The 60948-nt window shown below is 45.0% G+C and overlaps 3 protein-coding genes across 3 annotated transcripts in view; 2 read left to right on the top strand and 1 right to left on the bottom strand.

Annotated features, from left to right (window-relative positions):
* Positions 1-461: 461 nt before the first annotated feature.
* LOC121624999 (inactive ubiquitin carboxyl-terminal hydrolase 54-like) lies at positions 462-37542 on the top strand. Its single transcript, XM_041963001.1, has 15 exons — positions 462-738; positions 8969-9061; positions 14906-15040; positions 17000-17113; positions 17659-17741; positions 19629-19734; positions 22531-22677; positions 27039-27188; positions 27821-28013; positions 28228-28457; positions 28729-28934; positions 29462-29844; positions 30096-30248; positions 30339-30497; positions 37406-37542. Exons 1-15 carry the CDS (start codon positions 583-585, stop codon positions 37435-37437), a joined length of 2340 nt encoding a protein of 779 aa, XP_041818935.1. The 5' UTR covers positions 462-582; the 3' UTR covers positions 37438-37542.
* Positions 37543-37638: 96 nt separating this feature from the next.
* Positions 37639-41969, top strand: LOC121625256 (inactive ubiquitin carboxyl-terminal hydrolase 54-like). The gene is made up of 5 exons (XM_041963336.1): positions 37639-37658; positions 37874-38229; positions 39121-39248; positions 39343-39474; positions 41875-41969. The coding sequence occupies exons 1-5, from the start codon at positions 37639-37641 to the stop codon at positions 41959-41961; spliced, it is 723 nt and encodes a 240-aa protein (XP_041819270.1). The 3' UTR covers positions 41962-41969.
* Positions 41970-50461: 8492 nt separating this feature from the next.
* dpysl4 (dihydropyrimidinase like 4) overlaps positions 50462-60948 on the bottom strand; it is an 11246-nt gene continuing 759 nt past the window's right edge. The window contains exons 2-17 of the mRNA XM_041963335.1: positions 60478-60505; positions 59450-59508; positions 55656-55744; positions 55335-55519; positions 55082-55246; positions 54747-54808; positions 54570-54650; positions 54214-54282; positions 52665-52785; positions 52333-52489; positions 52096-52237; positions 51764-51848; positions 51492-51577; positions 51215-51394; positions 50825-50990; positions 50462-50577 (exon numbers count right to left, since the gene is read on the bottom strand). Of these exons, the coding sequence (XP_041819269.1) occupies positions 50486-50577; positions 50825-50990; positions 51215-51394; positions 51492-51577; positions 51764-51848; positions 52096-52237; positions 52333-52489; positions 52665-52785; positions 54214-54282; positions 54570-54650; positions 54747-54808; positions 55082-55246; positions 55335-55519; positions 55656-55744; positions 59450-59508; positions 60478-60505 (1767 nt within the window). The 3' untranslated portion in view covers positions 50462-50485. The remainder of the gene's footprint in view (positions 50578-50824; positions 50991-51214; positions 51395-51491; positions 51578-51763; positions 51849-52095; positions 52238-52332; positions 52490-52664; positions 52786-54213; positions 54283-54569; positions 54651-54746; positions 54809-55081; positions 55247-55334; positions 55520-55655; positions 55745-59449; positions 59509-60477; positions 60506-60948) is intronic.

Raw genomic sequence — 60948 nt, 5'->3', positions numbered from 1 at the left:
TAATTTCGAGTTTTTTGCTAACAGTGTTGATGCTTCTGATGGAGTTTTTGCTAACACTGTTGTGTCTGTTGGAGTGAAGCTGCTAAAGCTAGCTCCTGCTAGCTGTTTGGCGTGGGACGGCCTAACGTGTTGGCCTTTTGTGTCTTACAGGCAAAGTGAAAGAGGAGCAGCAGTGAAGGAGTCCCCACATGGGACATCAACATTTATCCGACAGGATCTGCCAAAGGACGCTTTGGACGCGCTCTCATGTCCCCTCACAGCAACTGCTAAATCCAAGGAGCTAAATAAAGACGAACAAAAAGCCAACCGCTGGCTCCAGCAAGTGGACAGATTTTAAAGAAAAAGCACGGCTGGAGAGGGGGAGGGTTGTATGGGTGCCAAATCCCCATCCAAGACACATTGCATCTCCCCGATCTGCCACTGCCGCCGCCCTCCTCTTCCTCCCTCCATTCCCTCCTCCTCCGTCGCCTTTCTCTCATTCTCCCTCGTTCTCTCTCATGGGAGTGACATAGAGGCCGTCGCTTGGTCTGCTGCCCCGCCCCTTCCCCGCCTCGCCGTGGAAACGGGACCGTCCAGGTAGTGATGTCGTGGAAGAGGAACTACTTTGCGTCGGGTGGCGGAGCGGTAGGCGGGGTGCAGGGGCTGGTGACCCCGAGAACCATGACCTCTATCGCACCCAGCAAAGGCCTGAGCAACGAGCCGGGACAGAACAGCTGCTTCCTGAACAGCGCTCTGCAGGTCAGTCGGATAACCACATGCACACACACACACACACACACACACACACACACACATACAGTCAGGGCAGTCAGAAAGCGATCTTGATTGGTCAAGTCAGTCACCTGACCTCAGTCCACCACTATTTGTAGTTGGGTGTGTTTAACTAAAGCAATTTTCATGAAAGTAAAAGAAAAGCGTCGCATAGTTTTGGCATCTTTTATTGCCAATTTTATTACCATTTTTATCTGCCAATAAAAATGTCAAAGCTCCAGTATTCTGAGCCTTTAGGACAGTTTCGTGAGTGCAAACGTTTTCTGAACTTGAACACTTGAACAGACGTAGGCCAACAAGCCTCTGACAGAAGCAAGAAGTGAGGGTGGCTGCAGTGCAGGCCTGCAGAGCGTCGCAAGGGGAGAGCAAGCGCCCGCTGAAATCTGTGGGCCGGAGACTTCACACAGTCACTGAAATATTAAAGACGAGGACTTAATTTGATTTTATGTCACTTTAACTTGTCCAATTACTTTCTATCCCCTAAAAGTGGACAAATGTGGTACAAAAAAAAAAAAAAGGGAAGCAGCTCTTAGACTGATTATCTGATGAGGGTGTGAATACGCTTATATTAAAGCTGCAACATTTTAGTCTTAAAGTCATTGTTTCATTTAAAGTGCAGTGTGCCGGAGTGCAGAGACACTTTCTGACTGCACACCCTTCCATGCTGAAACTACACCAAAGCACAGGCTTTTACGGATAAAAACGCACAGTTTCAGTGCTCTGCCAGCATTATTGTGCTTTAAAGTGACACTTCTAGTGTTTGACAGCAGCTCTTCATACAAAGTGGACTTTTTATCTTTGTAATGTAGAAGGTTCTGATTTGTGTGTGTGTGCATTATTATAAACTGCTGCTACTTTCTAATGAGGCATCCTTTAAAAAGGGTTAATGTGTCCATCCCATGCCTATAGTCTAGTGATTTGCACACATGCCCCCTCACACAAACACACACACCCACACACACACACACACACACACACACACTGCAGTAAATTGATATTTAAGCACGGCAGGGATGGGATTAGGACCATATTAAGGGGTGTTTGCGTGTTTCGGTGGGTTTTGGCACCGCTGCCGGTCTGGCTTCAGTGTGGACGTCCAGTCTGTGTGTGGAGATGCTTACACTGCGCTGCTACTGCTGCATCTCCTCTCTCTCTTATACGCACACACAAACACTCGCGTCCCTCCTCCCAAGACTTCCAGCTGGCACAGACATAACTTCTGTACACACACACACACAGATACCTCTTGACTACTGGGCTTGAGAGAGAGAGGGAGAGAGAGAGAGAGAGAGAAAGGGAAGAGGAGAGAGCAGTTGGGGTAAGCTGAGGAGGGAGGGGGTGATGAAGCAGAAGCTTAGGGAGAGTTGAAGCGAGCAGATGAGAAGAAGAAAAGTTGCTGAAGGAGGAGAAGAGAAGAAAGAGGGATGAGGAGTATACAGTATGAAAAACCTGAGGAGAAGACCAAAGGGGATACCGCCGGGAGAAAGAGTGGAATTAAAGAGTCAAATAAGGTAGGGGCAAAAAAAAAAAAAAAAGAGCGTTTGTTTTACGGAGGAGGAGAGAGGGAGGGAAGGATGCAGAGGGGGGAGGGAGGGCTGCATGAAAAGACAAAGAGAAGGACACAAAGTTTATTTGTGAGATGGAGAAAATGCCTCAACAAAGGCATGCAAGGTGGCTTCAACGGGGAGGGAAGTGGGCCACTTCAAGGACGGACACACATGTACACACACATGCACACGCACAAACACACACACACACACACACAGAGGAGAGAGGATGTCGAACAGGACACAGACGAGTGACGGTAAACTGGGGGAATGGTCTGAGTGTGTATTTCAGTGTGTGTATTCATGTTTGCTTATATTATCTTAATAGATTTAAATGAGCGTGTGTGTGTGTGTGGGCACTTAGCATGAGGTGAAGTGTATGGGGTCAAAGTTCAGGTTCAGGGCAGACTCGCTCTATCATGATTTTTATTGTTGGCTAATTTGTTGACTTGTCTATAAAATGTGCGAAATTCAAAATGTTAAATAGTGAAATATGTCACAGTTTCCTGCAGCCCAGGGCGACGTCTTGGAATTGCTTGATTTGTCAAACAGTCCAAAACCCAAAGATGTTCAATTTACAACAATACAAAACCAGAAAACAGCATATTCTCACGTTTGAGAAGCTGGAAGCATCAAATATTTTCTCTTTTTACTTGAAAAATGACTTTTTGACTTTTTTCCATTATCAAAATTGCTGTCAACAATCCACAGTTTCTATGAAGGCTCTGCGGTGTTTCCACCTCAGTGCACTTATTGATAGTAAGTGAAATACTCTCTGCTGCTTCCTGGCCCCTAAGGGCCCCTTGGGCAAGGCAGTTGGCCCCCCTGCTGCTGCAGTGGAGCTGCAGGAAGGCGGCAGCAGCAGCAGCAGCAGCAGCAGCGACGGTGGTTGTTCTCTGTGAATGTGTGAAATGAAAGGTGCTGTGAGGTAACGTGTGTGTGACGCTCAGCAACTTTTTTAAACACAGGTGAAAATAAAACAGCTAAAGGAGTTATAGAGCCTTTGGTGAGGCAGAAACACATGGGCTCACTCATCCAGCAGCATCTGTGTGTGTGTGTGTGTGTGTTTGTGTGTGAAGACAGATGGAAAATGAGCATGAAAATCAGCAAGATCAACTGTTAGCATGCAAAGTTGTCTGGAGAATCGCGTTATCAAAAGCGAATCGATTGCCGTTTGCATTTAAGTGTTGCTTTTAAACATAAATACAGATTAAAGGACACTATAAAAGAGGTGTTAATGAATCTGGATTGACTCGGGCAGAGGGTCACAGTATGCTACAAAACAACACTACAGAGGAGGCTACAGCCCCCCGCAGTGAGCAAACCCTTTGAGGAATAAATAGAAGTCTCAATTATCTGACAAAGCAAAAGAGACCCAAAGATACATTCAGTGTGACTGAGCCATAAGGCCAAAGCATTTTCATTAACAGCATGTCTGCGGCTGTCGGGCTCCACTGCAGCAACCCTGTCTCCAGGAAATGACATGACAGGTGTTTAAATGGTGTCAATGAACGCACCTGGCCAGCCTCAAGAATGTAGATGTAAAGTCAACATCCACCATGCCCCCCCCGGCTTCCCTCCTTGCGACTCGCAGCATGATCCATAAATGCAGCTCCGCATTAATTAAAAAAAGCGACGCCTCTGAACATAATCCAGGCAGAGATTACGCTCGCCATCGCAGCGTAATTGGAAAAACAGTTTGTGGAAATGTGGAAGCATAATTTCCAGGAGGTCGGGTTGCTCTGCAGCTGAGCGAACGCCAAGAAAACTCTGATTGACATTTTCTAGCCTTATTGCTGATGGTCTGCATTGACGTTTCTGCAGGAGACACATGAGAGGATACAGCACCATGTGCTGCATAGACTGATGCACTCTGTGGGTAGACAGAAGAGGGTCCACAGTGAGCCTGAGCCGTTCAGAAAACCATTTGTACAGAACATTTACTCAAGTACTGTTCTTAAGTAGAATTTTGAGGTAACAGTATGCTCCTTTATACTTTACACTTTTTCCACTTTCCGTTTCATTTATTTGACAACTTTAGTCAAACGTTACTTTGCAGGTTCAGATTATTAACCCTTTAACGCAGATTGTTGCAAATTTGCATCATACCGCTTTAATCCACATTGCAGCCGAAGCGCGCATGCATTCCTCTAATGCCGGTTTGTGCATATTCAACACACACCTAGGAACCTTTTGCAAGCACTGGTTTCTTGTGGGACCGGTCAAAGTGAAAGAACGCCTGTTCTAATTGTTGTTACAATGTAATGGTTGTAAGCCAATTTTGTGGCTGTTTTGATGAAATGAATTAATTTTGAATGCCTTTTATGATGCACATTTATGAATTTTGAAAAAAAAGTATTTTTATTGCATGTAAGCATTAATGCCTGTTGTCGCTAATTTGCATCATACCTAAATTTATATCTATTGTATGTGCTACAGAAAAAAACAAACAAACTAACCTAAACTCTTAATTTAGGATCAATTTGAAAGCAAAAACAGAGAATTTATTTTTTTATATAATTATGAATGGGTTAATATAAGATATGAATAAACTAGTTAATTATGATGTACAGGTGCAACAGTGACAAACACATGAATGCATCAATCATTATAATCCAGTAGAACATTATTAAGAAATGTGCACTTTTACTTTCGGGTGCTTTAGGAATGTTTTGTTGCTTTGTACTTTTATTTAAGTGAGATTTTGAATGCAGGACTTTTACTCCAGTAAAGGAGTTGAGTACTTCTTCTACCTCTGTTGGCAGTTGATGAAGATATTGGGAGTCATTGTGGAGGTCAGGTGATGAAAAAGCACCGGTGTAAATCAATGATGGCTGGATTTAATTTAGCTGCCTCAGTTTGAGGGTCCTGGTTTGCTGCATGCTGCCTCATTGTCACAGTTACTATGACAACTCAATAGAAGGGAGTCGCTGTTACTGGTTTGGACAAGTCAAATTGTCTGCTGTTACTGAGGTCAGAAAAATTAAGAACTGATGCCATGACAGCCGCATCATGTGACACACAAAACGCACCAGGAAAGAGATGCGGTTGCCACGTGGGGTAACGTGAGACCTGAACAGAGGGCGGATATCAACCAGCACAGCCAGTAAGAGCGGAGCAGATTATGGCTGAGGGACAGAGCTCGTCAGATGCCCTTGTTGTATTAATACAATCGGTGACTTGTTGGAATGGGATTTATGCAGCGAGAGCGATCTGAAGCTGATCAGCTGATGCACACGACCTCAGCGATGTTCCAGAAAATCGCACCTGACTGTGACGGCAACAGTGTTTCCTGTCATCAATGACAGAGACTGCATCTCTGACTGTTGTCATGCTTCTTCACTGAAACGCAGGAAGAAAAATGGTACAGTACACATATTCACCATTAACTAGTTATATATTAGCATGCATATTAGCATAATATGGTCCCTTTATTAGTCATTATAAAGCACTTATTAATGCCTTATTCTGCATGACCATATTCTTCTAACAATTAGGCCATTAATTAAGAGTTTTCCCTCAATTAAGCTTCTGATTACTGCTTATTTACACATGAGTACATGAATTACATAATCTATTCACTGCCAAATCTGACATTAACAAGTTCAGGCCATTAAAGAAAAATAATTCACTAGTTAACAGCCTATAAGATCTTTGTAATGTGAGCATGATGGAACAAACAAACAGCAAATCACACAAATGAACAAACCAGAATCTGCAGGTTAGTGAAGCTACACTTATGTAAGAGAGACAGCACACACAACAACACATGAGCATGACTCAGTATCGTCACTTGGTTTTGATTTAAGGAGTTTAAAGAGTTTTGTGTTAAAGTCTCTCAGAGGAACGATTGTCTCTAACTTCTGTTTGTTTGTGTTAAATCCTTTCCCTCAATCCGGTCTGTTTGTCATTGTGTCTAAAGTCTCCCTAAAGCAGAAGTCTCGTTCTGAAGTCTCGCGAGAGTTGTGTTGTTGCAGGAAGACACCCGTGGAAACGTGACTAGGAGTTTGAGCGAGGAGTGCCGGGAAGCGTAGATTAGTGTTTTCTAGAAGATTTTCAATCTCATGGCTGAATATTCTGCTGATTTAAAAAACACAAGCAAGCAGCAGGTCTCCTCTCGTGAGACTTCAGAACGAGACTTGGTTGGACAGCAGCCTGTCAGTGGCAAAATTGCACACTTTTAATGGACGTTCATTGACGGTGTGCAAACACTCGGGTGTATTACATTGCTGGCTGTTTTGAAGCTGCAGAGCTCGTGATCAGGTGTTCACCTGTTCAAGATCAGGTGTAAGGAGGATGAACAGTGAGGCTGTTATCACTGAGATAAAACTGAGGATGTCATGTATTGTTTTCCTGTGAATCTGCAAGCTGAATGTGCCACGGGAATGGCGGACCCCGCCACTTGCAGTCAAAGCTACTGAAAAGAGAGATGATGAGTAAATTTAAGGAATGTGAGGATATCTTAAGGATTGTACCTTTAAAGACCACCACCTCCAATCAAATACTGACATCCCTGCATCCAGTGTCCAGATTTGCCTGTAACTCAAATTACAATGAGACAAAGCTGCTGGAAGATGATGACTTCCTAAAAACACGAGCCGATGAGCTCAGATTCCGCTCCAGCTCCGTTTCCATCACTTTTTGCGTTTGTTAGTCAGTCAAACTCGAGTCTCTTCCCTCCGAGATGCTCCTGCAGATAAAATGAGAGCCGGGGAGTGATACAAATGGAGGAAGAGAGGGAGATAGAGGGATGTGTTTAGAGGAGGAGAAAAAGAGATAAATAGACAGACAGCTGCTGATAAAGAGAGATGGGCATGGAGGGAGTGTGCCCTCCTTGTGGCTGCTGCAGTGCTGTGCAGGGAGCCGATTCATCACGACCAAATAAACCACAGGGCGAGAGGAGGGGAAACAGAAAGGGGGGAAAAGGTAGAGCGCATACACCAGCGTCAGCATGCAGTCTGTCATCCTCCGCCCCCTCTTTCCTCCACCTATCACTCTCTCCTTAACGCACACACTGTGCAGACTTGTATTGCTACGGTTGCCAAACATATTGGTTTTTGTGTGTGTGTGTGTGTGTGTGTGTGTGTGTGTGCGTGCAGACCGTGCATGCTGTAAGTGTGTGTGGTCCTGTGCACTAGCGCTGCAGATCTCAGTCGAAGCCTTGGGGACAGTGTTGTGTCAATATTATCTCTCAGCATGCTGAATGAACGTACTAAGAGCTCTCTGCTCTAATTATGCACTAGAGAGAGAGAGGAGGAGGAGGAGGAGGACGTGAGGAGGTCTACCTCATGCGGCCCTCTTCTCCACTAGTTTTATCTGCTCCTCCTCTTCGCTTTCTGTCCGTCTGTCCCGCCGAATCCCTCCCTCCGACTCTTTTTGCTGCCGAAAATACACAAAGTGGGAAACGCGCTCAGTGGGAGCTGCTGGGGAAACAGCGGTTAGCTGAAAATGGATGAAAGCCGCACTGAGCTGTGGACTTGATTGTCTGCAACCGTCTCACGTTACAGGAAGTCATTTGATTCAGTGTTAGTGTGGCAAAAAAAAAAAAGGTCTTCAAGCGACAGGAAACTTGATTAAGCATCACGGTCCCCCCCTTATATCTGTGTATGAATGTGAGTTGCTGTCCAAAGCAGCCAAAGTTAGACATAACATGAAATTAAACTCATGAGTAAGCCACAGCTGCCATGGCAACACCTGAACCGTGGTACACAGTGTTAAAGTAGCAGAGGGATCCCTCCCTACAGCCGGGAACTGTTTGTTTGAGCCCGCTGAGCTTTTAACCCCCCTGAACTGAAAATATCATACAGCGGCTTCACCATTTTCAGCCCTACATGTGACTTGATGCAGCTTCGGCTGTGATCTCAGTTACTGTGCAGATTTAATTCATTCTGCCTGTTTGCTGGCGTGATGAAGTTTTTGACGATAACATGATGATTATAGTGAAAGTATCTAAAGTAAAAGTACTCATTCTGCAGTAAAATGTTTTAATATTATATCTGATGTTTGTGGATTAATATTACTGCTGCATTAATGGTTTTTTTTGCTGCTGTAGATGCTGAAGGTTGAGCTCATTTATATACTGTTTAATCTACAGCGATGCATCATATTCTATAAGATCCTCATATGTACATGTACATTTAATCCTTCAGCTTGTCAGAAATCAGCAAAGATGGAGATACGGGGTTTTGAAATATGAAATATTGCAATCTGAAAAGTATCTATTAACTAAAGCTTTAAGACAAATGTGGTGGAGTAAAAAGTACAATATTTTCCTCTTGGTTGTAGTGGAGTTGAAGTATAAAGTTGCATAAAATGGAAGTACTTCAAATTTGTACATAAACACAGTACTTGTAAGTAAAGTCCTGATAACTTCTCCTTTCAGCTCTCGTCTGTCAGCCGCTATTTCTGACTGCGGTGCACCCGGAAAGCATGCTGTGTTGCTATGGCAACCATGCGTTGTCACGTCACCGATCGTAGCTACACGACTGCATATTTAACAGGGCGTTTAACACGGCGACTCCGGCGTTTGTTGCTTGTTTCTGGCTGAAAACGTAAAAAGTCATGACAAAAACAGAGAAGTTAGCAGGAAGTGCGTTTGCAGCGCAGCCTCTTTTCTCTCTGTGTTAATGTGTGTGTTTCGTCTCTCTCAGGTTCTTTGGCATCTCGACATCTTCCGCAGGAGCTTTCGACAGCTGACCACACACAAGTGCATGGAGGACTCGTGTATCTTCTGCGCTCTAAAGGTAAAAAACACCCCCGCGCTTTCAGTCTTTTTCCCTTCTTTTCCTCCATCTCTTCATCCTGGATATACCCGGTGGTAGGTGAGGCCGACCTCCTAATAAACACAGCAGGGGAGGTTCTTGCTGCGGGTTATTTAGCCGCTCGCCAATACTTTTGACTACTTGTTTTAAAAAAGGAGAAACAGCATTCCCACACAAGATGAAGAAAAGTACCCGCTGCAAACACTAAATTATATATATGTGTGTATTATAGCGATCATCCACTATTAATCCCTTTGTTTTTACCTTTCTTCCATTGGTTTGTTACCTTCTTTCTTCATTCTTTTCCCTTTTTTCTGTCTTTCCTGTCACACTTCCTTCTGTTCATCCTTCTTTCTCATTATTTCCTGTCAAAACTCTCCTCTTCTTCTTGTACTTTTATTAAAAATGCACAATATTCAGCATATTTTTTCTCCTGCCACTGTGTAAAACACACCGTGCACTAAGCGCCAGACATGTTTTCCCGGTAAAGAGCGACCTCACAGGAAGCGTTCAGGAACAGCACACGTAATCGCCTCTCCGACGTAGTTCCAGGTTGAATCGCTGTTGTGTTCCTGCGGCGGCTGAGAGAAAATAACCGAACAGAAGATGAAGATCTGTAACGTCATGAAACCCTCGTAATGAACGAGCCTTAAGCAGCTCTGTTCCAGCCATTTGTTGCATCAACGATGACAAATATACGTCTGAGCGAAGGGAGGTGTTGTGTGTAATGTGCTGTGTAGTAGCGTGTGTGTGTGTGTGTGTGTGTGTGTAGCAGTGTTGATGTGTGTGTTCTACACGCTGTTCTGTCTCCAGCGCTTCTCTGTAATTAATTGGCTGACTGAAAGCGCTGAGCTAGCAGAGCCCACGCTGGGAAGCTACACACACACACAAACACACACACACACACCTACACATGCACACAAATCTTACTTGCATGCTGCACACGTTAGGCTGCTACACACATGCACTTTGACGTGCTCGCAAATCTGTCTTACAATGCTGGGATGCCACACACACACACACACACACAGGCTTGTGGGCGTGTTGTGTGTGAGTCAGCTGTGTGTGGGTGTACGTATCAAAGGTATTGTCACCGTGTTAAGTGTTCACATTTTCCTGTCAGTTTTCATTAACCGTCCTGTCACCGACTCTCAGAAACGAGCAGATGTGAGTCTGTTTGTAGCCGCCGTCCCCGCGGCGAAGCAGATGAAGCTCTTTGAATAACTGGGCGAGACGCGCTGCAAATGAACTTTAATGCCGTGTTAAATTTTCAAACGCCCATTTTTAAGAGAACCAAGGAGATAAATGATGATTGTGGCTTCTTTTGTTTTGGAGGGATTGTGTGTGAGTTTTCGGTGTATCTGCAGCAGATAAAGACGCCCGCCATTGTAGTAAACATAAGTTCAGAGGCTGCCTGTGGCTATCCCTCTAGAAATCACTGCAACACTTTATCTCTCTCAACAGCAAAGCACTCACACACACACACACACACACACACACATGCAGATACCTGAACACACACACTGCAAGAAATAAGAAGAGAGAAGAAGAAAAAGGGAGGAAGTGGGAGAGAGGAAAAGAGAAAGATGAATGAATGTGGAAGTTGGTGTAGATTGCTCCTGTCTTCACACTTAGAGCAGTGCAGGCACACACACATGCACACGCACACACGCACACACACACACACACCTCCCTCTCTTACTCACTCTGCCTCATCTCTCCCTGTTCTCCTCCCTCCTCCTCCTCTCCTCTCCTCTCCTCCCTCCCTCTCTCTGTAGGGTATATTCCCCCTCCATTCTCCTTGGCGCATTGCTGCAGTCAGCACAGCCACCATAACACACACACGCACACACACACCCTATTGCTCACACAGTCCCTTTTTCCTCTTCTCTCTTTCTTTGTTTCCCTTTCTGTCTCTCTCTCTCTCTCTCTCTCCCTCTCTCTAAAACACACACACTCACACACTCTCACACACACACTCGCACACACTCACACACTCTCACGCACACACACTCAGCTCCCTGTCAGTACGACTGCATTACCTTTTCCCATTGCCAACCCCCAGCCTGCTCACCCTCAGCCACACTCACAGACTGAAGCCGACTGCTTTAGAACATTTCCTCGCCATATGATCACGGCCGTCCTCTGAAACCGCTTCCAAAATGTCAAATATGGCTTCTCAAATTTTAAAATAACCAAACACAACATAAAATAAAGAGGAAATAAAAGTGCCAGGAAACAGCTCCAGGAATCGTTGACTTGTCTGAATTTCACACAAACGAAGGCTTGACTTGGGAAGTGCACCAGGCCGGAAGACCCTCATGAACTGACAGTGAACTGAACATCATATTGAGCTGAGCTGAAGTCCAGGAAGCCACAACAGGTGCTTCAGCCCTGCCTCCTACACAACATGGCCACATACTACTAATCTGCTGGATTACATGCACTGGCATCCCCACAGTGTGCTGCACAGGATCCACAGGAAGGAGGCCGAGGGTTTACATCCTGCAGACTGTGTGGGTTCAGATTTACGCTACTAAATCACTTTGTTCCTTAAAGGGGAATGCCACAGATGTAACATGTCAAAGTCCTGTCAAAAAGGCATACAAACCCTTTTGTGGCTCCAGAGGCATCGCCTCGAATGATGTCACTTGAGTCGGCGTCTGTCAGGGGCTGGAGACCACAAAGAGGTGAGCTTACCAGACCTCAGTTGCCCGCTCCTCACCTCTGCTTTAGGCTAGCAGCTCAAGGCTACATTAGCCGCTACGAGCATAACACGGCCAGATGTCTGACTGAACTGTTGCATTGTGGGTAATGTAGTAGTAATAAAAACAGCTATATCTCTGGTTCGTCTGCATTGATTTTGATAGATTTTTTTTAAAGAAGTTCCATTGATGAGTCCGATGTGAGTCACTTTTTCAGTATTTAACCAGGACCATGTTTTCCTTTAAAGCTTCACTGTGTGTTCTGAGTCGCAGATACTGTAAACTGTAAAAATGTGCATCATGCATCATGTACATATGTTCCATATTGATTTTGGGTTGGTGGTGAACGTTTACTGATACGTTCAATCCTTTAAAATGTTGTATTTTACTTGATTTATGCATTCTATGTTTTTAACTTCATTTTATTACTATTCTTCACTGGTTTTATTTTCCATCGTTTGGTGGGCATTCTCTTCATTTTCATACGTTTGTTTTCTCATTTCGTATGTTTCTAAACCATTTAGGTGCATGATCACCTTTTGTAATTCTTTCCATGTCCAGTTTGGATTCAGTTATACGTGTTTAACACAAACCTACACTCATTAGTATATATTCATGTTTCACCATTGATTTTTTGTCTGTTTAGTAGCAGACACTCGCTTCTTGGAAAGGCTTGCTAAAAGTTGGTAGTTTTGAAATGTTTTAATGGTTGTATTCATTTCTCACATCGCCCCTGCAGCGTTACCTGCTTCTCCACCATCCAACCAAATGTTCAGCGTGTCCCAAATGTTCATATTTCCTCTAAAACATGCCTCAAAGCTCCTCTTCCTCCGTTGTCCAGCGAGCTGCTCCCATTGCTTGCTTGTGGCAGAGTCACTGACTGAAAACAGTGATCCTAGCTGATATCACACATGCATTTACATTCCTGCCGCGGCTTTGTGCTTGATTTCACGCCACACGCTGATGAAGTGAGGCTGTGTTAGAATAACTGTCACTTAATACAGCGTTTCGCAGTCTTCGGGACACCTGCTGGCTTCCAGTCCAGCCATCTAATCAGTGATTGAATTACCGCTGGGACAGAACACCAGCGGAGCACCAACCGCCGCTCCGTCATGTCACACCGACTCGTGTTTATTTCTGTCCGGGGCTGTTTCAGCGTTGGTCAAAAATAGTTGCTCGGTTTTGCTTTTTTCCAGCTGAGAATTCTTACCAACAAAAAATTAGGTCATTTTTATCCGTTGGCGATCTGGAGAGAGTTGTCCATGCTTTTATCTCTCCCTCTTTGGACGTCTGCAGCTCTCTTCAGCCCAGGCTCAGTCCGCTACCCCCGCTGCCGCTGCTTGAACCCATTGCTACTTTTTGTGCTCATGTTTGGACTTAAATAACCACATTTGAAGCGCAGATTAATCTGGATCGACCCACATGAGCCGCAGAGTAATTTCCAAGACTACTACAACTCCTAAAACTATTATTACTGCTTGTGCAACTGCAAGTGCTGCCACTTTTTAAGACAATAACAATAACTACAAAAGCAGTCGGACACCTCCAGCAAGGCGACACGGCAAACTAAATGTGTCATTTCATCGACAAAAGATTAAAAAACTGACATCCTGCAGCTGCATGAAGGCGCTGATGTTTTGAAGAAAATCTAAATCCTGTGCAGGAATATTGAGCCGTTGTACAAGCTTGAGTTTTGCAGAATTTTGTGAGTTTTGACCACATTTGCTTCTAATTACGCAATGCATTTAACAGTGGAGGCATTTAAGACTTCAGGAATGAGGCGATGATAAAGGAAATATCAAAATGCAATGTTAACAAAGCAATTACAACTATTTTTTCAGGTCATCCAAATGTTTTACTGTATAAAATCTGTGGAATTCGTCATTTCAGAGTGGCAGAAAATGATTTTGGCTGAGAATACGTGTGTCCTGTATCAGGTTCATGCCGAAAAATCCAGGAAAAAAATAACTTCACTTGAACGCCTCACTGTTAAGGACAGTGATTCCCAACCTGTGGGTCTGGACACCTCCAGTGGATAAATCTAAGGGGTCTCAAGATGATTAAAGGGAAAGAGAAGAAGAAAGTTTTGTGTTTATCTCAAACCTGGTCACATAAAATGTCTCTAACAATATTTTACGCCTCTATTGGACATGACAGGAAAGGAGGGAGGTCCCTCATCGGACTCTGGGGACTGGATGTTGCTGTCTTAGCCCCAAAGCCACAGGGGCACCTCATGAGCCAATCTTTTTCTGGATGGATTTACCTCTGCAGGATATTAATACTTCCTCAAATGACACAATCTCGTCGTGGGTTTTCGAGGTGGACACTCAAAACAAGGGTTTCAGGAAGGCGCTGCTTTATTTTCTCTCCACTCCAGCAACCAATTAGTGTGAATAATTCCTTTACTTTTCACCAGATGTCACATATGTGTGTCATGTAGCTTTTGAGATATCCTGTGAACTAATTGGAGAAACAAATAGGATTAAAATCACCACCTCCGTAGCAGGTGTAATAATAATAATACTAATTTCACCATAAGGGGTCATAATGGCAGCAGCCTGGACCTGCCTGCCTGTAAACAGTGTAAACAGCTCTGTCTCGACTGAGCCTCCTCTTCAGGCTCTGAACGCTGCCCTCAAAACACACTTCAGTGGCCTAGCTTTCTCTCTGAGCCCCCTGCAACAGTTTGATTCGGTTCCTATTTTACTGCTACAAAGCACTCTGAGAGCTGTTTTTGTCGGAGAAAAGTGCACTACAAATGCCATTTATTATTGATACGGTCTGATATCGAGGCCAGCTGTGCCGTGGCGTTCGCTGTAGTCCGGTCCGGGTTTGTTGTGCAGCACTTTAGTTGCTGACAAGTCGTCAACTAGTTCCACCGCTTCTGTTTTATGGGTCAGTTGACGGAACATGGCGCCGATTTACGGGACAAATGTGTTTGGAGTTTCGCTGAAATAGATACACGAAGACATGAGTGCGTACGTGTGTGCATGGATGCATACGGTGAGTTTAAGGAAAAGCATTTAATGCACAGTGTGTATTTGTAGCAGTGAGATAATTGATGGATTTCTGTGTGTGTGTGTGTTTGTGTGTGTGTGCATGTGTGTGTGTGTGCGTGCAGAGTATCTTTGCTCAGTTCCAGTTCAGCAGTGAGCGAGTGCTGCCATCAGATGCACTGCGGAGTGCTCTGGCCAAGACTTTCCAAGACGAACAACGCTTTCAGCTGGGTATCATGGACGACGCCGCCGAGTGCTTCGTGAGTCTGAGACACAACATGGCCACACACACACACACACACGCACGCACGCACGCACGCACGCACACACACACACGCACGCACGCACGCACGCACGCACGCACGCACACACACACACACACACACATACAGGAGGGTGAGGGGCTTGCCTAAAGGTTTTTCTTCCTCTTTCACCGTATATTCCTTGTTTTTTTCATGTTCAACTTCTCTTTTGACTGTGCGCATGAGGTCGCAGTTGCATTGTCGCATCATATTATGCTGTGAATAATTCCTCACTATTCTGTCCAACCCCTTTACCTTTAAGGCCTTATTGTAAGCACACGATCACAGCATCCTGTGTAGAACACCACATTATAACTGACTGATTTTATGTGCACACAAGCATAGTAGTGATCTCCCAAATCTGCAGCTGCTGTCGGATTTGCAGAGCTTTGTAGCCGGTTTCAGCTCATTGTTTAGCTGCGTGGCTTAAAACTTCACTGTTCTGGTTCTCGCAGCACCGCCAGTGGCTGTTTTCAGGGAAAAAGCTCTAAAAACCCACTGCACACTACCTGATAGAGACTGTTAGAGACAGAGCATTTAGCAGCTTCCTCTTTCGAGCTGGTGGAGACCAAAGACAGAGTGAAAAGTGTGTGAACGACACCAAGTGAATCCTGGTGATGTTTATCAACTGGATGCATGAATAAGCAGCTATATCACCCTCCTGAGGCGATGGTATGTGTTCAGAGGCCCTCAAAAATCTGTTTTATTCGAGAGACTGAGCTGAATTGTCAGGTGTTACTTGCATATAATTTAATCTCGCTACCCACAATGCTCGGCTGTATGACGTGACCACTACACTTAAAGCTCGAGGCTGCAGGTGTGCCTCAGGTGGCAGTGAGGATTTCATCACAGCTGCGATGATCAGTCGACTAATCGTGTGAGTGAAACGAGATTTTCTTGGTCTGACTGTACATTTGATACTGTGGGTTTCAGGCTGTCGCTCGTTTATCTGGCTCATTTTTGCTCGTCACTGATTTCTTATGTTTTGCAGACCAGATAATTAATCAATTGGACATCAAAATCATTAGCAGATTCATTTGTTTGTTGCAGCCGTAGTTTAATCACATGTTTCAGTGCGTAATAGATTAGATTTGTTGCTTTTTGCTGTAAAAACTCTGAAGATAATAAGGTTGAGAACAAGATTGTGTCCATTTAAATGGCTCTATGTGGCAGGACGCAGTGATACATCCCTCACAAGTTTGGGAATTAAAGATTTTTTTTATTGGACATTATAAAGATTTTTAATATTTGAAGATAGAATTTCGAAAAATATCTGAGTTTTATGTGGAACGGACGCTAATACGATCTGGTCATGCTCATCAGTACTGTTTGTATAGTCTTTATTGTCTTATTAGTCATGTGTTATTAGGTGTGGAGTCCCTCAGAAGCTTAGATCTTCACATTAATTATATTCCACAGTGAGCGTGATACGTCCTTCACATGTCGGGCCTCTCAGTTTTTCACTGTATCATTTATTAAAGAGCAAAATTAAGAAAAGAAAATGTCATTAGTCACAAGTTTGATTGTGTCTTTACGCTTTCTCATCGTCTTCTTCTCATCAGCCCTTCCTGTTGCTCTCTCTGCCTCTTGTGTGTGTGTGTGCGTGTGTGTGTGTGTGTGTGTGTGTTTTATGTGTGTGCATGAGAGGCGCTGTCTGATCGATTGGTAGTAAATGTGTTCAGTCAGGGAATCCGTCGGCTTCTTATGAAATATAGATGCTGCTCCCATGGTCAGATTAACAAGAGCAACAACAGAGAGGAACGATCAAACACACACACACGCACACACACACACACACACACACACACACACACACACAGAGTACATATGCATCCAATATAAACAAGCCCATATGCCAACTTAGCACCCAACACACACAAATTAATAGATTTCCACTTTGCCTCATGTGTTCCTCAGGAGAATCTCCTGATGCGTATCCACTTCCACATCAGCGCTGAGAGTCGGGAGGACATCTGCACCGCCAAACACTGCATCCCACACCAGAAGTTTGCCATGACGCTGTTCGAACAGGTACGAGCTTTAAGGAAATAACCGTCCACACCAAACGGCAACGCGGAAAAATGAAGCCAATGTGGGAGTGCCATAAGCTGCAGTTCCTTGAGTGGCCACAGGAGGCTGCTCCAAAAGTGTGTTAATCCCCATAGACCTCCATATTAAAATGGCAAACTTTACAGCAGAAATCATGTTTACAGCCTGGTGCAAATAACTGTTTTGGTCTCTATAGCTGATTTCCTTGTTTATGACAACTGCAGAGGATGTGACGTTTTATATAACTCACTCTTTAACTTCTATTAAGAGTTGTGCATAATTATGGGCATGCCCGCTTTGAGTGACAGCTCAACCCACGTTCCACCACTTCACCCATTTTTGGATAAGCCAGGAGTTTGGTGGAGTGAGGCGCTGCCAACATGGCGGTGGCTGGAGCCACTTTCTCTGAGCTTCACAGCGGCTCTTCAGACGGCGTCCATGTTTGATACAGTCGACGAGCTTCACACAAACGTTTTTAAAGAGCACGACGTCCTGCCATGAATCTGAAAATGTGTTTCTGTTCGCAGTGTGTGTGTAACAGCTGTGGAGCCACATCAGACCCCTTGCCCTTCATTCAGATGGTTCATTACATCTCCACTACATCCCTCTGGTAAGACCAGACACACACCTACACACACACACACAGACACACACACACACACAGACACACGCACACACACACACACAGACACACACACACATACACACACTGCAGTAAATCTGGCAGCAAGCTGAGGCTGGGTGGCAGTAAAGGAAGGTACAGCGTGTTCTCTTCTTCCCTGCGCGGGTCCCTGCTGAACGCTCAACTGTGAGCGCGCACACACGTAACACACACACGCATTATGCACACACACACACACACACGTGTACATTCATGCAGGTGAGCTCGCGCACAACGACACGTTCAGGTAGATGCTAGCATGCAGGTGAATCCACACGCGGGAGAGGCGCGTGTGCATCCTCAGAGCTGTTACATAAAACTCGCACACGCTCTCAGTCAATGAAATAAGGAACAGAGGAAGTAATCAATCAGCCGTTTGATTCAATGGACCCCGGGGGCGACGTAAATCTATAAGTGGAACAGTGGGTCGGAAAGACTGCGAACGAGAGGGAAATAAGAGGATATATCACTCCGTTTCCCTTTTGGAAATGGAACGCGGCAGAGGAAATAGAGGGATGAATGGGGGGCAAAAGTACAAATAAACACACTGTGTAAAGGTAGTCGTGGGGCACAGCGGTGCCGCCGCTCTGTGTTTGTGCCTGTTAGCGCTGCCAAGCTATTTTTACCCTGAGTGGAGCCTGTTGTTTACAGTCGAGATAGCCAAATATGCAAAAGTCAACATGAGTAAGATAATCAGAGGGCAGCAAAAATACAAAACAAACGTCTGGTTCAAGCACAATTCAAACATAAGTAAACAGGAGTGTTTCTGGCTGGTGCGTCGTGGTCGTTTTTCTCCGCTTTCGTAGCCTCACGGCCGCTGGAGAGGAAAGGCCGAGCGAGGGGTTGAAGCCGAGCGAGAGAGAGTACAGAACAGGTTGAGTTCATTTCAGGCTAATGGAAGGGGTGAGAGAGGGGAGGGGAGGGGGGGGGAGATTTGGACGCTTTTTAAAATCGTTATTCTTAAAGGAATACTTCACCAGAAGAAAAAAAACAAAAGCAGTGCTGATTCATTGCATCACATAATCCCACGCGTGGTCCCGAGCTGCAGACGGGCTCGCACGACTTCATTTGGTATTCACAGATAATAATAACATATATTTGAGTTTGTCCTTCAGAGGGCGATTGTATTTAAAAGGGATAAATGCAGCTCAGTATTAAAGTGTCACTGCATTAAGCCTCGCTGAAGGAGATTGTCCCAAAAATGCAGTTTTGTTCCACAAGTAAAGCTTTTTTTCATGAAAATTATTACTTGTAGATGAACTTCTCCTTTAAGAACCGTAACAATAATAATATTTCTGTGCTATTATTGCTCCCCGGCCGGAAATTATCTTTCAGCTCGACCATTTCAGGAAGGTCAAAGATCGTAAATCTGCCAGACAGGATTTAGAATAAGGAATCTTTGCCACAGCCTTAATGATGTAATCTAGATTTGTTCTTATTTTTGGGTGTTTTCTTTTTTGTTTCTTTATAAAAGCAGTTCAGAGAAAGCTTGTGGGACTGACCCAGAGTCAGCATAGATGTGTGTGAATGGTTGCCTAAGCGATGCACACGGCCGGTGAACAACACGCTGTAAAAAATAAAGGTTTTCAACTGATTTTCAGCCAGAAATGCAGCAGGAAATGAACCAGTTGTCTGCAGATTACTGCACGACGCCACAGAGCGGACAGACGTAAGAGTTTCAAGAAGGGAGACCACAAGTCACATTACTGCTGGACAATCGCTGTTTTCTTCTATGCACGAAAAGCTTTGGTCTCATTCTGGGCTGCATGCACATTCACCGAGCCTGTCATTTTGTTGTTTGTGTGTGTGTGTGTGTGTGTGTGTCCAATGCTGCAGTAACCAGGCGGTGAGGATGCTGGAGTGCAGAGAGAAACCCACACCGGACATGTTTGGAGAACTGCTCCGCAATGCCAGCAACATGGGAGACCTGCGCAACTGCCCTGTGAGAACACACACGCACACACACATTCACACACACATGCATTCACACATGGACACACGTTTCAGTGCACAAACATAAACTCTTCTATAAACATTCTTTTTTTCCTCCTTTTCATTTAATCCAGTATGAGCAAATCTGCTAATTTCTTTTTTCTAATATCAAAAGATCCGTGGATCTAAAATTTAGAAGTATTCAGTTCTCGAAAATCTAATTTGCAGCATACCCACTTTGATAGTTTCATCACCACTTGTTTGTTTTTCCCCTCTTCTTTCTCTGCGGGTCGGTGTTACATAATCAGCGGCTCATTTGCATTTTCAGCCCGTTTTTCTCCTCACTCTCTATTACCGGAAGCATTTTCCGAGTCGTCGTCATCGACCTCGTTTACAGAAAGCCACAGCGATCGGCGGCTTCTCGCAGCAGGAAACAGCAGAACATTTGGTTCAGCGGGGGAAAAAAAATCATTTGAAACCAATACCAAAAAAAAAAAAAGAAGTGTTTTGAGTGATTGAGGCAGAGGGATTCCAGTCGGAGGAGGAGGAGGTGCAGGTAGTGGACGGAGAGCCAGTGTGACGCCTTTGTTCTGCAGGCCTGTGTGTTGTGCTGCCACATGGGAACGGGCTGCCGCTGAATAGATCCAGCTTGGCCCCGCTCGGCCGCCCCTCGCTGCCAAAGCATCCGCACAAAGAGCCCCCTCAGCTGCCCCTCTCCTCTCCACGCAGCAGCACCACCTCAAACTCCATCAGCTTACTCGCGGCCCACATGCTGACGTTGCGTGCGCGGTCCTGCGGGAGTCGCACAAACCTGCCTCTGTTTATCTTCCATCACTTGCAGCGCTGATCTTTTGTTAGTACCACACTGGGCTTTGCTCAAACAAAGTGTTGGTCTTTGGACGGCTGCTGGGAGACGCCGTCGGTGCCAGACTGACGGTAGCAGAGTGTGAGGGTGTTTGCTTGGTGCCAAAGTGAAGTGAACTGAATTGATTGAATACATAGATGCTGTAGTGGAAGAAAGTTTTCAGGTCTTTCACTACGTCAAAACATGAAAGTGTAAAAATACAAAAATCCGACTGAACGGCCATGAAAACTTATTTTTGGAAACTGCATGAGAGAATTGTGTGTTTGTGTCGGTGTTCCTCTTGCTGGTTTGAAGTGGGCTTTTTGTCGGAAAAAGCAATGTCACACATTCTGATGTCTGAACCAGGATTTAGCAATATAGGCTTGCCTTTAAATGCCAAGTTACAGCTGGACCACAGCAGCATAAGTATCAACGTGAAAAGTGGTTTAATAAGAGCAGCATGTTTAATAAACATATGTTTTGTATGTGGACGAGAGCAATTCTTTTGTTTGCAGACAAACTCCTTTTTTCTGGACAGATTCAGAAATAAGGGAGCTCACGTACGCGTATATCCGGCCTGGCCACCCGTCCTCCTCTTCTTCTTCTGTTGAGTTTTATGGCGGTTGGCATCCTTAAGTGTTGCATTGCCTCCATCTGCTGGGCTGTCCCTTGCCCCATCTGTTCCGGCACCGCCATGGCATGTGCGAAAAGGAAGGAAATGTTCCTGAGTGTGGCTGCATGAGCAGTGGCAATCACTCGCGGTGCCTCGGAGGTTATCCCAGGACTTTACCAGAAACTGTGTGTGAAAGAGGCTCCTCTGAGGCACCTCTGCGTGGTGGTTTCGCTGCTCTGTCTGCCTCTTCGGCTGTCGCTACACGGATAAAAGCGGGATTGTCTCTTTACTCCAGTGCTGCATGAGTCGTGAGGAAGCATAAGCGCAAACATTTTCCTAAAGTTGTTTCATTTTGCTCTGAAGAATGCCGTGATCAGCATTCTGCAAACCTACAGTATCCTTTGACCAGCAGCACTGTTATATAACTCACTCTCTCTTGGAAAGGCCTGCATAGCCACAGCGGAAAAAAAAGAGAAAGAGAGAAAAGACAGGGAAAGAAATCTTTGCATCTGAAATTCAGAGATGAAGCTGCAAGATCAATGCTGTATTATGAAGCAGAGCGGATCCGTGCGCGCGACCATTTGACGGATGATGTTGTCACCGGCGGTTCTCAGCGGAGACACGGCGCAGAGAGCTAACGGAGGCCGCCCGTCCCGTCGACGCGTCGGCGCTAACAGATAGCCCGCGTCTCAGTTGCTGTGCTGTTTGGCTGTCGCTCCCTGGCTCGTGTTTGTGTCCCTTTCTGAGAATTGAGAAGCAGACCCTGGCAAAATACCTTCCTGCCATCTCTGCTGCCAGCGCAAGACAGCCCGCCGCCCACAAAGGGAGAGCTCTGTGTGTGTTCGTGCATGCGTGTGTGTATGCGCGAGTGTTGTGTTTGGCAGAGCGTCTGGTTGCCAGGGTGTTCTCAGGCTGTTTCCGAGCCCAGTCTGCCAGCACTGCGTGCATGCTCGCGTTTGTGTGCAAGTGTGTGTGTGTGTGTGTGTGTGTGTGTGCACCGGCTCGGCGGTGGGTCATGACTCAAAGGAAGGATTCAGAACACACGGTTCTGAACTCAGCAGAAGGCCCAGGGGACAAATACAACTCAGCACAGCGCCTCTTCCTCTGTCGTTCCCTCTTACAGTCCTTTCATCTTCTCTCTCCTCCCGCCTTTCATCCGTGGCCCTCGTTCTGCTGCCGCTCGCGTCATCTGTGTGTGAATCTGCATGCGTCGCTGCCAAACAAAGGGACGGTTTTAGTGACGTACGCCGCTGTCACGCTGCCTCATAACACCAGATGAATAAACCTGTTTGATCACACGCTCTCCCTTTTTTTTTTTTTTAAACCTCCTCTCCCTCCCTCCGTCACAGAGTAACTGCGGGGAGGTGCTGCGTATCCGCCGGGTGCTGATGAACTCACCGGAGATCGTGTCCATCGGGCTGGTGTGGGATTCGGACCACTCTGACCTCGCAGAGGACGTCATACACAGCCTGGGGACCTGCCTGCGTCTGGGAGACGTAAGGGGATCACAAACACACACACACACACAAACATTACACGGCCATTATAGCACATCACCATATGTTATGTACGCCTACGCGAGCAGCCAAGCACGTCCGCCCAAACACTGACATAAATGCAAACACAATGCTCTTGATTTGTTAGTGAGAAGAGGTTTGTGCACAGCGTCTGCCAGTGAACCAGAGGTGCTTGTAACAGTGAGATGACCATCATGGTCAGAAATAACCAACCAGAAGTGTTCGTGGTGGTGACGGCGCCTTTGAGGCCTCAACAATAAATGTTACAGTTAAACACCAAAAATACACAGTGGATTTGGTCCAGACTGAACTACTTCAGCAAATGTTGGATGCGGCAAACATTCATGGTTTCCTACTGACTTCAGTGATCCCCTGGACTTTTGTTTTTGCTCACATGCTAATAATGCAAATCCACGATGGTAACAGTGTTCAATCAAATATCAGCATGCTAGCATTATGATAGCGAGTATATTAGCATGCTGACTTTAGAGAAAATGAATGAAAAACCTCATAAGTGCCCCTTCTGTCTCACCGCATGCAGTCGGCCTGTCGCTGTGTTTCTGTTTTGGGGGAAAATGAGTCCCGCTGACGTCACATTCAATTGGCACGGACCAGTCGACTAGTTGACCCTTCCTTGAGAGGTTAAGAAATCCTTTAACCTCTTGAACCAGATCCCAGTGCGTATTTCAATCCCTTCATTTCAAGGCTTACGGCTTACTCTTACTTAACACGTACTTTCAACGTGGGAAGTCAAGCACTGCAGGCTGCACGCTGTGTCGTCGCCTTGTTTTCGAGGACGGTTCGTGATTTAGTGGTTTTTCCGAGTTTCGCTGTCATGCTAGGATCAAGGACACAGTAGACAAAATGGGATTTGAAAGCTTTGGTTCCAACATTTTTAAATACTAGCTTGTGAACTTCTCATTTGAGGGCTCAGCAGTCATAGTTTATTCAATTGGCTACTCAGAAATGCCATCATCTGACATGAATGTAGTACCACACACGGTCTGGGATGGTTGTTTTAAAAGTATTTTGTGTCCAGAGAGCCAAAAGGTTTAATACAGTAGATTACTGGATCTTCAAATGAACGCTGATCCCAAAAACGAAATCCCTTCGGATCCCTTGGCCTGTGGCTGAACCTTCCACCTACAGACAGCCGAAGTCACTTCCTGTGCAGCCTCTGTTCCTCTGGCTTCTGTAACTCGGTGCAATCTCATGCAGCATTTTTCACTGGGCTTGTCTTCCTGGAGTTTATTTTCCAGAGATAAATCCACATCCACCCCTGCAGTTGCTATTAGAAACCGAAATCTTTGTGATTTTGTTAAATTTCTTTGAGAGGGCAGAAAAAAATTACAGCCATGAAAATTTACAAGCGGGGCAGGGCGTCATCGTGACTTGGTTCCCTCCACATCCATAAAAGTCACCACAAAGCGCTCTTATAAAGTCATTTTTTAGACTGTCGAGCTGTAGCCTCCGGACTCGCTCCTGTCTGTTCTGCAGTTATTACGGACATGTCTTAGCTCTCCTCGTCCCCTCCGCTCACTCACGGACTTTAAAGGCTGCAGAAACAGAGATGCTCTGTTCCAGGGCTGCATGTTTGCCGATTACAGCTCTTACAAATGTCAGTGGGATTTTGATTGAGGTTTGTTCTAACTCAGAAGTTCAGGTGTCACTTAGAGTTCCTCTTCTGACGTTGATTGAACCTCTTAAACTCATCTCTTTTGCTTTTTCCATGAAAAAAAGCTTGAAATGCTCGCCTGCTCACCTTCGTCACTCCTCATCAAACACACAAACAACACTTTCTGGCAGAAAGCTTTCTGGCAGAAAGCCCTGAAGGAAAACTAATCCCACGTTGCACATGCACTTGAATTACCTAACGATATCTTGCTAACACTAAACTAGCATCTTCTGAGGACCTTTATCAGGACGCTTTCTGTCAGAACTCTGAATGTAACCATCATCTAATTCAGCAGCTCAGCTGTCCGACAATCTGTTTCAAGCAAAGTTTTTCCTGTAACTTTGTTCTTCAACATCCTCAAGACATATAAACTGTCCCGTCGGCGTTTAACACGACTCGTCATGTGACTTGGCAGGTTGGCGTTGGCTAGCATTATCTAGCACACTGCGGAAAAATAAACTGAGCAGCTTATTGCCTTGTGTCCCAGGATAAACCGATGGAACAGTGTCGGGCTTCAGTAGAAGTTTTGATGAGATCCATCTGTTTTCATGTAAAACAGACTGCAGGCTACAGTTTGGCTGCAGGATTTTCACATCCTTTCATAAAACATAGAACACGTCTCTGGCTTCATTTTGAAAATAATGAAGCTTAGCTTGCAAAATGCTGATGCGTAGCTACAACTGGTGTAGGAGCCAATTTAAGACAATCAAATGCAAAGCACTAATTGGGCCAGTAGGGGTCACTATGTGGTGGGGTCGTTGTCCTTCGTCCGGGTTGACAGGTGTTGTTGTTCTCGACTGCTTTGTCAAGAGGAGTAATACGTTGAGTTGTATTATTATATGATTTTGTTTCAAGGTTCATCATTTGAGCTATGTCGACGGGAGACTTAAGGGTGAGCGAATAAAATACCACAAACCAAAGAAATAGAAGTCGGACTTTTAATTCATAAACACTACACGGCAGCGTTACAGCAAGCGCGTCGATTACACTCATTAGCCCGTCCATGCAGCCCCTCAGTGGCTTGAAGTTTTTGGCTTAGCCGCTACACTTCGCTTATGCCCCACGTTTCACCGTAACTCCACCTGGCATGTAGATGGGATTGGTTCCTTAAGGAAGATACGTTTGAAACCCTGGTTGTCATTGGTCCGCTGCAGCTCCAAGGTGGAAATGCTCAGGTGTGGCGTTGACTGCTCAGTTCGCTCATGATATGTTAACCAGGTTAAAACTTGATTTTCATCGGAGCTGGTCTTTAACCTCCAGGTCAGAGGTACAAACCCCCAGAGGCACGAACACACACACACACATACCCTCCTAAAGACACACAAATACGCACCTAATGACACAAATACAGAATACGAATGTGCGCACTGTAATGGCCAATAAACTCCACCGATCCTGTTCCAACACACTCTGAACAACAACAAATTATAGCACACGCGACGCACTCGAGCTGACCTCCATTACTCTGATGCAGCGCTCAGGATGGCGCTCCTCGCTCTCCCGCTGCAGCTTTCGCACCTCGCGCACGCACGTGTTTGGCCTCTGATACTCCGTGTCACGACTGAGTAATGCTGATGCATTTTAATGCCGCTGTAACATCTCCAGCCGCATTCTGAAGTGATATCTATGAATAATGGATCAGTGAATATGACTGTGTTGTAGTGAGTCAAATTCTTTCCTCCATCCTCTATCTGCTGTCTCCGCCTGCTGCTGTCTCTCTCGCTCTCATCCCGCTTTGGGGAGATGAAGCTAGTTGCTAGATCGCAATCGGAGGCATAATCTACGGCATTTTTCTGCTTTTGTTTAGTCATTCAGATCAGGAGAAGTGTATCCATCTGCCTCCTGTATCCCTCCTCCTCTGCCACTGCTCTCACTCTCTCTCTTTGTCTGACTTCTGCATCTGTTTTCTCTCTTTTCTGCTTCCCTGTTCCCCTTTTGTGTTCTCTCTCTCCGCAGACCAGATTATTTCAGCGCTGAAGCAATTAGTCTAGTACAATGTAACAATAACAATTTTGATTGATTTTTATTTATCAAGCTTAAACGCTCAACGCTTGCTGGTTCCAGCTTTTCAAATATGGGGATTTGCTGTTTTTCTTTTGTTTCTTTTTATCTTCGTAAATTGAATATCTTTTAGTTTTGGGCCGTTGGTCGAACAAAAGAAGCAATTTACTGACGCCGCTTTGGCTTGTGGAAACTTGTGACATTTTGCATACTTAAGTAATCAATAATGAAAGCGATTGTGAGTCGCATGCCTGGATAATTTGCCATTTTGCAGTATTGAACCACATGCAGCAGGAGGTGAAGACACAGGAAAGGTTGTCTTTTACGTTCTTCAACCTGCAGTTTTAGCACGTTTTAGCTGTGTATAGAAAATGTGCAGCAGTGTTTTCTCACCTTACCGAGACGTCAGTGTGAGATCTTGCATCGCATCTGCATGAAAAGCTGCATGTGCGGCGTACAGTTGGAGGAGTTGAGGCAGTATGTGAAGGATTACTGCATACAGCAGAGTACACTAGGTGAGCAAAAATGTGCTTGTATTCACATTTACTCCTCTATCTCAACCCCTTCCACTGCACACCTCTCCCTCTCTTCCCTGCATCCCTCCCTCCCTCCCTGTCTCCTCCTCCTCCCTCCCTCCCTCCTCCCTCTCTCTCTCTCTCTGTAGTTGTTCTACCGTGTGACAGAGGAGAGGGCTCGCCAGGCGGAGCTCTACTTGGTGGGCATGGTGTGCTACTACGGCAAGCACTACTCCACCTTCTTCTTCCAGACCAAGATACGCAAGTGGATGTACTTCGACGACGCCCACGTCAAAGAGGTGAGACACAGTTTGGAGTCTGCATGCTGCAACACGGGGAGGGGGTGCCGTGCAGTATCTGCTGCATCTCCAGTTGTGCCGGTGAGAGCAGCAACGACAGGAACTGTGCTGTGTGTTAGTTTAAGTGCTGCATGGTCAGCGGGGGCGGCTTGAGATTGATTATGTGTTTAAGGTTTAATCCCGGTCTTTGTCTCAATCTCAGCGCAGGTTTAAGCGCTGAAACGGGTCTTATGCTGTGATACCTCACGATTCGAGCGTGAGTTATGTTCCATACGGCTGGAGGATGATATAAATCTTGCGGTGGCTGAATCGAGGGATGCTGGGGATTGTTTGTGTCCAAGTGTGATATAAAGTGAACGTACGCGTCCTTGACACCTCTATCAGTCACGGTGCACACTGGCAGCCACGTTAGATAATCGAGCTAATGAAAAAGTGTGATAACATGATATCAATAAGGACACACAGCGGCACAATGTGTGTTTGACCTTCCACTTTTGGTGGAATATGCGTAATGTTATATCTCAATACGGATAGATTTACTGTCTCTTTTTCTGTGTGTGTGTGTGTCGGGGGGGTTATATGTATGTTTATTTGCGTCTTTATGTGTGTGTGTTGCCCTGCTGCACCTCCAGATCGGCCCTAAGTGGAAGGACGTGGTGTCTCGCTGTATCAAAGGCCACTATCAGCCCCTGCTGCTGCTCTACGCTGACCCCCGTGGGACGCCGGTGATACTGCAGGAGAGCCCCAACCCCTGTACCAGCTCCAACCCGCAGCTGGAGCTCCAGCACTGCAGCAGCAAGGCTGGTTACGACAGCGAAGACTCCGGTACAGCAAAGATGACACTCTCTGCTACAGATTCAGATTCAGATCAGATTACTGTGTTTATCATCAGGGGCTTGCGAGTTTACAGCTTTAAAGCTCTAACCTTCAACCCTCTAATCCAACTTCTGCTTCGGCATAACTGCAGAGCTTGAACTTATTTGACTGTAAACATATGAGGACGCAGGATTAACTGAAAGGTCATCTTGCCGTCTCTCAGGTCGGGAGCCGTCCATATCCAGCGACACTCGCACCGACTCTTCGACGGACAGCTCGAGTCACCGCGCCTCTCGCAGCCGATCGCTCCACCAATCCACGGGCAGCCACCTCTCCAGCGAATCCCAGACCACGGTGGTCTGCAATTACGACATCGGCACACCGCCGCACGGTGCCGACGCCGGAGGTAATACTGCGTTTGGGTCCAAGCGCAAAGTTATCTGTACTCACAAAGTGCAGCTGCACATTGACAGCTCCAAACAAATACACAAGTGACCGCAGTGTTTACAGGGAGTACCAGTACTGCGGTACTTGTTGTGGTACAAATACAGTAAGAGCAAACAAAAGGTCTGTTTTCAAGTTTCAGAGCAAGTGAAGTGAGTTCTGCAGACTCTCATATTTGCTTGCACTGCTGCCTGCTTAATTGCCCCCTGTGGGATGAAAAAAAATGTGACTGGATTTGCTCTCTGTCCCTCTTCTCCCACCTTCAGAGTCAGCAGTGGAGGGTCCTCCCCGTCCTCCCTCTCCTCCTCTGCCGGAGTACAAGGAGACCGCCGTCTTCCTCCTCTCCTCCCGCCGGCCACTCACCTCCTCTTCCTCCTCCTCTCGTCCCCTGTCCTCCTCCTCGTCGTCAGGAGTCGGGGGCTGTGAGGGAGGAGTTGGTGGGCCCCACTGGGAGGATGAAAGCACCAGCAGTGAGAGCAAGTCCAGGTACTGCACAGCTGATGCACACGGACACGTCCAGTTTAGACGTCCTGCCCTTTTGAGATGTAATAATGCATTTTATTTTATGAGCTTAAGTAAAGTGAGACTGTGAGATAAATTTAGTGAATAAGAAAGAACAATATTTCCATCTGAAAAGTAGTGGAGTGGAAGATTAAAGTGGAATAAAAAACCTCAAAACTGTGCTTAAGTTCTTGAGTACATTCACCGCTGTTTCAACAGGAGTATTAGTCATGCTATCATAAATTAAATAAAGGTCAAATAAAATGTTAATTTAGTGGTTGAGAGTAACTCTGATCATATCTCATTGTGTGTGAACTAAAACGCGTATTGTTGGTGTAATAAATGGTTAAAAGCTCAATGTGACTGAGCTGTATTTAAGTCGTTTTGTAGGTCGTGTATTTTTACATTACTACCCCCTAAAAAGAGTCATCCTTTCTGTGAAGAAGACACGTTTGTACCTTTCTGAGCAGTTTTCAGCAGTCAGGTAACTCATGCTACATCCTGTCCCTCAGTTCTTCTGGAGGCCGCTACAGGCCAACCTGGAGGCCCAGGAGAGAGGCCCTGAACATCGACAGCATCTTCACACGACCGAGAGGCTCCTCTCTGGGCTACAACACCCTGCCTGGACCCTCTCTCCCTCCGGAGCCCCAGGACTCCTTTCCCCTGGCGGGGCCCGCTCCACCCACACAGCTAGGACTGCAGGAGGTGGAAGGGAGGGACGTTGGGGAGTTGGAGGCGGGGTTTGGGCTGGTTGGGCAGCCCAGGTCTCTGGGCAGCGGGCGGACGATGGGTCCCCCTGCCCCTCCACCTCTGAGAGGGGTGGAGCACCAGCCACGTCTGATCCAGAGGATGGAGAGTGGCTACGAGAGCAGCGAGAGGAACAGCAGCAGCCCCGACAGGTAGGAAGCTCACAAATAACAAGTACTGTCTCCCTCTTTCTGTCTCCATCGCTCATTGTTCTTCCCTCTCATGGTCTCTCCTGTCGTCTGTTCAATTTCACTTCGTCGGCATGAAATACGAATGTGACGTTAACCACGACAAAATCAGCAACAGTAGAACAGATCAATCTGTGGATATTTATCTGGAGACGTACAGTATGATCTGCACTTTCACCATTTTTGTCTCTTTTCCTGCTCTCCTTCTCTCTCTGTTTTTTTCTTCCTCTCCACAGGGAGGTGGGGCAACAGAAACGGGTGCTGATGTCAGGACCGTCATGGCGTTCGGTGCCCAAGTCAAAGAGCAGCGGTGCCATCCTGCAGGAGCTGCCCTCCCCCAGCTGGGGCGGCGGCACCAGCGCAGGTGTGTGTTTGTGCAGGTGTTTGCTTTCACTGCACCGTAACTACTGGAAGATGAGTTTGATCTGATTGATGGCCTCATTTGTGTTTCCAGGCTCAGGGCGCAGTGAGCTGGACGAGCTGCAGGAGGAGGTGGCGAGGAGAGCTCGCCAGCAGGAGCAGCAGAAGCGGAGGGAGGCGGAGCGGGAGGCGGCCATGGGATTCAACCCCAAACCCAGCAAATTCATGGACCTGGACCAGCTCCAACACCAGGGTATGGAGAAAAGAGGGGTGAAGAGAAAGACAGGAAGTGGAGGGAGGGTGGAGGAAAAATGTTTGGGAGGTTGGAAGTTTTTAAGGAGAACAGAAGAAGTCAGTTCACCAAACTTCACTTACTTCTTGTGGTAATTTTAAGATATTTGTCTCTGCTTCCAGACGTGTTTATAGTTTATAGGGACTAGTATAAATAAAGTTTGAATGAAGTTTTTGCTAAATTTGTGTGAACTGGCCCTTTAAGAAGAAGGTCAAACTGCATTTTAAAGCTGCACGTGGCAACAGATATCAAAGAGCCAACACTGACTTCTCAGACAATCCTGGCGTTTCAATTGGAGGAATGTGAAGCTGGTTTTATGCTCTGCGTCATTTCAGTGTATTTTTATGTTCACTTCTTGCCCGGTGCAGCTTTAAGGTCACACTATCACCTGTTGTCTAGTTCAGCAGTCGCAGTGACTTGTATGTCCGTGGTTCTGTCTGACCTCCTCTTTGTCCTCATTCCCATCTGTTCGCCTGTCTCTCCATCTGTCTCCCTGCATCGGTATTTTTTATTTGTCAGTGCGTATTACTGTAACTCGTACTGTATGTACTGGGTTTTTGTGTGTCATCCATGAGCGTTCTGTGTCAGAATAAGTGTGTGTGTGTGTGTGTGTGTGTGTGTCTCATCTCCAGCTGAGCTCTCGCTGAGTTCAGTGTGGCCGAACAGAGCGGAGAGCAAATCCCTGTCAGATCCGTTTTTACCAGCGTGGAAACTCCCGTGAGACGTTTACTGACCGGCACTGAGTGGCAAACTCTCTCAGGTTGATTCCCACTCGAAATCTCAATCCCAGTCCAAGTTCAGAGCGCTGATGTCCCCGCCACACTCGGGGGAGTTCACAATGTGTGTGTGTTTCTTAGTGCACAAAAGTGTCTGTGTGTGTTTATGTTCATGTGAAATCATACATGCATATAAATAGTCATGTATGTACTAGTGTATCTAAATGTGTGTGTGACATTGTGAGATGAGGACTTTAGACTCGGACTTGGGTCATATTTAAAGGGGCACACCGCCGATTTTACATGTAAAATTACAGACTGTTCTGAAGGTGCCGAAGCAGCACCAACGTGGTCCAGACTGAAATATCTCAATATTGGTTGGATTTACATTAAATTTTGTACAGACGTTCATGATTCCAAGAGGATGAATCCTGCTGACTTTGGCGATCCCATCACTTTTCCTCTAGCGCCACCATCGGTTCAAAATTTTCATTTGTCCAATACTTTTCGACCAAATACAATTCAAACCATGACATTTCCATCAGCCTCAGCCTTATTTTGGTTTTAGAGATAATTAGTCATGTTAGCATGCTAACACACTAAACTAAGGCGGTGAACATGGTAAACATTATACTTGTTTAGCCTCAGTAAGTCACTGTGAGTATGTTAGCATGCTGACTTTAGCATTTAGCTCAAGACACCTCAGTGTGCCCATGCACAGACTCACAGAGTTTGGCTAGCTGTTTCCCTGTGTCTCCAGTCTTTATGCTAAGCTAATGTAACTGTCTGTAGCTTCATATTTGGCATGCATACTGTATATGAGGTGCCAATCTTCTCATCTAACTCTGAGCAAGAAAGTGAATCAGCGTATTTCCCAAAATGTCAAACAGTTCCTTTAAATTCCTTATAATTCCAGCAGCACTTCTGATTTTTCTATGAACCCCCATGACTTTCTGGTGACTGCTGGTTGGTTGCATTAAGCCAAATTATTTTCATGTTAGCATGCTGCCGTTAGCATTTAGCTCAAAGCACCACTGTGCATAAGTACAGCCTTACAGAGCTGCTTGCAGTTCAGTGATTATACTAGCTTTTAACCACGTGTTTGCATAGGTTTGCATGTGCATGTGATGGCTCCCCCATGTATTCTGCGTCCGTTTGGGAGCGTTGGTTGTGCACATCCCCAGAAATTAATACTACGTGTGCACAAGATGCAGTACACACATGAACAGTAGGGGCAGTAGCAGTAGGGTTGTGTGGCGGACATTAGAAAATATTGGCTGTGCTTCACTAATTTCTTGCATTGGCAGAAACATACTCGCCATTCTCACAATCTGCTTAATTTAGGGGCCTGTTTGATCTCAAAACAACAACCTCCTCAAGCATCGCCATGCATATTGTTTACATCATGCAAATCCAGAAGTTCTACACAATCTGAGGGCTCTGGGGTGGCCTCTAGTGGTATCCTCCAGTAATACGCATAATAATATACATAAGCAAGTATGTGAACAGTTACTTTCACAGCGCGGCCGTTTGTCTACGTTAAAGAACAAGTATATCTCCAGTCTTAGTGTTGTTTAATCAGTCTTTGGCAAGACCCCAACTTTATGGACTTGCAGTGCTAAACTGCTCAAGTCACAATCAGGACATTGATAAATAAATAACTCATTGCACAGCCTGTTTATTACTTTAGCTTTCATTAGCTTTGAAAAAATAGCGTTCCCATGCTGTGTGTTCAACGGTCAACATTCAGACACTTGACTTGCAGTTTGTAGACTTGTGACTTGACTTGGACGTGGACAAAATGACATGAGACTTGACTTCAGACTTACTCTGACAGACTGTGTGTGTGTCTGTGTGTGTGTGTGTGTGTATGTGTGTGTGTGTCTGAGATAGAGCCTTGTATGAACTGCAGGTGTGCAGGTTTTCCCCTCCAGCTCAGCACTAACTAAATCTATATCAGGGATTATTATGTTGTGTCCTGTCTGTCCTACTGTGTGTGTACTTCAGTGTGTCCAGCCTCATGTACCTGACACACACACACACACACACACACACACATCCCTGTGAGTACACACAACCTTGATGAAGTGAAAGGACGACTTGTGAACGAACAGATGGCATCACTATCAGTGCAATTACGTAACAGAATTTGGGTTCCCACATCCCTATCGATGGTTTCAGGCGGACTCCAGACAATCTGCCTCAGTGTTTTAGAGGACGGTTACAGCCAACAACAACAGAGCTGCCATCAACCTTCCTTTATTCTGTCTCTATCAATCAAAAGTCTGTAAACTCAAGCCAAGATGGGTGATGGCTGCTCTTTTGTTGTCCTCTTCTGCATCTTTTTTATAACCAACTAACACCATTCCAGGTGCGTTCACAAGGCTACGCACCATAGGAAGCTCTGTGCGAAAGAACAAACTTTTGTCTTTTTTCTCCCTGTCTGGTGTCTGTGGCTTCATGAACGTAGCCTCAACTTTGCTCCTCACTTATCTAATCGTGACTTTTTGACTTACTAACTACAGGACAAGTTAACGTATTGATGCATTTACCATAGAGTTGCAAAGTGGGAGAAGATGCTGTTTTCCAATTTCATAGTTTTCTTCCAAACCTTGATGTAATAACTCGCCGTTGTTGCCACAAGTGGAAATTACAACATAATGATAAATGGTAAACATGCAACAACAGTACAGGAGCTCAAGTAGAATGAGTAATGTCTGTAATACGGCAGCATTGAGTTGGCTAACATTAGCTAACATTAGCCATCATAAGCTACTGGTCATACCAAGTAAGCTGCAAACGTTTTGTTACTTCTTAATTTAACTTTTCATTTCTAATAGAATAAATGTGTTGTTTCCTGTTTCAAAAGTGGCATAATCTAGTTGTTAAGATACAATAAATTGGTGATTATCCATCCATCAGTTTGATATGGTGCGAATTACTACAATACCCATGAGCCTCTGCAGCTGTGACTCTAAAGAAGAAATTGCAAAACAGGCTGCAGAAAATGTGAAATGCTCTTTTGTTGTAACTGAGAATAAAATACTACGACATAGTTAATACATTCATTTAAAACTGACTGTTTTATAAGATTATATATATATTTAATAATATCTAGAATAATATTTAGCAGTGCGGCTAACTTCAGTTTAAGCTCTGTGATCATGTTTCTTTTAGCAAAATGCTCTTTGGGAGTCGTACTTGACCTCCCTCCTTTGATTTTTAAGATTTTTTTGACTTTTTAGCAGAGAACATGTGTTTTCTGACCCAGTTGCTAATATTTTGTACCTATGAATAAACCAATCTCCAACTTTCACTCACCCGACATAAAGAAAATAGAGGATGAAATAAATCCTCCCGCTTTGCAACTCTATACATGTATAAAATAGACACACGTTGACATACAGTAGAGGAGCGTAATGCATGCCGGCCCCCTCATAACCACTCCTTCTGCTCTGCTTCTATTCTCTCCTTTTGTCTCCTCTGTTCTTTCATCATCATTTGTCTCTCTCTTCACCTTTTACTCTCCTTCCTTCGTCTTTGTTGTGTTTTCGTTCCCCTCGCTCTTTCTTTCTCTGCCACTCTGTCGTTACACCTCTCTGTCTCTTCTCCTTTTTTATCTCCCGCTCTGTTGTTAACATCCTCAGCTGTGCTCAGACCCCTGCATGAGGCTAACGCTCATAGCGGATTGGCTGTAGCTGCGTGCATGAGGAGCACTGGGGGCCCAATCAAACGCAGGCAGGAACAGGAAATGGAACGGGAGACAGGAAGCGCCCGCCCACAGGGGCCTCGCAGGTACCACCACTGTCCCCCCTTATGTGTCCGCAGCGGTGCCTGTCTCAAAACCACCTCAGACCCCCTCCCTCCCCTCCCCCCTCCCTCACTTGGTGTGTGTCCTCAGCTCAAGCTGTCCTCGAACCCACCTCAGGACTCCCCTGTGTGTGTCCTCTGGGTGCTGGCTGTCCGAAAAACACCTCAACACCCTCATGTGTGTGTCTTCAGCTCTGGCTGCCCACAATCCCAGAACCCCCGTCTCTGTAACCCCGAGCACTGCACTCTCACATCCTGCTGTGTGCGTATGTGTGTCCGAATGTGTGCGTTCTCAGACGCACACACTTGCCTATATACAGTAGCGTCGTCTCCCCTTTGTGTCTGTGTGTTTGTTGCAGTCCAGTAAAAAAAAACTTGCTTTGCTGGGCTCCGTGTTGCCATCGAGAATAAAAAGCGAGAGTCGCTCTCTGCTTTCCCCGTGCTTCGCTGCTTCCCTCCATCGTTGTTGTGGCCGCCGAGGCTTCCCTCTGCTCTTTGTGTGCTGCTGATCTGTCCCTCTGCAGTCCGTCACTGTGTTTCTGTCCTGCTGCCGCGCCATCGCACTGTTCGCCATCCCGTTTGTTTGTTTGTTTGTTCGTTTGGCTCCTCGCTGCCGTGTTTGTGTGTTGCGGTCAGTCTCCTCCTGATGTGTTGGTTTGACTGTGAGCTGCAGCAGCCAAGCTTTGGTAGAGAACAAAGGTCGTTTTTCATATTCTAGAAAGGTGAGGCAGCTCATCCAGAATCTGAGATAAAGAACTAATCACATTTAATATATTGAAGTGATAGTAATAACTAGACAAGTGTAGAATAATCGAGTCCAAGCGGCCAATGGATTTCAGGAAGCTGAACACCTTTGAGTTTGAGGTTGTTGCTCAGATAAAACAAGCAATCAGGCTTTAGGAAATTATAACTTTTTATGCATTTTTCACTATTTTATCACGTTTTATAGACCAATATTAAAACCAATAACCCAAAAAAGCATTCTTAGATCAGAGTGCTATGAATTATAAATCAAATATGATTCAATTGAAAGTATTGATGCAATAAAAACACAGAAAAGCTATTTAAAAAGATTTTAAAATAACGTACAGGACCCTCCTCTGTCTCCTCTGGTTTTTATCCTCGAGGAGGTTAAACTCAGGCTCAGATGGAGTTTGCCGGTTAGAAATATAGTCAGCATCCAATCCCACATGTGCCTTAAAGGTGGTCGGATCTTACAATCTGCTCTAAAACATCCTCCCGTTAGATCTTTGTAAGGAGTCTTACTGCGGCACTTTGAACCAGCTGAATTGATGGTAATTACAAAGGTGGAGACAACGACCGGATTTGTTAACTTATTCATGTTAATGTCGGGTTTAGTCGTCTCGACTTCATTAGAATTCAGCTTAAAGCAAAAAAATTCTTTAAAATGAGTAAACTGTAAATCCAAAGTGTTAACAGCCGGATGAAGGGAAGGAGGAGGAGGAGGAGGTGAAGCTCAGAGCTCAGCCTCTTTTATTACCTTCCTCCTCTCCCCTATTGATCAACACAAGCCTCTGATTTATAGCTCGCTGCTGCAAAGCCTGCTGGGTAATTACTAAGGCTGAAAAGAGACGGGAGAGTTAATGTGGGGGATGGGGGCCGGTGCTCACGTAGACACATACAGGTTCTGCGCACACGCTGTCTTTAAAAATAGACACACAAATTTACAGACTTGCTGTTCACACACACACTAGTTTAGCACACACACACACACACACACACACACACACACACACACACACACTGCTACGCTGATAGTGCAGAGTGTGTACCGCGTCTCTGCAGAGACGATCCACTAATGTTCAACATATATCATATCCTCCACATATCAACGTATGTAAATCAATAAAGTAATATATCGGCCCGCTGAGGCTGAATTACTCCAGACTGTAGAGGCCACATTTATTTCCAGTGCTGATGAAGTGCGGCGGTGCAGCGGAGGGCGAACCGCTGCTGTGGTGATCAGATCAAAGTCGAGTGTTTGGTCGTTTGAGCTGAAGACGATCGGGAAGTTTGGTGAATCTGCAGCGTTCTGAGCTTGTGCCTGACTCATAAGCAGCATGGCTGTGAAATCCCATACACGAAGCGGTGCTTGCACGAGGCTGTGTGTTCACGGCTGTTTGTTCTGTGTGGCAGTGAGCGTGTGTGTGTGTGTGTGTGTGTGTGTGTGTGTGTTTTCTGCTTGTTTATCCCGGTATGCTGTTGTGACCTTCCCTCTATGCAGTAACTCACCTGACGTCAGAGCAGCTCTGGGTTTTTTGTTTTTTTTTTCCCTGCTGCTGGCTGACTGACACCCCCCCCCCCCTCTCTTGTGTCCTCCAGTGAACAGCCTGGCCCGGTCCAAGTACTGCTGACGCCCAATCAGGAGGAGGAAGAGGACCAGGCAACGCCCAACCAGGACGCTGCTCTGGGCCCGGACCCGCCCCCTCCGCCCTATCGGCCTGCTCCCCCTCGACCCCCGCTCACCCTCAGCATCCCTCACCCTTGCGCCCCTTCCAGCCAAGGGGAGGAGGAGGAGGGTGGGTGCACGGGGAGGCGAGGGGAGGAAGGCGAGGATGGGAGGGAGGGGACGGGGGTGAGGCTGTGTGAGTTGCTGCAGGCAGGGGGGGTGAGTGTCAGACCCCTGGGGAAGCACTTAGCCATCTCTCTGCCCTCGCTTCCTCTGCGTCTCTGGGATACACACACCACACACACCGCACACTCCACACACCTTGAACCCACACACACACACCCTCCCCCTTCGTCCTCCACTCCTCCCCCATCCTCCCCTCTGGAAGCGTCTGGGCAAAGGAAACCTCTCACGCCGCTCTGGCAGCCCCCCCGACCCCACTCCCCCACCGGCGCCGCTCAGCACTGGCCGAGGCACGGAGCTGCCGCCGACAGCGGCACACGCCATTGGTCCTCCTGGAGTTTGGACCGGCCCGACGCCGTGGTGACGCCGTATGACACCCCCCCAGACCGCTGCGTTCCCATCAGGCCGCAGGCGTCCAGTCAGCACTACAGCTACAGTTGCCAGTCTTCTCCAGGGCACTACAGCTCCCAGCATGCCCCAGGGCAACACAGTGATCCCTGCTGTGACCGTGAAGAGGCTGAGCTGTCTGAGCTAGACTCCCTTTACCAGGCCAGTCTGCTGGCTGGAAGGACAGGTACACGCACACACACACACACACACACACACACACACGTACTCATGCACCAAAGTGAAATGTTGTTCTGTGTGTATGAATCGCTAAGAGCTCAAACAATAATGCTTAATATCTCTTTATCCTGTAACTCGTTCCACCTTCCATCTTTAACACCCCCGATGGAGGAAATCTTTGGGTTTTGGAGTTTTTGACACAACAATTTATTGATGCTACCTTTGGCTTTCTGCAGATTTCATGGACTTAATGATTAATCAATGAATCACTAAAATAAATAACAGATCAATTGGTGAGCTGCTCACGGCTGCAAAACATTAGGAGCATCAGAGCTTTGGGAAAACATTTTTATTCTAAGATTGCAGTTGTAAGTATTGTATTATCCCCTCTTAGTATAAAACAGTGAAGTATGTTGATCTCTTGAACACCTGCTGCAAACAGTATCCTATAAAGACGAGTATATGGTATAAACTGTATGGAGTTAGTGTGTGGAATAGAAGTTGGACAGGGCACAAGCCTATTTTTGCAGGCAGATTATTGCAGCTGATTCTTGAAGTTACTTCTTTTTGCATTTTTTTGTGGATTTTCTACATGTCCGTGTTGTTGTTGTGGCTGTTGGTGTGGTGTGTGTGAGGTCACGTTACTTTACAAGATTACTTCATATTACATTAGAGCAAATAGTTCGTAGTTAGTTCAGCCATAAAAAAACGGCGTGTTGTGTTTGAACAGTTTACTAATTAAGTGTGATATAGTGGTTCAGTGATGGGCTGGAACAGAATACACATATTGAGTATATAAATTACACTGAACGACTTGCTCTGAAATGGCAGAGAACATGTTTTAGGTGCTTGTGTGTTCGTGTTTGGACCTCCAGCCCTGCCTGTGTGTGTGTTTCAGGCTGCAGCCCATCGGAGAGGCTCATATCCAGGGTGGGAGGACAGGCTCGCTCCAAGACCCCCAACGCAGACATGGAGAGGAGTGTGTACGGGGCGGACTGCGCCAGCACCCCCACCTACCTCAACAAGGTAACACCTACGGACAGAATCCCCTCACGTGTTCGCAGGTCGTCACTCGGATCCTTCTTCTCCGGCGTCTGACAGACACTTTCTCCCTCTGCAGCCAATGATGTTGCGGGATCTGCGTTTCGGGGCGGAGCCTGACGATGGGGAAAACCTGAGGCGAATCGGACGCAGCCTGAGCGGCACAGTAGTGACCCCGCGCCGCAGCCGCCTGACTGCGACCCGCAGCTTTGTGAGTGTGACTGCCTGTGCTCTGCTGCCTCCCTGTGGCCGTGCCGTTGAACTGCACCTGCCTGATGTCCCGCCGTGGCACTTTACACATTGCTTTTCCCTGTGCTCTTCTCCCCCTGCTGTTTGTCTCGTTTCTTCCTTTTGTCCTGCTTTTCGATTTCCAATCTGTCCTCCTCTCTCTGCTTCTCTTCCTCCTCTTTCTCTCTCAAAGGTGAAGCAGGCTGATGTCAGTGCCTCTCCTTGCTTACTTCCTCTCTTCTGAGTCCCTGTTGCTATTCCACCACTATCATCTCCTCCATCCTCCTCATCACCAACACCTTCTCATCACCACCTCCCTCCACCGCTTCACAGGTAAACACTGCGCTGAGCTGACGTTACACTTGTAGTCTTTAAAGGAAGATGGCGCTCATCTGTTTACGACTGGTGAGAGCACACGCTTCCTCGGTTGAGCTACTTTTAGTGCCAGATGAGAGCGTTTCAGAGCTGATTTTTAAACCAGGTCAGAACAGCAACGTGAGGATCTATTCTTGATATTTAAAACATTTTTTGGTGATCATTTCACTTTCTGGCAAACCAGACTCATCTGGCACAAAAGTAGGCTAAGCCCCTATTTGCACACAGCTATATCCTGGGGATGTGCACTGATTTGTGATGACTGTGTTGAGCCAAAGGTTATTTGCATGTGGCGTCATATTAAAAATATATTAAAAATTTTGAAATTTAAAGCAGAAATCACCTACATTTTGAACCCTGACCCCAAACCGGATGACACAGAGGCACATTTTCCTTTTAAATTCTCTAAAAAAACCCTCATATTTCCTTCTCATTCAACACAATATTCCAAATTCAATCCAACAACACAGGTTATTTCCAGCATTTGAAGCTATATTTCAGAACAAAACGACACATAAAGTAAGTGCAGATCTGTCTGGTTTAAGGACTTTAAGGAGACTTTTTATAGTGTTTCTTTTATTTTTTCACACCTTTACTTTCAGAGTGCAAAAATCACACCTCACTGTGGGAGCTGAGGCTAATGCACATCAGCCTGAAATATTTTCACAAGGTGTTTTATGTCAAACTGCTAATGCCATACTAGTTATTACAAATATTCACGGCTCTAAACGACACCTTGAACAACTGACTCTAATTTTAATGAAGTATCTGCCGCTATGAGGAAAACACCTGGATATCATTGAACGTGTCACACGTGACAACAGGCGCTATTTTTGTTCCAGTAAATAAACGTTGAACCCCGATTCCAAAAAAGTCAGGACTCAGAAAACAGAAATAAAAACTGATTGCAGTCATTTGTAAACGAGCTGCTTGACGAAGTGTCCATGTGATCTCCTTCATCCAATCACGTGTTGCCAAAGTGTTGAACCTCGCTCCATCCTCCCCTCTGAACGACTGAGCCTTTCCAGGATGATTCATACCCGATCACCTGTTACAAAAATCAATGAAGCTGATGAGGTCAAACATTAAATATATTGTCTTTGTACATGTTTTATTTATGTTTACGCAGCGTCCCAACTGTCTTGGAATCCAGGTTGTAATAAATCAAACTGAAACTCCATATTTGGCAGGTTATGAGCCTCCTCTCAGGCTCAAAGTTGAAAATGACATTCGTGGGAGAATCTGCCGGAGGCGTTGGCACCTAAATAATCACATAACGTCTACAAAACAGAAGAATACGAAACAGGAAGTCGACACTGACCTGTAAAACCTGTCAGAGTCTGTCTGTTCTGGATGTGACGTGAATCTTTGTTCCCCACGTGTGTTCGGATCGTCTTCATCAGTATTAGAGAATCTTGCTTTTTTGAATGTGAACGTTACATCCTGGTCTCAGAAACTCTGATAGGTCTCTCTGATAGAGACCAGGAAACCAGGAATCAAGACACAATGATTAATGTGCACAGGAAGGTCATCTTTACAATATCACAACCATCTATCCGTTTTATTATTTACCAAACATGATATTTAGTCTTTATCCATTATTTGGTATTAAAAAAAAGGGCTGAATCTTTTTTGTTCAGTAAAAAACAGCAAATTCTGTCCCCTTTAAACCTAAAAGCTCGCTGCATGTGCAAAAAAATAATCATGTCATCGTTAAAAGGTCGGATGTTTCTGCACACAAGCTGCTGCAGTTAGTGCACTTAACGAATTCACAGAACTTTATATTCAGTTCTAAAGGTCACTTTAACAGGAAAATGTCCTTAAATAGATGTTCAGGAAGAATTTTTGATCAATTAATTTAACTGCTGTGAAAATGAATAAATAGCGAATTGTGTAAATCCCTTCGAACACCTGTTGTGATCTGTTTCACTGTTTAACCCTTAAACTCCTCTCGTGGTGTCATTTGAGCTGCACCGTCACGCTAACCTCACCTGTCCTCGTCGTCCAGGAGCTGTCGGGGGGTGCAGGGACCTTCTGGCTGTGTCTGACGGGGGTCAAGCTGTCTTCTGACCAGAGTCCTTCTCTGCTTCACTAATGTCTCCACCTCCACATGGGGCAGCAGCGCCGGGGATCCTCGCCGGCCCCGCCTTGACGGACCTGGAATCGGCTCAGGAGGATCAAACTCCCACCCCGTTCCTCCCCCCTCCCCCTCAAACGACATGCACACGCAAACACATGCACGCACACATGCACATCTGCACTGACGTAGAGCCTCCCTCAGCGCCTGCAGCACCCTGCTTAGCCCCTCCTTGCCTTCCTCCCTCCCTCCAACCCCCCTGCCCTTGACCTACTATTCTGTCTATGCAGTCACTCTGACCCCCAACTACAACCTCAACCTTCCCCCCTACTTCCCGGGACTGTTTCTTCGTCTCCCCCTGGGTCTTCAGAGGGTTTCCCCTGTGCAGTCAGCCTGGCGAGCATGCCGCTTTCGGTGGTGTTGTCGGCTTGGTCGCTCGCCGGCCGGGTCCGACTGGGACCCGAGCTCTCGGCAGACTCGTCCCCCGCCTCCCCGCGGGACCCTCGGCTCAGGGGGAGGCTCTTACCAAGTAGCCACGCCTCTTCCTCTTTCTTCACGGGCATTTCCTGTTGGACGCACACGTAGCCGAACTGGGTCTGTTTCAGATGGACAGCCATATTTTCTCTCTTTTTGTTTTTGGGTTAGTTTGTTTTTTCTTCCTGTGTGCGCGCACAGCGACCCCGCCCGAGACCGAACTCTCTAATAACTAAAAGTCATGTACAGAAAAACTCATGTATGAAACCTGTATGTTAATTAATAAGACCTTATGGAATGTTGATAATGATAATTAACGAATATTGATAAACTTAAAAGTGGTACTTCCTCATGTCTGCATTTCAAATAGGAGTGGAGTGCACTTCACAAGTGTCTAGCTGGAGTTTCCGCCCCACCCCCGCCCCCCACCCCCAACCGCTCGCCGACCTAATGACAGCTCTCCCGTTTCTACCGGGAGATTAAACAAGAAAAGCGCTTCCTTTTTCTCTGCCTCTTTCCTCTTCCCTTTCTGTCTCTCCTCCTTTCTTCCTCGCTGTCTTTTTTTCGCGCTTGCTTTCTTTCTTCCGAACAGGAAACGGTAGCACCAGAAAATGGGCCAGCAGGGGAGGGAAGTCGAGACGGAGCGAGAGAATGTAGGTTAGGAAACCCTTCTCTTAGGCTTTATTAATGAAAATAGAGATGACTCAAGTGCGCTTTGCAAGGTTACTCGGCAGAAGTGCACTTTCCGAAAGGCTGTTTGACCGAGAGGCGGAGAAGTCGACGGCGTTTGTTTCACTTAAAGGCCTCAGGTGAACTTATGAATTCACTCTTTATTATTTCTCCCTCCCACTGAAACTGGGTTTTCGAGACCTCAGATGTGAATAGAAAATGCTCATCTTCAGCCTGAGACAGTGACATGTCTAATATGAATATGCTTTATATGATATATGTGTGTTAGAGGTATATTTTCAGCCAGCGAGCTGTCTCCTTCAGAGATGTCAACCATTCCTCAGTTGTACGAAGAGTTCTTACACAGTTCTAACTTCATTCACTCCCCCCTTTACTGAGGAGCGTCTGACATGTGTAGATTTATTATATGCTTTATTCTATGAAATATCATATAAAATAACAAAGTCCTTATAAAACAACTGGCCGATTTAAAGCTCTTCAAGAATTGACTGACGTTGATTAATCGTTGTTACTAAACCAAAGGTTGGCACTTAACTCAGAGAGCGTATTTAACATTGCTGTGTTTGTTTTTCGTTCGGATTTCGTTGTCGTTTGTTCGTTTGTTCTTTTGGGTTTCTGGATGTGGGAGAATGTAGCCAATTGTAGCGCATGAGTCCGCTATGCAAATCAACCTTCCCTCGCGATCCTGTATCAGAGACGGTCAGGAGGCAGACACACCCACCCACGGGCGCTCTCACGGACTCTGGCAGAGGCACGGAGAGGGGGAGGTGGAGAGCTCACGTTTAATGCTGCTGGTGAACTTTGTTGTTCTGCATCTACTGCTATGTTTTAACCAATGGAATGCAAGAGGAGAGCAACGAGGAGGGCGAGAGCGAATGAATGTAAAGGGTGAAAGTGTGTGCTTGTGAGTGACGTGACGGGCCGAGACGGAGAGGGGTGAAGGGTTAACCGCTGCAGACGGTGCGTTGTTTGTGGGTGTGTGTAGACTGTGTGTCAGTTCTGGGGTGGTGTTGCTCGGGGAAAGAGGGAACCTGTATTTTTGCAATAAAGTTATTACCAATGCACTCCCACAGGGGGCGTAACCACCGTACACTGTGTGTGTGTGTGTGTGTGTCATTTGTCTGTGGAAGCATCAGGAGAAAAGACGCCTAACATTCAGCTGAAATGTTTATTTTTCCATCAGTAAAGTGACAACTGCAGCATGAGAGCAGTGATAGTGTGAAGAATTTATTCAACAAAGAAATGCATGAGCTGCATTTCTTTTATTCCGTAAGTCCAGCGAAGAAAGAAGTATTCAGATCATTTACTCAAGTAAAAACCCTGCATTTATTTATGTAAAGAAATGCAAATATAATCAGCAAAATTTACTTAAAACATCCAAAGTAAACATGAAATTGTCTCCTGTCAATGTTTCATTAGTATATCTGGTGTTTGAGGATCCATTACTGTTGTATTTAACTGCTGCAGATGTTTAATGTTGAGCTCATTTTAGCTACTTTATATCTTGTTAGTTTATATTCTATAAGATCATCACATGTTTGGAGCGTCGCTGTCCTGTGAGAACAACGTTGCTCTAAAAAGTCAGAAAACAGCCTGTTTTCAGCTTTGTGATGATACAATTTCCAGCTGATCCAAGATGGTTTTTATATAGTTTATTTAGTTTAAGCAGGAGGAGAATTTTCTCAACCCATAAAAGAAGATTTTACTAGAAACAAAAAAGACAGATACATAGTTTTCACTGGTTAGGAAGGATATGAAAAATTGTAATCTGAAAAGTAGCTAGTAACTAAAGCTGCCAGACAAACGTAGTGGAGTAAAAAGTAAAAGATGCAGTGGAGAGGAAGGATGAAGTTGCATAAAACAGAAATGTTGTGAATTTGTTCTCAGTAGTTGAGTAAATGCACTTAACTAGATTCCACCTAAATTACTTGTCACAACATTTTTTTCTATAGAGATAATGAACGCAGATGTCTTACTAGAAATGCACATTTTTTTTGTTTTTTCTCAGTGATTTCTAAGTAGATTATTCGTGGTGGACATTGACGATAATCATATCCTCGGAAGGTGTCACACTGAACAATATGTGCATTAACATGAAGTAAAAAGCACTAAATTCAAATGTAGATCAGTGTTTTTACTGTAAATCAGGTGATCATAGGTTCTCGTATTGTCCAGAATTACCACTACGTCTACAGGTCTGTGAGGGCCCCGCTCAACATACTGTGTTCTGGTGCCCAGTCTGCAATGTGTCCTTCTACCACTAGATGTAAGTAGTGCCACACCAGCCTGCCACATGCTTTCACACAGTGCATTCACAGCAGCACTAACAGTCATTACACACTCACAGCAGCACACACAACAACACACACACTTTCAGCTCAGCACAGACTAACTTTTTGCTGTCGAGGTTTTCCTTCTGGGTCGAGGTGACGATCAAAAATGTAAATTCCTGCAGAACAGAGCAGGGAAAAGTTGATGAATCAATAAGCGTCACCTTTCACATACAACCCTCTCTGGTACAGGGAAATCACACTTAACGGTTCTTTCATGTGTCAGTGTTGATTTACGTTTGTCTTGTTATCTTTTCGAGATCCAGTGACCTGAATTCAGGGTTAGGATGTAACAAGGCAACTGTGGTGTTATCAGTCAGTGTTAGCCTGTTATGCTATGATGCTAGCATGCATGTAAATGTTTTCAGTCAACATTAGCAAGCGTAACGTTAAAGTTGGCTTGTGGGGATTCGCAGTCTCTCCTCCTTCTGTCTCCTGTCTGTCAAGTGTTTCCCTGCAGGGCGTGGCCAACAGGTTGGGCTCAGCCTCCGTCTCACCTGAGCCCAGCTGCACCCAATCATGCAATCAAGACTCACCTGCTGCCACAGTATATAAGCACCAGCTCTCCACTCAGCATCTGGTGAATAGTCTGTTCATCCACGTGGTGATGACTGAGTATATTTTTTGCTTTCTTCCTTGCCTGCTTGCCGGCCTTCCTGACTCTTGGCCCTCTTTGTTTGCATCTTTGGAAAAGGGATTGGATCTGCACTTGTCTGGTCCCTCAAGTCCTCCTCAAGCTTGGAAACTCATTGACTCAGTCAGTTTGCACAGTCACAGAGGTGATGGCACGATGCTCTCTGTCAGCTACAGATTGTAAAACATGGACGCCTCACACACATCTTCAACCCGGCAGCACAGAAGATCAACACAGTCACCACAGTTTCAAGGTGGACGCCCAAGATTAGTGTCACCGGTTCAGAGTCTGAGCGAATGTGAAATGTGATCCCGATCTGCCGTCTGCTCCTGAGTGACGGTGTTGAATGGTGGCCTGAAAAGTGTTTTTGCAGAATTATGATGACACAGTTAGTTGACCTTTGACCTTTGTTACTCTTTAACAAGCTCAGCTGATTTGCACACATATCAACATTTACAATTTTAGTAGCTATTTCTGGTTACTTGCGAGGCCTTTACAGGAAACAAAGAACATGCGTTTGCACGATATTTCACGTCCACTGTGAGCCGTGAAGACTGAACACAAAGTACAGCTGAGACTGAACGTCATTAGTTTTGCATTGTATTTGGTCAAAAAGCAAAGTACTGAGAAACTTTTTGACCATTTCTGACCTGATGTGTGGCCTCTCGACCATTAAGATCCTGCTGGTCCCTCTCAGGTTTCATCTTATGACTGAGGGTGATGGGCTTTTATAATTAGACCCCCCACACCGTGGAACTCTGTGCATGTGTGGTTGTACAGAGCGGTTAGCGTGGCTGTAGACTGTTTTCCTGTTAAAGGGTTATTCTGTAGAGCTGATCTGAGGACAGGTGTCACAGGTCAGACGGTGAAGTAGACAAATCGTACTCAGCTGTGTTTCTCTTCACAGTTTATTCATGCAGCTCTCATCACAACTACAAGCACTTTTACATTCACTACAGGAACAACGATGACGACAACAACAACGTCAGATGCACCGTCACCACGGTAACTCCTCCACGTATACCCACTGCCATGTCAACACATGATCACTGCATATTAGAAGGAGTCCATGCCCTCCATGTTGGCTCCAGTGCATCTGTTAGGATAGAAAAACAACCGACTGCTACAGAAACGGTTCATCTTGCAGGAACGCAGCCGCCATGTTGGAGCCAAACCTGTGCTACAGTGTTCAATGAGGACGCCGTGTTGGCTAGTCACTGTGACTTCCTGGAGACTTGCTGGTCGCTCCCGTTGGCTTCACATTTACTGTACAGATATGATCGTTTTTAGCAATTTGACCATCTAATTCTCAAATAATCAAACTATTCCCGTTAGGACAGAAAAATCTAAATTCTCCACCAACAGCTTTTAAACCTGCTCATAGCGATATGCTGTTGCTATAGCAACAGCTTGGCACCAACATGGCTGCCGTGGGCTGCGTGGTCGCTGAACTGTTAGTACTCCAATCACTGATGCGAACACTGTCAGATTACAAAAACTGTAAAAAAATACAAAATGATCATGGTATCAAGTAACGCCTTTACAAATCAAATGCATTTTTTTCAAAATCCCTTCAGAGGTCAGCAGAGGTCACAGAGCAGGAAGGGGAGGGGGTCTGCAGCTGTGACGTAACAGGCTGAAAAACTATTTTTGGTCCCTTTACAGTCAGGGTCAGCGATCAGAGGTCAGGGTAGATTTTGGCCCTCCAGCAGCAGGGTCAGGATCACGGATGTATTAGTCGATGTAACACAGCACCGCCTCTTGTCCTAGTGGACACTCGCGATACTGCAACTAAAAACCTGTGCAGGTCACAAATCATTTTCCCCATAGACCTCCAACATATAGAGCTCCCCAAGGGTAATATGGTTGAAAACACTGATTTTGGCACACTGAGTGCAAAGCCAAGTACAAGGATTTAAAATAGCTTGCAGGGATTATTGATAAACCACCAGTCAGGTTGCTTTAAACTAAAAGGTCAGTTAAAGATCAGCAGGAAATGTAAAGTTGTCCTCCAAATCTTCACAATGTTTAATGATAAAATGTGAAGATATAGTTGCTTACATGCGTTACTGATGACCCTCATTGTTGTTTGTATCAGGCAATGCTGAGGTCATGTGGTTAAATCTGACAATCCTGCTTGGTTTAGCAGTCTGTGTGGGCGGGGCCAGCAGGAGAAACACTGAGGAGCACAACACAGATGCAAACCTCAAAGCAGGACAGCTTTTTTTTCTGCTTTATGTGCTCAGTATCCAGTTCTTATGATGCATCCACAGTCAGGGCAGGTTTTTTCCGTGGTGACATCACTTGGTTTCTGGGGTGCCGAGTCAATTTGTTTCCGTACCGTAGGGGTCGTGGCATTGAAGGGATTGCTACTTGCAGGCTACCACTGGATTTATTAGCACCATTTATCAGTTGATGTTTTGAAGTTCACAAAATCTAATGGTGTTAGTCTGAAAGGTTGATTCTAGTTTCCATTAATTTGTCAATTATTTGATTAATAACTAAAATTAACTTAACTTATATTGAGTTGGTCCTGACAGGTTAATCCTGCAGTCCAGCTCAGTCAGTCCAGACTAAACCAGACAAACGGAAATACTCATCAGGACTGAACATGTTACTCTACTACAGACTGATGAATTTATACCAGAACAATATGGAATTATATTATCATAATGGTCTCTTAGTGATACAGATTTAGATTTAAAGTGGTTCAAATTGAGACCAACAGATATAAGAGTAATATGCACCAGAATAATTCTATTATAAAAGACCTTAAATTAGACTTAAATTAGATGGAGACAGTAAATATTACAGACCTAGTGTTTATATTAGAGTAATGACTCAATTTAGAACAATATGAGTTTAATCTACAATGAGCAGAAAGAGTTCATGGATCAGCAGGTTATAAGGAAACCCAGTAAACCCAGTCTGAAGAAGTGTACTGGCGCTGAACAGTTTGTCTTCAGATGTGTTTTCTGACGATCCAAACACGTCTGCACTGTGAATGAAAGAGCACGAAAGGAAGCAGGAAGTATGTTTTGGGTTTACACTATTATTACAACTACTAGTAGTACTATTACTACTACTACTGCCTTTATCAAAGAACATCATGAGTGTTTGGACGAATTAGATGAAATGTTGTTGAGTACACGTGTGAGATTTATGTACATGAAATGATTTATTCCAAGAACAATACCAATAACATTCAGTACTATTTAAAGTACCACTGTTGTAGGATTTAGTACCAGCTGTTGGGTTGTGGTAGTAGAATTTTGGAACATTCAGTGCTGTTTGCACAGTAGTTGTAGGATTTGTAAAGTTGTCGTAGGGTTCAGTGGTACTTATAGAGTTGTAGTACCATTACTGCAGGGTTTAGCTGTGGTCTTAGGGTTTAGTACTATCAGTATGGGTTTTGTATGGTTTGGAAGTAGCTGTCATACTGTAATAGGATAAGTAGTAGTTATAGGTAGTTGTGGTAGGGTTGTATTACCATTATTGTACCGTTCAGTACTACTTGAGTTGATTTACAGTAGGTGTAGGATTTAGTAGCTGTAGTTTTTTTACTCGTTGAAGGGTTCTTGTAGTACTAGCTGTAAAACCATTATTCAAAAATGATGTATTGGTTTTTTGGTTTAGTTCTACTCTAATAGGATTAAGTAGTAGTTGCACAATGCAGTACATGTTGTACTGTATTCCCACTGTTGTAACATTCAGTATTCATTGAAGTAAGGCTGCTGTAGAATCTAATACCGTTGTATGTTTTTAGGGTTTAGTAGTACTTGCAGGGTTGTGCTTCCATTGCAGCAGCAGGGTTTAGTAGTAGCTGAAGTAACTGCGTTAAAGTTTAGTACTAGTTGGATGGATGTTGTGGTACAATCATTACAAAAAATCAGGACAATAATACTAGGTTCTGGTCATAGTATCACTGTTACAGGGGGTAGTACTAGTGGTAAGGCAGTCATAGGATTGAGTCATAATTGAAGTACTACAGTTATAGGGAGTAGGACTAGTTGTAGAGTTGTTGTAGGATTACATACTAGTTAGAGTACTTAAGTAGGAGGATTTAGTACTAGTTGTGCAATCACAGGGTTTGTAAGGTTTAAGTTTGGTTCAGTACTACTTAGGTAAAGTTTAAGTATCTCTGTTACAGGATTTGTAGTGTTGTAGAAGGGTTTAATGTAAGCCTTGGGGTTGTAGTAGGATTTAGTATTAATTGAAGTACTTTGGGTTTGAGAGTCAGGTTCTAGTTCAAATACTACTGTTGAAGGACGTGTGAGGTTGTAGCATGGTTCAGTAGTGGATAAAGTACTACAGTTATAGGATGTAGTACTGGTTGTAAGGAAGTAGTCGGGTTTGGATGTATGTTGTAGTAATGGTGGGACAAACTCAAATTGACAGTTTGATTCTTCCTGTTTTAAGATAAGGATGTAATGTTGGACCGTCCACCAGGTGGCGCCACAATCCTCTGAGTGGAGCGGCGAGGTATGTGGTCATCAACCTGAGCACCTGGAAAGACCGAGAAGAAAAAGATATCAAAGAGTGAACTCTTCTTCCAGAGAGCATCTAACAGCTTTTACAGTTAACTGCGACCTTATTCTGATGACATTTACTGTATGTTTATTATATGTATTAATGTTTTTTTTAGCTGTTCTTATGATGTGAATTGGTTGTGTACTGGCTGTGCTATCAGGTCCAATCCAATCAGAATACTGCAGATGTGTGTGTATGTGTGTTCTGCATGTATGAACACTACCTGCCAGGGTGAATCCTGATTGGTGGAGGTTTCGAGAGCCGGTCTGGGTTTTCGGACAGGGGGGCCCCCTGTTGGTTGGAGTGGGTGGGACCGATTTAGTCATGCTGATGACATCATGGACTGGACCATCGTAGTTTCCACGGGGGACGCCGCAAGCCTCAGCCATCTGAGACCAGGAGAGGAAATGGAAAAAAAGGGGAAAAACTGAATCATCTTCTAATAGACCGATCGATCACTTAACTGATCGAGTCTGTCCATTGGTTATCTTGTTCACCAGTCTTTTAGTGACATTGATGTTGGTTCTGTCAAAGTTTTAGATAGTTAGGCAGTTGGTTATGTGGGACACTAGTAGACCATGTGGTGAATCATCAGGTGAGGAAGTTAAGTAACCTTGCTACGGGCTCTGATCCTCTTGTAGACCACGTCGGGGAAAGCCTTCCGGGGGACAAAGCGTCCTGAACCTTCAGTCACATTCAGTTTTCCGTCTTCCACAACAACTCGACCACCACTGATCACCACCGACGCGACGCCCCGAAACTCCAAACCCTCGAATATGTTCATCTCCGCCATCTGCACACAGACAGGCAGCGTGGTGAAGAGGACGGCAAGGTCACGGTGATTAGTAATGAATTTCGATTATGGATGATGAAGATCGACGTGCTGTTACCAGGTTGTGAGTCTTCGCAGAAACAGTTCGCGTCTCTTTTGGGTTCCAGATGACAATATCGGCATCTGATCCGACAGCGATCCGTCCTGAACACATAGAGGACAGACACGTCAGTCTGCTGTCTTACAAAGATCATTTACAGAACTGAATATTATACAAACAGTGAAATCACTGCTGCTGGATATTTGCATGAATATGGCCTGAAATTTCCTGAGGTGGATCATCACAGCTGCATCTTGTCCGCAGTGCAACTCTTTTGACCGACGTGATACCTTTGCGCGGGTAAATGTTGAAGAGTTTAGCGGCGTTGGTGCTCGTTACAGCGACAAAGTCATTCTCGTCCATTTTCCCCGTAGACTGCGGAGAGACAACGGCAGAAATTAAAATGAAGTGAGAAAAAGCTGCTCTGTCTCGCTGGTGGAGTCCCTACATGTTAGCCAAGACACAATCCGGTAATAACGTCTACAGTGATACTTATGCAGCGTGTTGCATTAGAAATGCTTTAAAAAGTGACCATATTGGGGGCTTTGGAGGGCTTCTGTACAGTCATCCCTCTAGACTGATAATCTACATTTGTACACTTACTGGTGTTGAACCATCTTACCACAGCTCTGTCCCACACCACCGACATCCTCTCTTCGATCCCATTGGTTCCCTCTGGGATCAGAGTGAAGTCGTCTTTACCGACGGCTTTCTGAGCTGTGGAGAAGCTGGCTTGAGCGCTGGAAGTTACCTGCAGATCGCCACTGGGAAAAAAAACACACGACCATCAGATGCTGAGGTGGAAGGTGAGGCTATGTTGATGCTAATCATTCCCACAGAGAGGTGCAGTCGTACTAACCACGCTAACAGGGAGGTCAGGTACTGCGGAGTTGAAGGGTCAGGGTTGAGAGGCGGGCTCATGACGAAGGCGGCAGCTGTGGCCCAGTCTTTGGACCAATAGTGAGAGCCGTCAGTGGCCAGGCTGGCTGTGATTGGCTCCCCATAAACCACCATACCTAATGACAGAAAAATGAGGATGTTTAAATTACAATTAAGGTGCCTGCGGACTGTCACACCTGGTCCACAGGTACTTCAGTATACTATTAGATTATATACTATTGTGATAAAATCTAATAAACTTGATCTGGATTAAAGGGCATGATGAAGAACAGAGGAGGAGGGTGATGTCACCTTTCTTTCTGGCTTTGGCAATGACATCAGCAGCAGATTTGCTCATCACCTTGGTAACATACAGCGGACAGTTTGCCTGTTTGGCGATGGTGACAGCCCGGTACACCGCCTCTGTCTCCACCTGAATGTGACAACACACACACACACTCACATACAAACAGCTCACTGCCTCTGATGCCACCTGGTGCATGTTTATATGATAATAACAAAGCATTACAGGAATGTTACAGGTAAGTAATAAGTAAACTATTTGACAGACTCTGTCATGGCTTTGGTTGTCAGTTTTGTTGTTTCCTGTTTTATGCTGAAAAGGTTTCCCTCATGTGTGTGTCATCTTTCGCTTTACTTCCTGTGTTTTGCCACCTTTGTATTTGTTGATTTGTGCCACCTGTTCCCTCATCAGTCGTCTCTTCCCAGTCTATTTAGCATGTGTTTATCCTCAAGGTGAGCCAGTTCATCTTTGTACATTGGAGTTTTCCGGTGCTTTTTGGATGATTTCCTGTTTTTCCCTGTACCTCACCTGTTATTGGACTTTTGCATTTTGCTCCTTTTCATTGGATTTATTTGCCAGTTTGGATTTAATTCTATGGATTTGTTCTTCACCTGCTTCACAATCATCCATAAGCCTTTTTGTTATTTTTTCTCTAAATGAATAGTTTGAACTGCACCACCTGCTCCAGACGTGGTAGCCTGCATTGTGGTCCAATCCGGCTTCCTTGTTTTCCCTGTATGCAAAATCCTAACAGAATGAAGTGGCCAGTCATGGACCCAGCAGATACTGTGACCAATGAACCGCATCATTTGATTTCTGATCTCCGAAAAGACTGGAGTTTCATCAGCTTCCTGTTTCCCTGGTCTTACCACGTCCCCTGACAGTCTCCAGCCTTGCTGCCCTCTTGTCAGCCTCCAGTCCTGTTGCGCTCTCACCGGCTTCCTGCTTAGATTTCCTGCTGCTGGTCTTTGATTTTGATCTCCAGTCACGTCGTCTGCGTCAAGGGGGGGTTCTGCCTATGCTGCCCGCCTCCACAGGGGTTCTGCCTTTGTTGCTGGCCTCCTGCCCATCCTCCAGAGGGGTTCTGCCTTCTCCAGCCTTGTCCAATCGCCAGGCTGCCTGCCTGATGTTCCCTGCTCAGCTCCTGTCCAGCCCTCCATCTTTCAGCTCCTAGGTCACTTGCCCCTGAGTCCCTCCTCCAGGCCCCCTTCCACCCAGTTTGACTTCGACTTTTTTGTCTGTTTTATGTTGAAAAGGTTTTTCTCATGGTCATATTTTACTTTACTTTCTGTGTTTCCCCCCCTTTGTGATTGTTGATTTGTGTCACATTTGTTTCACCTGTTCCCTCCCCACTGTATTTAAGTTTTCCCTCAGTCTGTTTAAGCCCTCAGGGATCTCACTGTGGCCAGGGGACACAATAAATCAGAAATCTAAAGTTGGGCCAGCCCATTAAAGTGCTTTATAGGTGATTAAAACAATTGCAAAATTAATTCTGCATTTTATGGATATGTTCTATGACCATGTTACTGTAATTTCAGGTGGGTGAAGCATGTGTACCTCCTCAGGGTGAGATAAAACATGCCCTTCAGGTCCGGTGATGCCGAGACAGAGAAGCTTCTTCTGTTCCTGAAAAACAAATCAGTGTAAATACACTGCAAACATGGAAAAAAACAAACAAACTGTTGTCACAGATGGGTTTACTGTGGAGTTAATTGAAAGCCTGATGCATCTGATGCAGACGAAGGGGTGCAATAAAGAGTTGGTATTTGACGCTCTGGGAAAGACACCTGGCTGACAACAATGAATGCTCAGTTGATGTTTGTTCTCTGCTGGGTAAGCGGCCTCGTTGCAACATTCCTGCATGATTTAATGAAAAAGCAAAAGCTCCTGTCTCATTGGTCAGCCTGTATTACCTCATCAATGATGTCTCCATTCTCTGCATGGACTTGTGCGATGGCTCCAAGATCCCGGAGAACCCCGAATGCCTCGTAGAGCTGAAACCGCAAATACAACACGCAGATTCAGTGAAATGAAGAGAAAACATTGATGCATGCAAGCCATAAGATAATAATAATTAAACTGTAGTCCACCTGAGAGTCGGTGCTCTGGTATTTGTCTTTGTAGGCCATGAAGAACAGGAAGGAGTTCACACCTGAAACACAGATATAAATAGTTAATGCAAAGTACAGCTGAAGAGCAAACTAACTCCATTTTAGCTTGAGCACAACCTCACAAATTCAAAATAACACCCACTGTAACAAAGTACATTTACTCAAATAGTGCACTTAGGCACATATTTGAGGTACTTCAGTCCATCTTGTGATGGGATCACAACTGTGCCAGATGAAGCTGGTGTGATCCCATCACAAGATGCTCCCTCGTTTTGTGTGTGTGTTTAGTAGCGATCGGTAAACCGTCCTCTGACCTTTATCTTTGATGAGCGTCTCCAGCTCCTCGTACAGTCCATCGTGCCATCGAGTGATGTCCAGGTGTAGAGAGAAGTCGCAGCACGCCCTCTGCTCTGCAGTCTCCCTCCACTGATCAAACGCTGACAGTAAACTAGTCCCCGGCTCCACCAGCACATGATCGACTGTGAACACAACAATCCTTGTTATAACTCCTGTCCCATGACCGAAGTCGACTGAGGAGCATTGATAGGTTATTGGTAATGAACTGACTGATCATGGTGGTCCCTCCGAACACAGCAGCTCTGGTCCCCTGGTAGAAGTCATCGATCGGGTTCAGCCCTTTCTGCGGTGCATGCAGGTTGGTGTTGGCATCGATCCCTCCGGGGATCACCAGCTGACCATACGCGTCCACCGTCTTCACGCCAGACGGGACGACCAGATTCTCACCGATCTGTCTGAGGACACATGACAGGAAATGTGATGATGTCAGAGGCAGACAAGCGAGTGTTCAACTGCACAAAATCTTCTTTGACAACAAAAGGCCTGATAATCAATAACAACTCATATTATTAAGAATAGCAATATATTTACTTGATGGTCCCGTCCTCGACATAAACGTCAGCGTAGAACGACTGGTCGTCATTGACAATCTTTCCTCCTTTGATGATCAGACGGTCGCCCTGGAAATAGACAGACAGAGAGGATGCTGGGTAAAACAGCAGGTTACAGACAATAACATTCAGAGATTTAATTACTGTGAGGTAATAAAACCAAATGAAAATGGTTTTCTCAAAACATTTCAGTTGTCCACCACCTCAGAGTCGGAAAAATATTCATCAATTTTGTGAAAAATAACAGTCGCAAACTACAGCTAAACTAGCCGACCGCCGCAGAGTTAGCCGTGTTGTGGCTGGTTGCTCGCAGCGCGCGGCGCTCGAAAATGACATCATCCACGTCAGAAGTAGTTGTCTAGAGACACTGGATGTTGATAACATGCCACCACGGGCTCAGAGGGGAATAGCACCAGCATATCTTAACAAAATATTGGAATATGAACGAGTTTCGCCGCAGATTATGCGTTTATAGAGGCTACGCACGGGTGCCCCAATTACTCGCATTATGCGGATATACGCGCCGCTCTTCTGGGGCTAATTTCTTCAAAACGACTCCAAATGCCCCCAAAGTTGTCTGGGTGTCTAAATGGTCATATTTAATGCTACAAATAAAGTCCAGGTTGTAAAAAACGAAAGTTATCCTTTAAGTCCTGTTTATGAAATCGATTTCAATTTGTACATATTAACACCAAAGTTAGTCACGGAACTCCACAAGGGTCTATACTTGGACCAGTTCTATTCACCTTATATATGCTTCCTTTAGGCAACTTTATTTGAAAACAAACACATTTTTATTGTTATGCAGATGATACCCAGTTCTATCTATTATTTAAGCCAGATGAAACCATCCATTTACTAAACTTCAAAGTATGTGTTAAGCATATAGACGTGCATAAAGACCTGACCTGCAATTTTCTGCTACTAAACTGAAACTGAAGTTGTAATACTTCCCCCTAAACACCTTAGAAACTCACTAATAATACAGCTACTCTAGGATGACACTGCTTAAAAATGTATTTTTGACAAATGTCACAGATAGGGCCGGCTTAGGCTTGCCTTGGACCTACTTATGCTGCTACAGGCTTTGACTGCTGGAGGATTTCCTTTGATGCACTGAGCTCCTCTCTCCTCCTTCCTCTCTCCATCTGCACATTTTCATGTCTCATTAATGCATGTTACTAACTTGGCTTCTTCCCTGCAGTCTTTGTGCTTTCTCGTCTTGTGGCGACATACTATCATACACTATCATATACTCATACTATCCTATACCATTTAATTATTAGTCATATTTCTATTTCTTTCTATTTCTGTTCTCTTTATTATAGCTGCTTTCTCTCTATACCCAACCCGAGAGTCCTGTTTGGTTGGAGATTTCTGTCTGTTAAATGAAGGTCTTCCTCACCACCATCAGCAAGTGCTTACTCATGGGGACAGTCTAGACCTGCTCTATATGTAAACTGGCATGAGATAACTTTTGCAGTGATTTGGTGAATTATAGATAAAGCTGAATTGAATTTGATGATGCGCTCCACTCCTCAGTGCTCTGTTGTCCTCCAGCAGTATACAGGCAGTGTGCATTCATGTATTTTGGTGGAATCGCTTCCAATCACTGCCATTCACACAGCAGCGCAGCTAAACTTGACCACAGTGATTTCTTGGCTGCAAAGACACCAGCGGAGCAGATGTGGAAGACTGGGAAGATGGCTCTCTGTGTTTGGGCAGTGCCTGCTTAGGCCTGTGTGAGGTGACCAATCAGAGTTGACTGGGATTTTTGAGAAGGGGGCCTTAAAGAGACAGGAGCTAAAATGAAGCTCACACAGAGGGTGATATAGAGGTGATGCAGCCATGGCGAATTAAAAAAAAGTGTTTTGTGAACATTGAACGTCTAAACATTTTCTAGTAGACATCCGAAACAAAATTAGGAAACTGAAAATTAGCACAATATGTCACCAACTGATAAAGAGCTTTTTTTTTGTTATTTAAAGCCGCACTAACTGATTTTCTGTCCACTTGCTTTCAGCAGAAACAAGTGAACACAACATTAACACATTACCATTTAAGCTGATATGTTGAACATGTTTGCAAACACTGTGTCAACCGATGAGTGTAAATCCAATAGTCACTCACTTTTAGCTCTGTTTTTGGTCTCCACCTGCTCCCTGAGGGAAATATCTGGCTCTTTCACCTCTAAATGTTCCACTATGTTCACCAGCTGGTCTCTAACTGTGTCTGTCTGCTGTGTAGGTGTAAAACTGGGCGACTGAGCCTTTCGAGGATGCTCTTTCATACCCAATCATGATACTATCACCTGTTACCAATCAACCTGTTTACCTGTGGAATGTTCCAAACAGGTATTTTTGGAGCGTTCCACATCTTTCCCAGTCTTTAGTTGCTCCTGTCCCAACTTGTTTGAAACATGTTGCTGCATCAGATTCAGAATAAGCAGATATTTACAAAAATCAATTACGGTGATGAGGTCAAATATTAAATATATTGTCTTTGTGCTGTTTTCAGCTTAGTTTGGTTATCACATTCAGTTTTATTGAGGTTTTACACAGCGTCCCAGTTGTGCATTCCTTTAAGATAAATAGAGCCTACATTATTGCCACTTTAAGTAGAAGTACTTAAAGTATTCAATGTGATGGTAGAATGGTCACTGTCAGTGTAATTACATCATAATTCCTGATGCATGTATGCAGTGTTTTAATATTGTGGCTGAAACGTTTAATCTGTGCTCATCATATTAATATTAATCACATCATATTAATCTGCAGACTAATAAATAAATGTTAAAGAAGTAGAGTGTTAAAATACTGACGTACAAGTACCTCAAAGTGTTTTTAAAGACAGTACTTGAGTAAATGTGCTTACATTTGATCTTTATTTGCACTTTGTTGCTTCATATGTTATGAAATATTATTTTTCACTATGCCATATTTAATAAAAGCCTTTGATTAAGAAAGTTTTGATAGATTTCGCACAAATGTTGATTTGAGGTAAATCTTCACTAACCCCTTTAATCAGTGTGATGGGATGAAATCTACTATAAACATTTAAATCATAAAGGTGGCAGAACAGACTTTGACTGGTGTCCTGACAGGTGTTTCACCTGCAGGATCAGTCGTTCTTTTTAAATCTCCTATATGCTCCTATATAAAACTGAACAAACTGGTTCAATATTTCATCATATCAGACAAATCTTAAAAAATAACTCAGTGTATTATTTAAATTAATACGACATGAAGTTTCCTATTAAAATACAGTCATGGTTTGGTTTTAGGGTCCAGTTCACCTGCAGGTTCACTTTCCCTGAACAGGTGTGAAGATGTCACACAGGTAAAAATGACCACTGGCTTTAAGAATTTTAGGATAAAAAATATTGATGGTTCCACTTTAGTATAATGTCGAAACCAGGTGACACTTCAAGGTTTCTGATCATAAATCAGGTGTTTGAATCCTGCTTTGATTCATAATTATCATGAATCATCATCATCATCACCATCATCATCATCGTCAATGATTATTACAATTAAATAATCCCTCAGCCTCACTTCACCGCCTCGTTAAAGCCAAACCGGGCCGAGCCAGGCGGGTCTACAGCAGCTGCGGTTCGGGCCGCTCAGACTGATCTCCGGTCAGCCTCGGTCTGGTTCTAACGGCGCGTGGAGGGCAGGCGAGGCTGCAGCATCCTGCCTCACCGGCCCAAAATCATGCCTCTGACCCCCGCCATGCCGGCTTGGCTCGGCTCGACTCGGCTCGGGTTGGACCTACCGCGGGCCTCGCGCTGCTCTTCTTGGTCGGGAACGACATCCTGATCGATCGGTGATCGGCTGATTGATCCGCTCACACGCGCGCGCGCACACACTCACACACACAGTCTGCTATTGTTGTCCCGTCAGCTCTGACGTCACTTTGCCGACCACATACACACAAGCACGTACAAGCAGCTTCCGGTGTGGAGCTTCAAAATAAAAGCATCGTACACGAGTGTTAATTTATTTTAAATATAATGAGGAAAATGTACTTCAGGTATTAAAATTTAAGTACTGAGTGCAGTAAAATGTCCCTGTGACTGTTCTATTGTTCTGTCTGATCTCATTAGATTATTGTGACTCAGTCGTTCATGTCAAAGCAGGATTTTACTGTTGGAGCTGGTTGAGGCTCATTTAACACTATTTTGTATCAGACTGCAACTAATGATTCTTTTCATTCTGGATCAGTCTGCTGACTATTTTCTCCATTAATCGATAGAATCGATAAAATAGTTTTGTTATGCACACACTCAAATGGAAACAGATGAGTAGAAACCAGGTTCCATTAAACACGAAGAAGACATCACCTGGTTAACATGAATAAATCAGATTATTATGGATCAGGTTATGGTGCAAAGTCTGTCCTAAAGGATGTGTTAAACTAGTTAGTTTGATATTAATAATAACAATAATAATATTCCACAAACCGAAAGCAGATTTTAGCATCTTTCCTCTGCCATTAATCATCTCAGGTTAGGAGCCACTGGACTAAACTAGCTAATTATCTATAAACAAAGTAGCTCCATCCGGAGCAGCTGCCCCGAGGCATCAGTATTGACAGTCTAATGGAGACTAACAAAGAAAGTGTTAAAAGTGGCTCTTATGGCTGTAGGAACAAACAACAAAGCATCAGAGCGCTGTTCACTTCCTGCTTCCTGCCAACAGCTAATCATTAATCATAACCACCTGGTTATTACTGTAACCATGACAACAAAGTTAAGGTATTTTTGCAGCGTAGTACTGGCACCTTGACTGAGGTAAAGGTACATAAGCTTTCATCGATCAGGTTATCGGGCTGAGATCAAGACAGAAAACAGCATCACTAAGATCTGGATGCTTCTTCCAGAACTGTCTGATGTGTCTGATTTCTTTGTTTAGATGTATGTTTGTTTGTGCATCGCCGGTTTGCTTGCTGAGAGAGATGAAATTAAATTCCTCCTGTCAACCATTTTCTAAGTGATTTAAAAGCTGAAAACAGTCGTTCATCACATTTCTCTCTCGTTTCAGTCCAACATCAGAATGAATTATTGTGGAAATCTGCAGCCTTTCCTCCCTTTCCCTCTTGTGCTCTCCTGTCTTTTCTTGTCTCTTGTTTGTCCCTCCCCTGTCTGTCTAGTGTATCTCTGCAGGGCGGGGCCGACAGGTCGGTCCAGCCTCCTCGCTGATTGAGCACAGGTGTGTTCACTGAAGCAATCAAGACCCACCTGACTACACTGTATATAAGCCCCAGGAAATCAT

Source organism: Chelmon rostratus, chromosome 21 (genome assembly GCF_017976325.1).
Source record: "Chelmon rostratus isolate fCheRos1 chromosome 21, fCheRos1.pri, whole genome shotgun sequence".
NCBI lineage: Eukaryota > Metazoa > Chordata > Actinopteri > Chaetodontiformes > Chaetodontidae > Chelmon > Chelmon rostratus.
The sequence above is the reverse complement of the archived record's forward strand: the minus strand, read 5'-3'. Positions and strand labels throughout refer to the sequence as shown.

Excerpts from the sequence above, each read along its gene's own strand:
- LOC121624999 (XM_041963001.1), top strand. The coding sequence starts at position 583 with ATGTCGTGGAAGAGGAACTACTTTGCGTCGGGTGGCGGAGCGGTAGGC. Across the intron at positions 17,114-17,658 it reads CCATGACGCTGTTCGAACAG|TGTGTGTGTAACAGCTGTGG; the intron begins GTACGAGCTTTA and ends TTCTGTTCGCAG. Across the intron at positions 30,498-37,405 it reads GGACCAGCTCCAACACCAGG|TGAACAGCCTGGCCCGGTCC; the intron begins GTATGGAGAAAA and ends TGTGTCCTCCAG.
- LOC121625256 (XM_041963336.1), top strand. The coding sequence starts at position 37,639 with ATGGGAGGGAGGGGACGGGG. Across the intron at positions 37,659-37,873 it reads ATGGGAGGGAGGGGACGGGG|GAAACCTCTCACGCCGCTCT; the intron begins GTGAGGCTGTGT and ends GTCTGGGCAAAG. Across the intron at positions 39,249-39,342 it reads CCCCCACCTACCTCAACAAG|CCAATGATGTTGCGGGATCT; the intron begins GTAACACCTACG and ends CTCCCTCTGCAG.